Source organism: Miscanthus floridulus, chromosome 18 (assembly GCF_019320115.1).
Source record: "Miscanthus floridulus cultivar M001 chromosome 18, ASM1932011v1, whole genome shotgun sequence".
NCBI classification, from domain to species: domain Eukaryota; kingdom Viridiplantae; phylum Streptophyta; class Magnoliopsida; order Poales; family Poaceae; genus Miscanthus; species Miscanthus floridulus.
Genome location: NC_089597.1, coordinates 92,561,213 through 92,632,065, shown reverse-complemented (window position 1 = coordinate 92,632,065; position 70,853 = coordinate 92,561,213). Strand labels below are relative to the sequence as shown.

Genomic DNA, 70,853 nt, shown 5'->3' with positions numbered 1-70,853 from the left:
ATTGGCTCTGCCCTGTCGCATGGAGCTTGTACGGGATGGTAGTGTCACAGTACGGTGATGACGTCAATACTCCGCTCTTTGACGGTGTTACCAACACCACCGTGGCGAATTTTGTCAGGGACTACCTCGGCTTCGACCACAGCTTCCTCTGGGTGGTCGCCGCGGGGGTTGTGGCATTTGGGCTCCTCTTTGCGCTGTTGTTCGGCGTTGCAATAATGAAGCTGAATTTCCAAAGGAAATGATGAATGGTACATAGGTACCGATGATTTGAAATTTGATTGGATTGTTAGTAGATTCTGGTCTTCTTTTTTCAAATTACTTGGTCCCAGATACAAATGCTTCAATTTGAACGCTAGAACTTTTTTATGTTAGAAGACATTGGTTTTACATGAACATATATCTTGCATTGGTTCCAGGGAAATAATATAAGATTTGAGTTGTACCAGTTGGTTGTTCAACCTGGTTTTATTTTCTCGATCTGGTTGTTTCCCACCCTTTTCGAATATTCAGAGGGGTTACTGGAATCGATAGACAACAGGTTGTGGCAGCCATACTGCGAAACCAGTACTGTAAAAGACTCCAGTTCTCCACCTCTCCAAAAACATTGCTAACTGTAACGGCAGCTTTGATACTCGATTTACACTTGCACATGACTACATCAGTAACAAGGGCACAAGGCCCTTATTCAACAGACTGGTGGTGAAAGGAAAATGGAACAGCGACGTAATGCTGCCCAGTTATTATGAACCATCAGTACAGCTCTAATTGTAACACCCCAAATGTTAAATTCGCCGCACAGCAGCAGCACGAATCATGACCTGGCTGCACGATGTGAAGGTTAAGATTTGCAATATCAGCATCAAAACTGTGGATCTATTTATTATTAGTAACAAAGCCTATAAATATTTGATCAAAAGAGTAACAACAAAATGTTACAAGCCTAGGCTTCATTATTTCGTTACAAATGCCTTATGCTATTCGCAGCCCAGTAATTTATCTGTGATTCTACTGTCATCCTATCTTCAATGCCCTCAACGACCTAGTTACAACAACTGTATGCAAGAATCACCTGCTTTACTGTACATGTGAAGCTACATGACCTCAAATAATAAATCCTTAACGCTTCTCTGGAAAAAAAATGCAATAACCAAGCTTTTGGTTGTGGCTCATAGGAAATAATAGTCTCCCTGATCCAGATCCAATGCTTCAATGATCTTTAAACAGTTTTGCTGGGAAACGGCAGTCAACATGCCGTCCCCTAGGGCCATGTGACTACTGTCTTCAGGAGCAAGGTTAATCACCACATCCATTTCCGAGTAGAAGGTTTCAGCACATCTTTTCCATGGTGCAGTAACACAGAAGCATTTAATGTCTCACCTTGGAAGGCTTGTCCATCCCAATGCTGATCATGTGGTTGGTCTGGTCATTGTTGAAACCCCCCGGCCTCCCATGGGAGCCATGCCATGAAGATCCATATCAGGCTCCTCATCTGCAGTTCCAACAAAAAGTGGATAAAATTAACTTCGATAAAAGTAATAACATAATACCGACTAAAAAACAAGCATAAAAAACCCCACTCCAGGTTGGTCCTCAATTGGTAGGCCTACATGCTTCTACAATTTGATGGGAAAAGGTCCTACCCCTCATGTTAGCAACTAATGATATAAAATTGCATGCATAGAATGGAGTGCTGTACTGGTTTTGCTCAAGTGATACACACATGGGACATGAATCCTTACAACACACACCCACAAATAACACCGTTCTCATGTGATAAATATATATAGTTTGATATGTAACAGTAGCCATTTATTTGAAGTTTAATCCCAGTCCAGGAAACAATATTTAAAGATTAACTTAGCATGAGTAGCTTATTACCATTTGTATCTTCACCGGATTCAGCGCCAGCAATCCCAATGCATGCAAACAAAGAAGAATCGTCAACTTTCAGATGCTCATATGCAAGATACAGATCCTCAATCGTGGCACTTTCATATAACGTCGTCAATTCCTTGATGCATGATACATCCTGCATTTGATTGGAGCGCAGGAATGATAAGAAAAATTGAGGTATTAAAGTTAATAAGGATTAATATGCAGAAGATCTCCATCCACTATAATATAAAGTTTCTTTAAACAATCTGAATGGGAAGCTGACAGGTGCCTAAAATTCCAACAGAAAAGGTTACCAACTACCTAACATCATCCACATGATAGGCTTGCAACTGCGCCAGGTCAGTTGGCCTACAATATTGTTTCTGTTTTCCTTCTGCTAGTTGCAGGGAAAACATTAGCATGAATCTAAATATATGCAGTCCAAGGGGATCCCAAACAGGCCCTAGTATTTTTATTCACATGCATCCAAATTAAGCAGTCTGTAATTTTGTTTTTGGGCCAGTAGATTGCTTTAGATTCATTTTCTTTCTCAGTAAGAGTTGTTATTACTTTCCCAGTTTAAAAAAACTTCTATTTGTGTATTACCTGTGGCTGTAAACTCCATTATATCTCAAACATGAACTCTCCTGCACATTCTTGATAAATAATTTTGCGATTTCTTTTATAGAGAGATTATATTTTGTCATAGCATGCCCCAGAGATGGTATCAGGTCCGCAGGATTCCAAAGTTACATGAAGATTGAAGAAACTATTCAAAATTACCAGCATTTTAGCAAGATTAGCTAGAACATGAGTTCACAGATCACAAAACTTTCTTTCTATCATGAGTTCATCACATGGTTAAAAAAAATGCCAGCACAAGAAAAGTTTGGTCCTTAGTTCTTGAGAATATGAGATGATAAACAATAAATGAATTTCACCTTTCTTGGTACAGACGAAGACTGTAGATGGGCTAGCAAACCAAGCCAGTAGGCATTTGTCTTCGTCTCAGCCTCATGTTTCATCAACAGCGTCCTCTTTGCCTGAAAATTATGAGTTTCAGATGGTAGATGCATTCTAAGTTCAATACACAGCTAAAATGTTGTATCTTAATCTATGAGATGCATGACTTAATTTTAAGATGTGTATTCAAATTTCAACCAAAAAGGCATTAAAGCACTTACACAAAAAATGAATGTGCCCAAATGTAATATTATTATACTGACAACATAGATCCATAAGCACACCAATCCTACATGTACTGGTTCTGTGATATGAATTACAGAATGAAAAGGACAAGCAAAGTTCAACTAACCCGGTCGAGCTCCCTTTCCACAATTCGGCTACTATGTAATCCTCTCAGAACACCTTTGCAAGCATCAACAGCTTTATGGACCTGGAAATAATGATGGTTAGATGTATTGCTCGAAAAAAAAAAAAAAAGTCAGATGTAGAAAGCACACTGAATACTTGAATTCAGTAGGACCAAAATACCTTGCTTGGAGTTGAAGTGACCGCGATCACATACCAACCAAGATCCAATTTGTCAAAAAGGTTTAATTCAAAAGAAACATCATATGTTAATCCCATTGAATCTCGTACTGTAGTAAATAACCTGGCAATAAAACAGTGCAGCACATTATGTTAGGCCTGCCAGTTAAATACCCAACAAAACTATCCATCACCGCGCACACTATCTATAATGTGATCTTCTAGTCAAGAATGGTGTGGCTGGCATATTAACTGGTATGTGCGCATTCAATTTATATGAGCAAATTCAGGTTTCGTAAGTACCAAACCACAGCTTGATATACTAATATGCTCATCTATCCAAGGTACATAGATGATACATAAATTATGGCCTTTGTCATGTTTGAAGAAGCTTTGTATTAATCTGCAGAAGAATCATATAGGAATGTTTTTACCTAGAATTGATAATTTCAGCAAGCAGACTCAAAGTGATGCCAAAGAAAAGAGGGTGGCTGCGAACATCGATGCGTCTCTTCCCTGTTAGATCCAAGTTTACTGGTTCGGATATTTCTGCTGCAATAGCACGAAAAATATCAACCAACATAGAAAGAAACATTTATGCAAGTCGCTAACATAAGTAGGAAGTTCCTCAAAGAGAAGCATAAACCAAGCCTAACTTGCAAGATATTTTGAATCAACTACGTGACAAATTACAAGCCTAGCACATATCAAATTGGATTAGAATTACCATCAGCATCAGATCTCTGAATAACATTAAATAGGTCATTTCCTTCAGTAGCGAATCCCCAACGGTTAGGAGCAGGGCCTGCAATATACGCACAGGCTCTCTCATCTGTGTCCTTTATGTATACCTGGTGAAGAAGCAGCACAATCAACAAAGATGTCTTCAAAGCACAAGCATCATAAATGGAAGACAGCAAAATGATTCAAGAGTTATGGTTCAAAGTTATAACTAGAAGAAATTCAAAATCCTTAAGCATGTATTTTTTTCCCCATGACTCATCAACGCTTCAATTAATGAGTACTGTAACGATGATTTAGTGACACATTAATGCCTCAACTAACATCAGTATTGTAATGACAATGTAATGATCTCTTATATTATTGTAGCAGTGGAACTAGAAATACTTATGCTGAATTGGAAAATTGATAATGGATGCCATAGGAGACTCCATACTTCCTGGAAATGAACATCTGATGGAAACGGTCGGAAGGAAATCTTTTCAATACGCTCCTCTGTGTTTGGAGAACTTGCAGCCCTCACAGTCCCAAGATAATCAAGAACACAAGATTCTACTTCTTCCTCAGTGAAATCACCAACAATGCTGACCTGAAAAAATGGATACAAAATCAAATAAATATGGGAAATTATTAAACATATGTTGGAGCAAGTAAAGGTGCAATGAGAACACTTGAAGAGAGAAGAGAAGAAATGCAAGAAGGAAAAAAACAATTCACAAACCTCCATGTTGCCACCCACAAACTGGTTCATGACAGCATCTTTAACTGACTGAAGAGTCAACTTCTGCAACGAATGTGGTGACGGCTCTACAAACCTTTCATCATGGTTTAGCATGGCTAACATAAGCTTATGAGCTGTAGAACGTTCCAAACTTTTGGGGATAGAGCGATAGTAAGACAGATATAACTGAGTTGCTCTATCGAATGCATCTTCTAGCCACACATTATGCTGTAATACAAAAGGAGAAATGTTGTAAATGTTAGACCTCCTTTATTTCGAGAAAACTAGTTCTCTACAATGTGGCAGGTGAGCATTACGTATAGTAAAATAAAAAGGCATACCTCAAGGACCATATGGAGGAGTTGGAAAGCAGCACGCATGCCATTGTCTCTTAAAGCAAATCTAAATTCCATAAATATGAATTCCTCGTTTGATTCCAGTGAGCAGTTGATAAGATTATTCACGCAGAAAAGTTCAACCTGAAATCAATATCCATGAACTTCTATGAAGTATGAAAACAGCCAACCAATAATAAGTACTATTGAACAAATATTAGCATTCAAATTCAGAAGATGAAAGGTAACCAAAACGTCTCTTTCTTTGTGTCTGGAGGGGGTTCTTGTGCTTGTATGGAGATATAATAGATGTAATGATGTACAGACTACTATCATGATAGAAGTTAGATCCCATATAAGTAGAATATACCTGTTCCCTAGAAAAGTTACCAACACAACCACCTTCACTCAGGGTACGAACACCAACAATGACAGATCCCTTTGATTCAGAATCTTCTGTTGCTCTCCCTCCACCTACTATGAGCCGCATGACACCAACCCTTGCTTCATTTTGTGTGATCTGTGATATCATAAACGAACTTTTTAGAAAGACTGTAACGGACATGATAAGTTGATAACAGGCTTAACTACATACAAATAGGAACATGAATGTGAAAAGGATTCTTCTATCCACTGAATAACAAGAGGCAAATGAGGAATTACCTTGTAGTTGACGGAAATTCCATTAGAAAGACGGCGTTGTGCTATACCAGTTTCACTGTCAAACACTTTCACCGCATTCTCCTCTTTGGTTAAAGGAACAAATGAAGGTTTGTGTTGCGATTTCAGTTCATCAAGCTCTAATTGGGTGATCAATTCCTTTGGCACCTCAAGCTGCAATAGGGATAAAAGTATTCGATCAGCAACCCCAGAAAACCTTATGTTGCTTGGAAGTATCCTGGTTTCAGTTCACAGAGGTTCCAAAAGAAACTCCAAACCAAGAGAAATGGAAACTAACCAACATACCTCAGGCTCTGGGTAAATAGGTTCCTCAAGACCTGCCTTGATGGCCTCTGTGATTTCTTCTGGATATATCTCAAATTCAGTTTCACCTACGCCATCAACATGCACCATTCTAGGGACACATGCCACAATAGCAGCAGGAAGGGGTGCATTGGGTTTTCCAAAATCCGAAATGAATTCCAGTACTTCCGCGCCAACAGTATTGACCTACATATGGTAAACACATATTACAGTATCATAAATAGTTCCTTTGCAGAGGTAATTGGAGTGACGCCATCATTCCTACAGTAGTTTGTACAGTACCTCTTCAAGGGTGACAGTTTCAGCAACTGCAAGCAAACTTTCATGTCCCTGCAATTGATCCATGACAGTGTGGCCAAGTGCATCACTCTCCATGATGAAGTCCAAGTTGTCGACTGAGGGAACACTGTCAATCATCATAGCCAACTGCTCACTATCTTTTATTAGCGCGTCCATGTAACGGGTCATTTCTCCCATTGTAACACCAAATTCTTTCAGTCTTCGCACCTGAAATAGCACAAAGAAATGTTGCTGAAAAGGACAAAACACTTATGAAGTTATCACTAGTGAAAATATAGATCAAGCCATTGTGCAGAATACATCTTATTCCTATTGCATATAAAACTGAATGCAAAACCAGTTCAACTATAGTGCCATAATGATAGAACTAGATGGTGGTCATTACCTAGCAAGTAATACCCATACATCAATTGAGGTCCCATGCATACGGAATATTACTTGAGGAAGGCAAATCATGGTTTAGGAGTGGATTTGACTGGTTCAAACATGGTTTAGCTGTTCTTGGGTCTAACTCAGGTTTGGCCTAGGTTCAGCACCAGTTGCTCGTGTGCCAAGATGTTCTTAAGGAAGATTTGGGACGGGTTGAGCCCCAGATTGGGATTGTATCATGCCGCAGTATTAGGCTAATTCACAATTGGGCTTGCATTATATCCAGCATTAAGCCAAAATAGTGAGCTTCAAGCTGGACATAGGTTCAAGGACTGGCTGGAGTTGGTTATGGCTCATACTGGCATAATCTTAAAAATCATCCATTTCATTCCTTGTTATCTGTTCGCCTTCAAAAGCCGAAGTTCATAAATCAATTTACTTGTGTGCAGAAAGAAGCAGGAACTATACATGCACTAACCAAACAAAATGGAAAAAGTTGTCAAGACTTTCATCATATGATCAGAATAAATAGGTTTATTCTAGTACCAAACTAGATCAAAGCTTATATCACTAAAGCATTTTTGCAATCAAAGATTATGTATATACATTTGAAGACCTAAAATACAATGAGCTATAACAAGATTTGGAAAACAAACCTCGTGAACAGCAACTTTGATTGCACTTTTCCAATTTTGGGGTTCAGCAGTTACTGTAAGAGTAGTGACCGTGCACCCTTCCCTTCCAGAGTCACTGTGGTCCAGCTCAACTGACGTAAAAGGAGGGTTTGAGCTCTGTATAGAGTCCAAACAGGAAACAATAATTCAGTTGTAACAAAAAAAAAACTCAGATGCAACTGGCAACAATCAAGATTTATGAATAATCACAAACCTTGTATCTTGTATTGATTCGAAAATGTAGGGCAGACAAAAATATCCTTTTCATAAGTACACTACGCAGGTCCTTGTAGGTCTGAACTTTGCTAACAGGTATCTGTCCAAATGAAAAACAACATTAGGAATATGCAATCATTGCATTCCTAAGAAGTATCCTATTCGAATGTTATAAACATGAATATTTTCAGCAAGCACCGTTGTTTACATGAAGGATGACACAGCTAATGAAGGTGCAAAAGAAATCAAAACTTGCAGGCATTAGTCCAAAGGCTGATCTGGTTTGTTAATCCCAAAAAAAACAAACAGGAACTACTAACAGAACATATGGTGTTACACTTTAACCACAAAAGCATCACTTGAGACTAGAAGAAATAAAATTTGAGCATACCTTGCAGAACATGTTGATAGAGAAACTCTGAATCAACTCGTGCTGAAAAATTGCTGGGGGTTTGGCATCCTGAGCAACACCAGGAAGGGACCACTTATGCTCTACAGGTGGTCTAACTGCTTGTCTTTCCCTTTTTACAGGCTTTATTTTATCTGTGGCAGGTGATTTTTCACCAGATAGGTTTGCAGCAAAGCCACCTGGGAGCTTTGGTGCAAAAAGGCTTGCCATAGCACCAAATGGACTAGAGCTCGGTAAAAGGTTTCCTTCATTTTCTGAATGAGTGTGTTCAAATACAGCCTGCATTGTAACAAGTCAAACCATCAACCTGCTATGTGATCCTAGAGGCTGCCAAAATTATCAAAATTCTTCAGTGTATTTTCTCATTACCCCTATTTCCCGCACAGCTCTAGGAATATCATCAATTTCCCCCACCAGATATAAAGTGGCATTAGCAGGATAGTACCGGCGCTCGTGAAATCTGCGGATCTTATCTGGGTCCCATTTATGTATTTGCTCTTCAAGTCCAATAGGAAATCTGTTGCTCAGTTTGTTTTCTGAGTGCAGATGTTGCAACAACTGCAGCAAACAAATTATAATTAGCATAACAATATGGCGCCCTCATACATAGATTTAGCATGAGTTTTCAGGAGCAATAAGGATATAGCCCTTCTAAAATGAAGTCCCATATGGGCAAAACAAAGGACACTAGGTCGGTGTGAACAGTTCACTTGCCTGGCAATCAACGCGATACTCTATTGTGTTCATCATCTGGAGCTCAGAAAGAATTGCTCTTCTCTCCTTCTCAACACGAGATGAAGAAAACTTTGGATGAAAAGCTATCTGGAAAAATAGAACAGCAGACTTGTCATATTCTGTGTTGCAATAGAAAGAATTTGTTATGAAGATTTCCAAACACCTCGGCAACATTGACCTAAAAATTCAGATATTCATTGGACATGCAGAATTTCAAATATTCATAAAACGACCAAAATTGACATTTCCAAGATGATCGCTCCAAAAAGGAATGCTATTTAGTAACACTTTACCTCATTCAATGCATCCAACACAGAAGGGAGTAAGTCTTCACCATATTCCTGAAAATAAAGGACAAACTAAGATGTAAACATTAAATACCACAAGGGAACACATCTAACTAGGATCATAAGTTCTAAAAATTATAACTTCACAGTCAACAAATACATTATTCAGTCCATTCACGCGTGATCTTTGTCCAAGGACAACTAACAAGAAAACAAAATTGGACTCCAACAAATACAAATTATCATAAGTTTATTTCCAATTTCAAAATGGACAGTAATAAGTTCCACAAAGAACTGAATAAAAGATAGAAAAGTAAAGACCTTTGTTTTAGTTGGAGAGTGGATATGAAACACCGTATGGTGGAAGTCTGTATATGCATTAGACCTCGCACCGGTCCCCAAAAGCTTTTCACGTTTTTTACTGCCAAGAAACGCAACATGTTCAATCATATGTGCAATTCCCTGCTCGTCCTCCTCCTCATCAATTGATCCAACGTGAACTTCCATGTGAGCCTCAAACCTGCAAAATAGCTAGTTGAAACCATAATACACATGTTCTCCACATATCATGGCAATGTTTGGTTGCTTCACAGTTAGCATAAAATTTAGCATGAAATGGGCATCAGGATAATATTTGTTGCTTGATTTATTTACTATTACACAGTTCTGATGTTCAGATGTTCAAGACTCCACCCATAGTTGTCAACTTTCAAGTATCTCCAAGATTCAAATTAAAAATTACAGAAAACCATCAAAGTTCCAACCATTATATGGAAATTATTAAGGGTGGAATTGTACAAAGTAAGTCCTTTGTCATAAAAATTAATAGATACGAGAAAGAAAAAAGTTTCCTAACCTGTTTGCTGGAACTTTATTTGGCAAAATAAGATACCGAAGGCCATTCTTCAATTGGCCACGAATTAGTTTTGGATGCTCAGGAAGCGGAGTGTTGAGAACATCTTCAAGCTCCTCCTTACTAATAGCATGATCCATGTCAGATGTATCAAGGGAAGTGTCAGACCATGTTGGACTTGCAACATGTGGTTCATCAGGTCCAGCGGCGCGCAATATATGGCTAGGCCTGACCTGAAAATTATCAAGGAAATGATTCAGCAAAAGGCTGCCCACATCCTATGGGACCTTTAAGAGGACAAAAAGATGACATGGACAAGAGATCAGATTATACTCTGCAACGCAATGTAAACTTGCTGTTTCCTTCTTTTTTACAAAAAGACTCATCTTTCTAATAAAATGATAGGAGTAAGTGCATCAGAACAAACATATGACAGCCCCAGAAACAAAATAACACTACCAATACAACAAACATGATTGAGCTGCACCATCAAGATAGATGAGATATGGAGAACTATCCTGGCAAAATGGTGCTTGTTACACTGATACTCAGTACTACTGCACAGGACCTCTCACTAGGTTTAAATTTTGAAGTTAATTCAACAGTTAGTCTAGCAGATATTCAAAAACAACTGTGATTGCTCCTTTGATAAAATCCAGAATGTGGGACCTTAATTTTTTTAAGACAAGAAAAAGCACGGTGGTACTACTTAATGTAGTACTGACGAGGACAGATAAAAAAAAGGGTTGAATTTCCAATCCGTGCATTTATTGTTCTGAACTGATGATACGCCCGTTGCATCCCTCACACACAGTTAGGAAACCCGTTGTATCCCTCGCACACATTTAGCAAGCAAGAGAAGAAAAGCTAGCCATGGAAGTAAGGTACTAAGCACTTTCTTATGGCACTCAATCCATCCTGATTCCAAATCTGGTAATTCACTCGAGCCGTCGATCCTCCACAGCAATAGATGAGAACGAACCTTGGACCCGCTCAACCGGCTGCGAAACGATAGTCCCGAGGCGTGCGGGAGCGCGCACGGCGCGAACCTCGCGAGCCCCGACCTGCCCCGCCTGCTCTTGGGGAAGCACGAGAGACAAGCGCCCTTCCCCTCGCCGACGCCCCAGACCGACTCAGCCAACGCGGACGCCGCGCCGAGCCCCTGTGCGCGTCTCCTCGACCTGCGAGGCACGCAATACGGCGACGAGAAGTCAGCGGTGTGGCGACGCGAGCCCGCCGACAGGACGGATACAAACTGGAGCCGGCACGTTCGGAAGCAGTCACCCACCTGGGCGAGACGGCGCGGCGGTGCGTGCAGCGGAGGGTGTTAGCCGCGACGACGGCGGAGGAGCGGAGCGGGAGAACGGGCCGGCGCGCGGCGGCGGCGGCGGCGAAGGGGTGGCGCGGGGCCAGGCGCGGCGGCACGGAGGCCGCCGACGCCGCGACGGGCGGGAAGGGGGCCGATGCCATTGCGGGTGGGATGGCCGCTGGGGAGGGGAGGATAGGGGGACGTCTCCTCTTTGTTTTTTTTTATATAAATAAGCTTATATATAATTTCCTCTACTTTTCTTGATGGTTTTGTGGGCAAGGCGAGGCACGCGGCCGCGTTGCTTCGCGGAGACGAGGCGCAGCGCAAATATCGTGGCTGCCGTGCTGGACTGTTGTTGTGGGCTGGGTTTGGCACTTTGGCTTGCGGTTTTGTGCGCGCTTGGATTTGAGTTTGAGGATTGGGTCAGCCTGACCACCGAGATATTTGAGACTTGTCATGTGTGTCCCTGTGTTCGGGCTGCGAAGAAAAGCCGCTGCTGTTAGGAGTGGCAAAAAAAAAAAAATCACCAAAACCATTTAACCGAACTGATTTATACAAAAAAAAAGGCAGTGAACCAAAATATTTGTGATCTCTTCAGTTAAGACTTTTGTGATGTATTAGTTTTTTTACAACAAATTCAGTTAACACTCTCTAAAAACGAAATTCTTGATAACCGATTTAACCAAAGCAATTTCACCAAATTAACCGTATGCGCAAGCCTAGTTAGAACAGTGTTTTTCTCTCACAACATTTTAGTATAAACATCAGCATAAGCGAACATGGTGCACAGGACTACCGGTCTACTCGAAGGTGCCGTTTGACAACTCTTCTTAGAGCATTTTTTTTCTTGTGAATGTCTCCCGAGCAATTTTTTTTCTTGTGAAATGTCTCTCATCAGCCAAAAAGTAAGATGGATTACTGGATTAGCGAATGTATAACCCAATTCGGAGGCATATTTTGGGCCCGACAACACCTCGAAGAACACTGGGCTCACTATCGCGCCCACACAAGCAGACCTTGCTGTGCCCGGCCGGCCGGCGTCGTCCTCACGCCGCCATCACATTCGTTCCACGCACCACCCAAACCCACCGACCTGAGCCTTATAAACCATACATTTTTTACCGACGAATAGTATTTTTTTCTCATAACAAATCAATCGATTATATTTTCAGTAATTTTTTAATTAATAAATAATATTTTTTACTTACACCAAATCAGCTAACACTATTTTCCTCGTCGCGACTCAAACAAAGCCAAAACGGATAGGGCTCTGTCAGCCTCCCCGCACATCGGCCAAGCCCCGCCGCCCGCAGCCAATCGCACCCCCAACAACCAGCCCAAATCCCCCACATCCTAGGGCTCACGCCCCCCAAAGTCAAAACAGAAACCTCCAGCTGCAGGCAGTTTCCTCGACCGCATCGCCGCCCGCTCGCTCCGCCTCCATGGCAACCTCCGCCCTCGCCGCTCTGTCCGCCGCCGCCGGGAAGCGCATCCTCCTCTCGCGCCCCGCCTCCTCCTCCCCCTCGCTCTCCTTCGCCTCCCGCCGCCTGGCCGCCGCCGCGGGCCCCCTCCGGGGATTCCTTGGCGCGCCAATCCGGGCCGTGGCGTCGTCGGCCTCGGCGCCCCCCAAGACCATCGTGGTCGGGGACCGGCTCCCTGACGCGACGCTCTCCTACTTCGACACCCCCGACGGCGAGCTGAAGACGGTGACGGTCCGCGACCTCACCGCGGGGAAGAAGGTGGTGCTCTTCGCGGTGCCCGGCGCGTTCACGCCCACCTGCACCCAGAAGCACCTCCCGGGGTTCGTGGCCAAGGCCGGGGAGCTCCGCGCCAAGGGCGTCGACACCGTGGCCTGCGTCTCCGTCAACGACGCCTTCGTGATGCGCGCGTGGAAGGAGAGCCTCGGGGTCGGCGACGAGGTGCTGCTGCTCTCGGACGGCAACGGGGAGCTGGCGCGCGCCATGGGCGTCGAGCTCGACCTCTCCGACAAGCCCGTCGGGCTCGGCGTCCGGTCCCGGCGCTACGCGCTGCTCGCGGAGGATGGGGTGGTCAAGGTGCTCAACCTCGAGGAGGGCGGCGCGTTCACCAACAGCAGCGCCGAGGACATGCTCAACGCGCTCTGAATTTGCCACGCCATGGTTGTTGGGTTCGTCTCTCTTCCGGCAAAAAGTTAGTGTTTTTGTTTCTGAATAATCGTGACGGCAACGGTGGCTTGTTCCTGCCGCCACTGTTGTGTTGTGATCGGCGCTGTTACTAGTGCACTGCAGAGATGCAAGTTTCTTGCGAATGTCAGTATACGTATAGTTTCCTACAATTGTGGACACCCTCTGTTTCACGACTTGCCATGGTATGCTACTCTTGTCTGAGAATTGCTCATTTGCATAGTACCACTACTATCACAGGCGTTCAGTGTGTTCAGTGTTCTTGTCAAAGAGAAGGGACCGCACAGCCGCAGTATAAACGGCTCCATTTTGATTTGAAGGTTCAGGCTGTGATGCTCACCATTCTTTACTCACCATGCCAAACAAATACTACGTTTTTTATATTTCTGCACTGTAGTTAGTTGCTATGGTTATCTATCTAGTTTAATTGGGGATTGGCAGTGTCCTTTAAAATTTCTTATGCCTGCAGTTGGTCTGGTATCACATAAGTTGCTTTCTTAATGAACGCTGAAGCTAGTTTAATTGGTGAAACGTTGTGGCCTTTGGGGATTCAGATTCACTCAGGTTTTGGCGAGCAAGGGGTCATATGCCTCTTGGGGACGAGCAAAGGCTCTTCTTTCGCTTGCCTTGCTAGCACCTCATTATGTCTTGCTGTTGGTCTATTATTATATCATCACTGGCAATCAACACTTTGTAAATAGAGTATCTTGGTATGGCCGTGTTAGAAAATTAGAGTTAGAGACGAGGACGACAGGGCTGAATAGCCCCATCAGAGAAATTTGTCGGAAGGGTCCTAGTTTTCTGGGGTGGAAAATTAAAAGTGTTAGGTTCTGAACCCAGAGCGATCATAAGCTTGATCCACACTCTGAAGTCTGAAGCTTGATCCCGAAACCTACTTCATGCTTGAAAAATCACCTTCAGTGCTTCGACTTAGCAGAAGCATGAGCACCTTGAACGTTGTGTGGCTTCTTTTTCTCTGAAGCCTACTTCATGATGAGAAGCTGAAGCTCCTCATCACTAGTGCCTTAAGTCTTCTTTTTGAGAAAATGCTGAACTCCCCTGAACAATTCACCAATCTGAGAAACCACATCCTCTTTTGGAGTGGCTACCTTTTCTTCAGATGCTAAGGTTTGGTTGGTCGAGAGCTGAAGAACGAAGCTGGAAGAAATCCCCTGCACGGCAGCTGCTGCTGCTAAAGTGCTAATTGCTGCTTCAGAGGAAGAGCAATCAAATTCCGATGTGTTACTGTTACCGGTTCCATCGCTAGGGTTCGGACCAAATATGAGTTGCAGCCATGGATACAGACTGTCGTGCAGTAGCATTGAACATGACCCTTACCGTCTGCAGTGAATAATTACACCTTTACGAAGCGAGATGCTGACTTTTACTAAGGATTTGCTTGAACAAAAATAGTGCTTTACTGCATCTCAAACAGCCGAAACAGGCTTCCCCCCCACCGCCATGTCGCCCGTTTTCGCTGGATGGAACGCAGTCGCGATCGCACGTGGTTGCGTGACGATCATGCCAGCGGCCTGCTTACCACGGCTTACAGTACAAATGTCCATCGCTGGCTCTTAACTCTGAAACCTTCTCAGACTTGCGGTTGCTTAGGCTCTGCTCGCTTGAACTTATCGGTCAGGATTAGCCTGTCAGAAAATAGTGTTTTTCTCTTAGTAAATCAGCCATACAAATCAGCCGGAGTTAAAATAAGTCCTGCCGAACAGGCCTTTAACCACCAGCGTTTCTGTTTTTTTCACCACGGGGGGAGTTTACAGTGAGGTGGAGGCACGGGGCATGGGACCGTTAGACTTTCTTCGAACATTGATCCAGTTCATCGATAACTTTACCTGCCTGTTTTTTTTTAACTACTGCAAGTACGGACCCGTTTGGCTTACCTTATATTCGGCTTCTTCGGCTTGTTTTTTCAACCGGAACCGTATTTTTCTTTCACAACAATTCAGTCGGAACAGTGTTTTTCAGCCAGTTTCAGTGAAGATTCAGACAATTTCGATGATGCAGAAGGTGAGAGAAAGAGACGGGTTGTTAGGGAAGCAAAGACAACCAAAATGTAGGGGATCTCGAAATTACGTATAATACATAGGAGTATATAGCAATGCACGCAACCCAAAATGTAGGGGATCTCGAAATTACGTATAATACATAGGAGTATATAGCAATGCACGGAAGATGATACCGATTTTTTTTTTTTTGCAACTAGGACGATACTGACTTTACTTTTTCAGAAATGCTATACAACACACGTGTTTTAGTGCAAAAAAAACACTGATTTTTTAGCAAAAAAAAAAACACACGGCGAGCGCATGCAGCAGCATAGCACCATCAGCTGTGCCTCGACTGCCTCCTTCGCGCATGGAGAATCGCGCGTGGCCAGGGGCTCCACGACGCGGCGACCCATGATGAATGGGCAGGCAATGGAACCAACCGCTCTGTAATTTGTCCTTTTATAGAAAAAATTTGTTTTCTATCATATGTGATCTGTAAATCTGTGATCTTGTGATTGTCTGAAGGGAAAAGAAGGCTAGAGATAGAAGAATGATAGAGGCTGTTGAATTTTAATTTTATGGTGCAAAAAAAATCATATATTGAAATTACATAAAATATATGGTTGTGCAGTAGACAGACAGTACTTTTTACCCTAAAAAAAGTCGTCACAACTTTGAAAGACAGAGAAATACGGAATTCTGAACCGGAATTCAGGACAGTCGGAGGATACACCAGAGCGACAATGCTTGGATGGGCTTTGGTCCAGCGAATCGTTTTTCGGTTGGGCTTTCGTCCTCTTGAATCACAGGGTATGTTTGGTTCGGAAAAAGTACATTTTATATCATGGACAATTGCAGTAGTATGATTTTTCTAAAATTCAAAATTTTACCCATGAAACTCTCAAAACCGTTCAAATTACCACCCAGCATGGTTTGGAGAGGTTTCGAAGGTGGTTTTGTCTTCTTTTTTTGGTAGTTAAAATTATTGGTAAATACTTGACACGGTTTTAAAATCATAGATAATGTCTTTAATCTTTTAAAACATCTGACAAAAGGTTATTGGTAAGAGTTTTGACGATTGTTTAGTCAAGCAAACACAGACACATTCCTTCCGAGGGCTGTGCAGACTGCAGAGCCTGAGCCTGCATTGCAATTTGCAACGCAGTGCACGGGGATCATGCTGCTCGTGCTCTGCCGACGGGGCCGCCGCACTGACGGGGAACGAAGGCCGCGACACCACAGCCCCGCGGAACCGAGCAGGCAGGCCCCAAGTGGCAGTGGCAGACAGCGGTGCTTCTTCCCGCCTGCCGTTCCGCTGTGCCGGGCGGGCCGTCCGTCGGCGCGACCGCGCGACATTCCCGGCGGCGCGCGCCGCCCTGTGCTCCTCCCGTTATTTATCATCTGCCCGGCAGTCGCCGCGCGCTGCCGAAAATTAAGCACCGTTCAGGGCGGGCCCGCGCTCCGCCCCCTCCCCTCAGCCTGCGCCCTGCTGTACAAGGCGAATCAAAACCTGCAGGCCCGTCGGCAGCGGCGCCGCGGAAGCGCTGCTCCTCGTCCGGTTAGGCGATGGAGAGTGAGAAAAGGAGATGGAAAGCCGACCGACGCGTCTGCCTCGCGCGAGGACGGACAAGGGGCCCGCGCGCGGCGCGCCACATGGGCCGGCCGCCCCTGGTTAACCGCAACAACCTCGCGCGCGGCCCGACCGGCCTCGCGACGTCGCCATCGTCTGATCCAGCCACCCTGCACGCACTGCTGCACCGTGTGCCCGTCTGCAGGCCGCAATACGCAGGTTCGCCATTTCCTCCTTTGAGCATGTTTATTACGCGGGTGAATCATCAATCATGTGTGCTGACCATCGTGCTAACAAGAGTACTGAGTACAAACAAAGTTTTTTTTAGAAATTATACAGTACAACAAAGACGCCAGCAATACGTATGCACACTTATCACTATGAACATACATAAGCAAACCGTATCCCTACGAGCACCTTCAAATGATTGAGCTGGCAGATCACGAGATTCACGAAGTCACCATAGACGTCTCGCTGTCGACAGGGACCTCGCCTGCCACTGAAAGCATAGCACCGTTAAATTCTAGAATAAATTTAGAAAAAATACGAACACTCCTACCAAGTTTCGTCGTCTGCTGGTTAGCTAGCACAGTGGCGGCACGGGCTGCACGCTGCCGCGCGCCAGTGATCGATCTTTTTTCTGGTTGGTAGAGACGGTGTAGTTCAACATTCTTTACCTTATTTCTCTTTTTGCGAATCAGTTGGCAGTCCCAACATTTATGTCGGATCTTTAAGCTCTATACGAACGTTCTAACTGAGTGCTAGCTCTCGTGATTTTTTTAATAATCATTAATAGTGTAAAAAACAAGAGACCAGCGTCAATTCAAAAGATAGTCTCGCAAATTTTAAGATGCATTTCTCTCTCACAGCACGTTAGCTAAACAAGAGACCAGCGTCAATTCAAAAGATAGTCTCGCAAATTTTAAGATGCATTTCTCTCTCACAGCACGTTAGCTTAGAGGTAGTGCTTTGGAGACGTCCTTGTAGACACATTTAAAAGATAGTCTCGCAAATTTTACGATGCATTCCTCTCTCACAGCACGTTAGCTTAGAGATAGTGCTAGGTCGTACTGTTGGAGACGTCCTTGTAGACACATCTGAAGGCTAGTCTTCAAGTTGACAAAGTTATGACGCGTGTCCTTCTATGAATAGACACATGGTCCATAATTTAAAGGACAATAACTAGATAAAACACAAACGCATGTAAACTTAGGTTGAACATTTTTCATCATCATCATCATCATATATATATATATATATATATATATATATATATATATATATATATATATATATATATATATATATATATATATATATATAAAAGAAACCTAACCAATTTCTATGGGGACCTCTCCTACGCTCAAGTTGTTGAAGGGAGGACCGGCATATTCTAAGAATTATCGAGATCCTCTTCAGATTCATGGCAATATACGTCCATGAGAGATTGATAGCTTAGGCGGATCATTATTAGCCTGTTCGGCTGGGTTTATACGACCGTATAGGATCGTGGATTATAAGCTGGAACAGTAATTTTCTCTTACACCATACCAGCCAAACCAGTCAGCAGTAAATAATTCACGATAATTTATGACGAAACGAACACGCTGTATATTGCGAGGACACCGACAGGGCTAGCTACAGCGACATAAAAGATGCACTCGAGTTGTGCCTCCGAGAAGGGCTGAGGCTAGCCACCAGAGGCCCTTGTGGGGCCAGGAACGAGTAATAAGTTCATGAGTTGGCACAAATGAACCGTGCATGTCGAATTGGTGAGCACGTGCATGACCTGTTCGATCAGTTTATGAAGCCGCTAGCTGCTGGAGCCTGTTGCTCTCCTAGCTAGTGATGATTGTGCATTCAGTGACCTCTGAAGAAGCTGCACTGTACCGAGTCTGATTCAATAGTAGTGGTGTGACTATCAAATCCTTTATGGCCCTTGCTTAGAGGAGTTTATAGGCACTGCTTTATGTAGGAATTCGTCGATGGACACGATTCGGTCTCTTCGTCTAGCGAGAAGGAACCTTGGGACACAGTCACCATTTACAGAGTTTTCCTCAGTTTAAATTGATACGAAATGGGGAGTCGATCGGCAACCAGGCAACCACCTACCGCTACCGTGTTTTCCATCCAGGCGATGCTGACAGCGCAAGTGATGGGGGCCCTCCTGCCAGTGATGAAGTGATTGTAGTATTACCAAGACAAGGATGGCTCTCCGGCGGGGCCGGGGGTGAACCAGAAAGGTCACGAGCGAGTGGATGCATGACAGGCGCGCTGAAGCCGACGAGCGACGCGTGACGCGTGATGTTCCGGTTACCAGCCACCAGGGGCGGAGCTCAGTAGAGGCGAAACGGGGCTCCGGCCCCTGCTTGCCTGCAGCAAAATCATGAAAGCGAAGAAGCCGACAGGTAGTCAGCCAGTGGCCCGTCAGTATGTTGCGTGCTTCACAGATTCTGTGATCCTTCCTCCTCCGCAGCCAAAACAGTGCCGGCAGCTTGTTTCGCAGGAACCACTGCAAGTCTGCAGGAGGAGTAACTGTTTGGAAATGGCAGTGAAGTAAACAATGCGGTCTCATCGTCTCACTGAGATCCATCAAGGTGCAGCATTATGGCTGAGCTGCCCGGGCCCCTGTCGTGTCCCGCCGTGGCGCCGTTTCAACCGCCGGGCCGGGGTTTTTTTTTCACCCCTTCGCTGGCCCAAGGTCTCCGATGGCCGATGCGAAAATGCATCCGAGACCGAGGAACACATCCGCGTGCCTTTCGGGCAAGGAGGCGCCCCACGGTCCATTTGGCACCACAAGACGACGCGAGGAGACACGCATGCTGTTCGATCCGTCCTAGTAAGCGACCCCATGCACGGCGGGGTCTTCTGGTGGATGCGAGCAGCCGGAACGGGCGAAAGGCCCGAGCTACCAACAAAGGCGTTTCAGGCGGCCGGCAAAGTACAGCCGCACATTCCATCGGATGGCTTGTTTGCTTGCTACACAGGACAGGAGGGTTACAGAGTGGTTTTTGACGACGCAAGGAAATACATTAGCACAAGGATTTCGCGGTTGATTTGACTGCGACATCACCGTCTAGGTGTTCAAACAGTGCTTTTTCACCCGTGTATGTTTGTCTGTAGATGAGTACATCAAGACCCAGGTTTGCCAATGCTTAAGCTACATGGACATCGATCACACAGCAAATGCATAAACGAACATTTCAGCGGTGCAGAGGCAGCCCAGTTCAGAGGACCAGAGCAAACCATACTGGGCTTGTTTGGTTGGAGGCATGGATAACTTGAATGGCAAAGAGTATAGACCAGGCGTTGTGTGGAAATTAGTTGATGATATTTGTCTGGCCAGGCAAGTGTAAAGAAGATGTGTTTCAAAGCAGCAATTTAATGTCTTATTATCGGATAGGAAATCTTTTTAGCAGTAACACGGTAACCCTTTTAGTAGTAGCGGTAACAGTTTCCAAGCAACACTAAAAAAAATGGTATAGTACATTGATAGATAATTCTTCAACTAATCAATAGTAGAATACTAGAACAGCACTTGATTGCACGCCAGGCAAACCAGGTTACTGCTAAAAAAAATTTCCTCTTGTTGGAATATGTACAAATTTGGAATAATTAAAATAACGTTTCCTATAGAAGCACTAAGAAGCTGAAAAAAATACAACTGTCCCTGATGAATAGAAATGGCCACATGTGCATCGAAAACTTGATTAGCTTTTTTTTCTAAGTACATGAAAACTACTCTAGGCATGTTCATAACTAATATAAATCAACTATAGTAATATTTTCAAATTATAGATATTATGTATGGTGTAGCTCTATAAAATTAAACCATATACAATAGAAAACCGTCTGGAGAAATATAAATAAGACATCCTAATTGAGGTATGGATGCGCTAATTCGCCGAGAACATAGAAGTTTCAGACAACACAACTTTAACCACAAAGCACATCCCAAAGGCAACGGCGTGGCATAACAAAACCCCAAAAATCTTTTCATGGTACATCTAGTACTTCCTGGGATCATAAATTTTGTTTTGCCTTTGACTATGAATTCACTAAATTATATACAGAGTGATAACACAAGACTTGTATTATTCGATTTGTTAGAAAAAAATACTTTTTATAATTTTAAAAAGTTTCCATTTAAAAATTATATATTTATGGTCATTGTTACTCAAAGTATGACCTATGTTTTCAATCCGAGAAACCAGCTGGTACGAAGATAATAGAATGGCCCGGTGAAAACACAAACCAGGTGGATGGATTCGCATGTGCTGTGTGAAAACAGGTCGATGGAGTATTTGTAAATCCAAAATGTATCAGCAACCTGTATCTACCGCAGACACAGCCAAGCAAATCACCTACGGAAACAACCTGCCAGCGGCCACCGACACCCGGCGGCGCGTCCGTCCCCGCTCCCCGGCAATAACGGGGTCACCCCTGCCCCGCCGTTAAATAATCTGCCCTCGCTGCTTCGCCGTCTGGTGCACCCTGCGGGAGGAGCCGACAAAGCCCACCACCCTCCCGTTTCCTCACCCTTTTATTCTCCCTGCACGAGCAGTCGAGCAGGCAGTCAGGCACCGGCACCACCCCCGGCGGCGCTGCGTTCCCGCCGCCCGGCCACCCCCGCATTGCGAGGTGCCGTGCACGCCTGCTGCCAGCTCTGTTACCTCGGAGCGGAGGAGATCGAGGAGACATAAATAATACTTACTACAATGGCCGGTGTGGCGGTGCCGGAGTGGCCGGGGACGACGGTGCCTGCGGGCTACTCCGGCAGCGACGTCGTCGCGGCGCTGTGGCAGCAGGTCAAGTCCCCGGTGGTGGTGCCGCTGCTGCGGCTGTCGGTGGCGCTGTGCCTGGCCATGTCCGTGATGCTGTTCGCGGAGAAGGTTTACATGGCCGTGGTGGTCCTGGCGTCGCGCCTGCTCGGGCGGCGGCCCGAGCGGCGGTACCGATGGGAGCCCATCGTCCGCGACGGCGGCGACCTCGAGGCCGGCAGCGACGCGGCCGCCTACCCCATGGTGCTCGTCCAGATCCCCATGTACAACGAGCGCGAGGTGAGTGAACGCCGCCTCCGTGCCATGGGCCGGCCTCCGTAGTAGCTGCACCTGCATGCCGGACGCCGCGCCGCCGGCGTTGGCTCTGGTCTTGCGAAGCGTTTAAGCTAGGGAGGAGTACATGTACAAACTAACTGTTCGTGTGTGATGGTTGCATGGTGGTGCGTGGACGTGCAGGTGTACCAGGTGTCGATCGGGGCGGCGTGCGGGCTGTCGTGGCCGTCGGACCGGATCATCGTGCAGGTGCTGGACGACTCCACCGACCCCGTCATCAAGGTACGTGATCGAACCAGCCGATCGATCGAGGCGTGGAACGCAACACCGGTGGTTCATGCATGTTTATATTAGTAAATGATTAAATGCTCCAGCATGTACTTGCCATACGTGTTCCTATTCCTGACGATCCTGATCGTCGTAGTACTTGGCACCTACCCACTTCTACCTTTCCACCAGTGCAATTGTGACGGTGGCAGTGTCGCACTGCCAGCAGGAATCAACTGCGCGATCGAGCCGCTCTGTCAGTACGTGACAGTTGCAACTGCGTGCAGCACCTGCCATCACGCGCATGCATGTTAGCAGAATGCATGCTTATATTAGTAAAGATTGTACTACATGCATGCATGCATATCGATGATGGACCATGCACAGGAGCTGGTTCGGGCGGAGTGCGCGCGGTGGGCGAGCAAGGGCGTGAACGTCAAGTACGAGGTCCGGGACAGCCGGCGCGGGTACAAGGCCGGCGCGCTCCGGGAGGGCATGAAGCGCGACTACGTCCGCGGCTGCGACGTGGTGGCCATCTTCGACGCCGACTTCCAGCCGGAGCCGGACTTCCTGTGCCGCACCGTGCCCTTCCTCCTCCACAACCCCGACCTCGCGCTCGTCCAGGCGCGCTGGAACTTCGGTACGTACTACTGCTCCTAACGTCGTCGTTATGACTGCACGTCTGCCCGCCCTCTGCTTCTTCTCCAGCAACTGCCCAGTCCATGCCTCCATGGACATGAAGAAGGCAACGCAAATCGGCAAATGCAAACACTCAAAGTGTCGGTGCTGGGCTCAGGCCTCAGGGTCAAAAGTATCCCTGTCACTCACAGTCACAGGCCCACCACCGGGTCCTCCACATAAACTGCATACATGCAGCCATGATGCATCTCCCGGTCCCTCTCTAGCACGTACACGGCGTACAGCCAGCAGTGCCCGTGTTATTATTGGCTACTGCTGCAGCCTCGAGTTGGCTAGCTAGCTTAATCCAGTGCTTTCAACCCTGTGGTGTGGTGTCTTCTTACGCCGTTGCCACGCGGTCGGTCTCCATCAGCCACCCATGTGCCTTGTACAGCACATATGTGGTTTGCGACGCCATTGATCCTGTAGTCCATAGAGACATACTCCATGGGTGGCAGCAGCAGCGCGACGTGAGCAGCCTGCACAGAGTGAGCGTCAGCTAGACACGCAGCACCAGCTACCACACCACAGGTCACGGTCTCGGTCTCAGTTCCATGTTCGGTTGGCTGGTTCGTATCGTTGCTGGTTCGTGAAGAAGTACTGCTAGCTGTGTGAGAGAAAAATACTGTTTCGGCTGAAAATTTACGATCGTTTACGACAAGCCACAGCCAAACGAACAGGCCGTCTGCAACTTCCAACGAAACCTACACCTACCTGCTTTGCCATCATAAACGCACGCGGACGCGGTCCAGCACTCCAGCCGACCGTACACGAGGCCACAATGAGTCCGTTCTATTGCTCGTATACGGTATACGATCGTTGTTTATAAACTGGAATAATATTTTTCTCTCACATTAAACCAGCCAACAGTAAATAATCCACGATCGTTTATAGCCTGCCGAACGGGCTGCGGTATCTAAAAGCCCCAGTCTTTCGGGATCTCAGCAACAAATACGCTGTCACATGTCATGTTGGTGTGGTGATAATATTAGCCTGAACAATGAACATCTCCATCTCTGGAGCTATGTGCATAGGCACATATCAGTCAAGGCTGTCTGGACTGATGGGTATATTGGCGAAAACATGTGCGTATCAGTAAAGTCTGTGTGGACTGTCAACTGCGTAAATTCGCCCCGTTTGTTTGGGTTTGTTTGGCTTATAAGCCATGGCTGAAAGTACTGTTGGCTGGTTTGGTGTGAGAGAAAAATATTGTTCGTTGACTGATAAGTCATTGCTTATAAGGCAAATACGACCAAGCGAACAGGCTGATTATCCTTATCTCCCATTGATGGAAGGATGTTTTGGGCTGGCAGTACTCCAACTTGCTTTAATTTGCTAGAGATTCTTGTGCATGTTTACATAACATGTCTGCTGCTGCTGTTGCTGGGTCTTTCGTGAGCAGTGAACGCAGATGAATGCCTGATGACGAGGATGCAGGAGATGTCCCTGGATTACCACTTCACAGTGGAGCAGGAGGCCGGCTCCTCCACCTACGCCTTCTTCGGCTTCAACGGTAAGCTCCGTCCGTCTCTTTCAACCTCACTCTCACGCTCTTCATATGGCGGATTCTCTCGTGGGGCGGCGCGTTAACTCTTCTGTTGTCCTGCTTTCTCGTTTCCATGATTCTGCCCCTCAGCCTTTTCCTTTTTCTACCACGTGTTTCAGTTCATAATAATGAGACACTCTGTTTCATAGTCTTTTTATAAAGTAAAACAAAGGGGCCATGTATGTACCACATCTCAAAGTCATATGAAATTGCAGCCATCCTATACTACCCATGGGCAAAATAATAGCATAACACACAGTGACCCTGAATTACGAGTGACAGTGATGACAGCTCAGCTGAATGACCAACTCCCCCTTCTCAAGGTTACTGAATAGATACTAGTACAAACACAAGAGAGGAACTGGTTTTAAGCATCGTTGTTCTTACCATTCAAAATATATTCTCGACAGGAACTGCTGGTGTATGGCGCATATCCGCTTTGAACGAGGCAGGAGGATGGAAGGACAGGACCACGGTGGAGGACATGGATCTGGCAGTCCGAGCTAGCCTCAAAGGATGGAATTTTGTATTCCTTGGTGGTCTCATGGTAAAATGCATCAGTATTCATGTCACATAAACTGCATTCGTTTTCACTGCTCTTGGTGTTACAATCCTTCTAAACATGCAATTAACCCAGAAGAAATGTATGTTCAGGTGAAAAATGAGCTCCCAAGTACACTCAAAGCGTACCGATATCAGCAGCACAGATGGTCATGTGGACCAGCAAACTTGTTTAGGAAAATGTTGATGGAGATCGTCAGAAACAAGGTGCCTTGCACCAAGCCTTTTTCAAAATAATATACTTTTTTTTTAAATACAGCCAGGACTTGTTTCTAACAAGTTATCGATTTTCCTTGGTGCAGAAAGTGACACTTTGGAAGAAAATCCATGTCATCTACAACTTCTTCCTTGTGCGCAAGATCATAGCACACATTGTGACGTTTGTGTTTTACTGCATTGTTATCCCCACGACGGTCTTGGTTCCTGAGGTTGAAATACCAAAGTGGGGTTCTGTCTATATCCCAACCATAATAACCCTTCTCAATGCTGTTGGCACTCCAAGGTACCAAATATTTTCTAACTTTGTGTTCTAATCATCTAATTGAAGTAATAAGAATCAACAATGCCTTATCCTCCACTCTGAAGGTCCCGGTTTTAAGCATCATCATTTTTGCATTTCAAATCTGATATATATACCTAAAGATTAACATCAAAACCATTGGATGGGGCAGGTCAGTTCACTTAATTGTCTTCTGGATCCTCTTTGAGAACGTGATGTCATTGCATAGAACAAAGGCCACTTTCATCGGCCTATTGGAGGCAGGCAGGGTGAACGAATGGGTGGTGACAGAAAAACTTGGTGATGCCCTGAGGATGAAAATGCCAGGCAAGGCAAGCAAGAAGCCCCGCATAAGGATAGGAGATAGGTACATAACGAAGAATTGTATTTTCTGATTCTTTTCTATTTTTTTGGGCAAATGATTCATCTATTTATACTCACGGCTAAACTTTAATGTGGAATCAGGTTGCATATTCTGGAGCTTGGTATTGCAGCTTACCTCTTGTTTTGTGGATGCTATGACATTGCATTTGGGAACAACCACTACTACATATTCCTATTCCTCCAATCCATCGCTTTCTTCATTGTTGGCATAGGCTATGTTGGAACATTCGTCACCCACTCATAGCAGAATCATTCTGAGGCTACCCATCTTGATTCATGATTGTCTTCAACTCCTTCCAGTTTCATGGTACATAAGCAGTTGATAGATAAGATCAAGCAAACCTTCTCTTGTATGTAATGTTGTCAGAAAAAAAAATACAGTGTAAAGGCACTGCCAGACAAGCCATAGATATAAATAGGTATGTGTTTGTGGAAGGAATGTGCTGTGCCCATGAGATTGGTGATGACAAGGAGACCATTTTGAGTCTCCGCGGCACCGATGCAGAATCAGCAGTAGAAAAGGTAGCAAATTGTGAAAGTTTCATCATTTAATTTGCAAACAGAAAAAAAAAGAACCGTCTGTTCATTCATTGTTGGCAAGTTTGTTGTGAGAACATGATAAAGTTGTACATGTTCTGTTGTCTCCTTTTACCCTTCTTTTTTCCCATGTTTATATCAACTGTAATAAACAAGTTGTATTTTAAAAGGTTTCATTTCAGATCACTATGGTACAATAAAGAATAGATGTATCAGGGGAACTGACCTCTTTTGGTTTTCTTTCTGAGATCAACTGTTCTACATCTTAATGTCCAACTCCCAGGAGCTCAACAGATGAATCACTTGAGTTTTTCTTATTCACTCCGGATTTGGTCTGATCGTACTTCTTGTCAGTCAAGTCATGGACAGTTTGTCGGATTTGACTGAATCAATGATAAAAGGAGATAAGAGTACTGAAGAAAACATATCAGTAGTCGACCTCCAAACCCTGACATTATCACAGCTCTGCAAGGATCATCCAATTCACAGCTCGATGTGACATTCGAAGCCTCCATGATTGGGAGTCCTGAACAGTTGATGCGATCTTGTGGTAGATGCTGCTGCTTCTGAAATCTGAAAGCAAGGTAAAGATTCCTACTGAGTAGTGACTGATAGGCACAGCGCAAATGGCCAAAGAAAGATGGACCTGTACCTCGTAACACTGTCCTTTGCTCTGCTAACGTATTCCCCAGGTTATCTTTGTGGGCTTCGTCTGCTCTTTCAGTCTCCATTGGACTCTGGTACAGTGTAGCAAACCTGAAGGTCTTTGTCACTTGTAATTGTAAACTTCCTTATATCTCGTACTTTTATATGGGAAACAAGAATGAGCCGTGGAAACTTTTGGACCAAAACTGCTCAGACGAGAATGAGGCATTCAGATCATACTAGATGACATTTCTGTGCAGGATGTTTTTGCCAGAGAAGCGAGGCAATTCCATTCTGAATTGCAGCAGTCACCACGAGACCATTGCATAGCGATCAACAATAACTGACACCATCCATTGGTCGCACGGATTGCTCGGCAACGGCGGAGGCCAGTGCATTGCAGACCTCATATATTGCCGAGTATTCGTCATGGTACGTGTCCCCGACGAGGAAGATGTGCTTCTTGCCCTGCACTTCAACGGAGCTCCAGGCACGATCCTTCTTTAAGCCGAGCACCCTCATGGCCCCGTGCGCGCCGGCCACGCTATCCCACATCTCGCGGGCAGCGTACGTGTTGGCCAGGACCAGGTACTTCCCGGCGTTTCCAGGCTGCAGCCGGAAGAACCGCCGCGCCGCGAGCTCGACAAGCTCCACGTCTCCACCGTGCTTTCTGCAGGCGCCCAGAATGGCTCCCCAGACCACGGAGTGCTCCTGGCAGTCCGGCAGGTTCTTGACGAGCTCGTAGGCGTCGTGTAGTCTGCCGACCCTGGCGAGCATGTCGACCACCGCCGCATAGTGCGGGCCCCTTGGCGTGAGGCCGTAGTCCGACGACATGGAGGAGAAGCGTCTCAATCCCTCGTCCACGAGCCCGCCGTGCGCGCACGCCGAGAGCACGGCGAGGAACGTCACGTCGTTGGGCCGGAGCCCATCCGCCGCCATCCGGTCGAAGAGCGCCAGCGCCTCGGCGACGCGCCCCTGCTGCCCGTGCCCGGAGATGACCGCGGTCCACATAGTGACGTTCCGCTCCGGCGCGGCCGCGAACACGCGGTGCGCGTCCTCGGGGCAGCTGCACTTGAGGTACATGTCAACGAGCGCGCTGTTGGCGAAGACGTTGCCGCCCACGTCGGACTTGACCGCGACGCCGTGCACGCGGCGGCCGTGGCCCAGCGCGGCCAGCCTCGCGCACGCGCACAGCACCGACGCGAACGTGAACTGGTCCGGCGCCAGCCCTTCCGCCCGCATCGCGCCGAACAGCTCCACCGCCCTCTCCTGTGCCTCCGCGCTGCCGCGCGCGCACCCGGAGATCATGGCGTTCCACGCGACGACGCTCCGCTGCGGCATTCCGTCGAACAGTTTCTGCGCGCAGCCGAGGTCCCCCATCTTGGCGTAGAAGATGAGCAGCTTGGTGGTGATGTACGCGCTGCAGCGGAACCCGGTGGCGACCATCCGCGTGTGGATCCTCTTGCCGAGCCTCGCGTCCCTCCGGTTCACGCATTCTTGCAGCAGAAGCGCGTAGGTTCCAGCGCCGGGGCACACGGGACTCTGGCACAGCAGGCTCACGGCCTTGGACAGGTGCCCGGTGATGCACAGGGACTTCAACATTCGTGCCAGGGCAGCAGAGCCCATGGTGTGACAGAATTGGAAATGGCACTCTTCTGATTCTTGGCTGATCTTATAATATTGAGAACTTGAGATTCATTTAATGTTTTGGCGATGGCAGATCTCATAAGAAGTTTTCTCCACCGAAAAAAGAAGAAATTTGGTAGTCCTATTTACGACAGAAGCTGAAGGCCTAATAAGGAAATCAAGCTGCATTTACAACGGAACTCACCAGCAGTTACTTACAATCTAGCATATACAGCTGAAAACTTTTTTTTTGTTTCATTTCCTCTTATCTTTTCCTGTTCCTATATTTCTCCCTCTCATCAGAGTTTCAGGGGTTCAGTCAGATCAGATATAGTACATCATGCCCACCTCCAGCGTGGAGGCGTGCGGGATGGAGACGGCGTAGTTGGGTCCCCGGCTGTTCCTCCGCAGGAAGTCGTAGCAGAAGTTGATCACGAACCGCCGGAGGAAGCTGGACCCGCTCTTGGCCTTCACGTGCGAGTGGCCCAGGATGAACGCCATGCCAGCCTCCCGAGCGTCGGACAGCTCCTGCAGCTCCTCCTGCACGCCGGCGTTCGGCTTCAGGCTCGCTGCCGGCAGCACGAACCGCACCCGCTTCTTTGGGACAACCACCGGGGCCGGCGCCGGCGACGGGGACGGGGACGGGGACTGTATCTCCCGGCTGGCCTGCGACGGGCTGACGGTCTTCTCCACTGTGGTGGCCTCTTCCTCGAGCATGCGGATGCTGTTGGAGCGGACGACCGCCATGTGCTGCTCCTCGTCGTCGAACTCCACGGGCATGCCGTTCAACTTGGACGACCCTGACCGGATGAACTCCGCGACGCTGCACACTAGCTCCTTCTCGAACTCAATGTCGTCCTTGTGGAAGTCGTGGTAACCGTACCTGACGATGCACCGGTAGATTCTGTACTGCTTCGGGCCGATCCTTCCAACGAGGAACCGCTCTTCAGGCCGGACATGTGGTATTGGCACGTTCTTGATGCACATAAATATGAGTACCTGGTCATGACCAACAATGGTCAATACTCAATAGCAGGGTAAACGTACTTCTGAATCCATGTCTGAAGTTTGGACATGGAATTATCGATTGGATAAGAAGAATTGAGGCTACCTGGTGAAAGGCAGGTAAGTTGGTGACAAAATGCGAGAAGATTGCTGGGATGCCGGTTTCGAGCTCGGTGTGGATGAGGCCAATGCCACGGACACGAACGATACCGAGGTGAGGGCTGAGACCAAGGAGCCAGTTGATGGAGACCTTGCTCTGAACGTCAAACTCATACTTCTTAATGGTGCCATAGTGCCAGATGCACATTATCAAAATGAAGATGAGAGCAAGGACTATTGGGACCCAGGCTCCCTCCCTGAACTTGATGAGTGCAGCTGAGAAGTACAGTGCCTCAATGGTTCCAAAGAACACAATGAAGGCAATTGCAAGAAATATGCTCTTATGCCAGCACAAGACTATCACCAGGGACATCAGGCACGTTGTGACCAGCATGACGGTTATAACAGCCAATCCTATATAAAATAACAAGTAGATGTGTGATGGACAGCCATTACTACTCACTTTTAGTATGATGACAGTTCTCACCCGAGGAAATTCGGTAGTTTGAAGTCTATAATAAAAAGATATTAACATTGGCATACCTGATGCATTCCCCAAGTGCTTTGTGTTCCTGAAACCAATGGTTACAGCTAAACACAGTATCATCAGAATCCAATTGATCTCAGGGATGTATATTTGCCCGTGTACTTTAGCAGATGTATGAATTATCTTCACCCGAGGAAAGCAGCCCAGAGAAGTGCACTGCTTGATCATTGAGAATGTACCAGTGATGACAGCTTGGCTTCCCACAACTGCTGCAAGAATAGCAATTGCCATAATTGGCCACCTAATTCTCTCTGAAATGGTAAATTGTAAACATTAACAATCAGCACTGCGTCTGATATCATGCTATGGTTCGCATCTCTGATGATAAGAACTGATGAGAATAACTTGCCTGGCACAGACACATAGAATCCAATCCTGTAGTCAGTTTCCATGTTATGATGCTTACACAGATAAGCAGCTTGTCCCATGTAAGCAAGGATCAATGCTGGATACACCATGCATGTAAAAGCAATCTGCCCAAGAAATTTTTATCAGAGAATAATTCTCCATATACTGATTCAAGGATGGAATGCAGAAAAAGTTAGTTTGCAGCAGACATTTCTTCACCTGTACTGACAACTGGTTGAAATGCCCCAGATCAGCAAACATTGCTTCAGAACCTGAAAGAGCAAAAGGGTCACCTTGTAGTAAGAGACACTCCAAAGATCAAGGCAAAAGGTTCAGAAATGGTTTGCTGAGCACAGTACCAGTTACGCATAACAGTATTCCTCCCAGGGACATCCAACCTCCTCTCTGTGTCTTCCTCAAGAACTTGTACATGTAATACGGAGATAATGCTCGATATACAGTGGGTTCCCAGTGAATAATATTGTAAACACCGATCACGCTTATACATAAGAGCCATGTGATCACAACTGGAGCGAAAATGAAGCCAACCCGGTGTGTACCATAGTGTTGCAGTGCAAACAGGCAAACGAGTATGATACAGGCAATAGGAAGTTCCACATCTGCAGATTCACAATAGCAGAACTTCATACAGTTAGAAGGGACTTGGAACAAAACAGCACCTTATCGACACAAAAAGGAATCAGAATAAAGTAAAGTCATAATTAACTTGACAAAGGGAACATTATTAATTCAAAAGTCAAGAATAGGGTCCTTTGCCTCACAATTTAGACCTTGACAAATGTGAACTTCTTTCAGCACAGGTGGTCCTTTTTTTCCCAGGTTCCTGAATCTTACTACGTGGTACCATCTTTCTCCCATCCCACTTTCATATACTAACATAATAACATCAATTTGGGTATCATGTCTTACTTGAGAACCATTATCCTTCCTCTTTGACGAGTAGTTCAGTTTAAGACCTCTACCAACTATACCTTGAAACAAGGTGAGTAGTTCGAGTTCCATGTATTGTAGCAAGAATGTTGAGCAACAGTTAGATTTTGCTACACATGGAAACTGTCAGTGCACATCACTACTAAGAGATCCATCTTCTTTGATGATCTGTTCCTGGTCCTGGTCCCAGTCAAAGAATGAAAGACCTTCCAGGATGAACTGTATACTCCACCACATCTTCTGATTAAACAGAGAGACAACTCGAGGTGATTGTGTTCGACAGTTCACACCCTGGCATTACAACTTCCGCCAACCAAATTCTTCAGTTACATGGCATCAGATTTGACCACCTTTTCCTATGAGAAACTCCAAATACCACAAATCCACTCTTGTTCCACATCTCACAGGTAAGAAGCAGTCGCTGAAACAAGACCGGGAGGTAACACTAGGGAAATTGCATGATTGCATCAGGAAACTTTGAGGTGGACCCTGATTCATTTAACTAACAACTTGAATCGACGAACAGTACCTATAAAGCTAGAAAGACAAATCTAGACTCAACAGATACAAAATCAACAGAAGGGCGATGATTGGATCCTTACATTTATGATGTTCCTTCTCCATGGACAGCTCCAGCCCGGAGACCGCAGAGAACACTGCAACAACAGAGCAGCATGTCAGAATCAGAACTACACGGCACACCAACACAGCCCAAACAAGTCAAGAACAGCCCATCAGGCAAGGCGACCGCGGACTCACCGGAGATGGCCGGCGTGAGCACGCCGTCGCCGATCACCATGCAGGTGCCCACCAGCGCCAGCACGAGCAGCACCCGCTGCAGGACCTTGTGCCGCTGCAGCAGCCTCCTGACGCTGGCGGCGGCGCCCCCGCCCAGCGTCACAGCATTGCCGTTAGCCTTCTTGGTGCCACCGCCGGCTCCGTCCAAGAACTGGTCCTCGTCCCCGGCGGCGGTTCGTCCCGGCGGGAGCAGCGCGGCGCGCGCGTGGCGGCAGAGGAGGGAGTAGAGCGCGAAGGTGCCACCCTCGCCGTGGTCGTCGGCGCGGAGGACGACGCAGACGTACTTGAGGAGCGGGACAAGCGTGAGCGTCCAGAAGACGAAGGAGAGCACGCCGAGGATCTCGTCGTTGCTCTCCGAGTGCTGGATGTCCTCCGCGAACGCCGCCTTGTACACGTACAGCGGCGACGTGCTGAGGTCGCCGTACACCACGCCGAGGCTCTGGTACGCCAGGCTCAGCGTCATCCGCCACGGCACCCCCTTCCGTCCTCCCCGCTTCTCCTCCTCCTCCTGCGGACGAGACGACACAGCGCAGCCACACAAACAAAAAGAAATCAGCACATTTCAGGACCAAGATCGCAAGAAAACCGACGGACATGGGCATTCCGAGATTCAGGAGCCACGGCGACGGCGAGAACAAGAGCCGCACGACAAGATTGGACCTTTGAAACACCAGACAACTCCGGCCACCAGCCCACCATACCTCGTCGTCATAGGGAGGAGTGCCCGGCGGCGGCGGCGCCTCGGGATCCATGACAGGGGGGCTCTTCATCGCTGCCTCCACTGCCCGGTAACTCCGGTCTGCTCTAGTAACCGAAGGGAAGAAGAGAAGAAGAGACACTTTGAGGACTAGTGGGGGCAGTTGGGATTAGGTGAAGATGACGGCGTCGCGCAGCGGGCTCACCCGGGTTCTTGGTTTCTCGGGCGTTAGGAATTCGAGCAGGAGGCGTAAAGGGGATGTGATTCGGTGGGACAATTTGGAGGCCCTGAGGTTTTTAAGGTGGTCAAAGCAACAAAACAGGGGGAAGCTACATTGGCGTGAGGGGCAACCAGGAGCCGCAGGGGGGCTAGGGTGACGGGGAAGCCGAAGGAAGGAACGAGAAGAATGCAGAGCAGAGGGAGAATATTAGAGAAAAATTCTAAATTTGCCGTCATGGTAGGTGGGCTTCGCCCAATTGCCAACTTCATTGAAATGCCCTTATAAAACGAGTAAACACGTTATAATACCATTTTGAGATTTAAGACAACTTTTAATATTTTCACCCAAAATTTTAGCCTGAACTGACCATTTTACCTCTGAGCTCATTGACCCCTGCCCTCTCATCTCTCCCCCTCTCGTTCTCTCGCTCGCGGGAAAGGCAGAGCGCCGCCGCCCTAGGCCGCCCCCACCCCCGCGCCGCGCCCTCGGGCCGAGCCTCGCCACCGCCATCTGCTCCCAAGACGGCTCCCTGCCCCCCGCGAAGGCGGCCCCAGCCAAGCCGTCACCGCCCTGACGTGTCTACGCTAGCCCGCCGGCGCCGCCACGAGCAGGTCCCCGCTCTCCCCGTCATTGGATCTGCGGCCGCTGGTCCTGCCCGTCCGGGTGCTCTTCCCCAGGTCACCGCCGCACACGCCAGGCTATGGGTGAGGGTTCGTCTAGTTCATCGTTCATCCCAACAGCTGCCGTTTCTCTGTATCCACTTGGCCTTAGTGGGATCTCTTGATTCCATGCCCAGAATATGGTGATAAAGTAGTGGAATGCAAATCTTGGAAGAACAACGTCAGAATTTTCTTCAAATGCGTAAACTACAATGAATTTGTGAGTATATATTGCTCTGTTGTTTATTGTCATATACAACTGAATGAACTAGGTACTGTGTCAAGGTTTGGATAAATAAACTGTGTTATGTATTGTCATTTCCACAGGCAGAGAAGAAGGTCCATTCTTTAGGTGGTTGGAAGAGTACAAGAAAGTAGTCGCAAAGAAGCTTAAAGAAGATTTGCTAGCTGCAGTGCCATTAGAAGGTCATGGTGAAACTAAATGTCAAGAAGAAATAAAGCTTAAAAGCAGGATTTTTGATGAAGATAGGATCTATCTCAAGATGGAGAAGCTTATCGATCTGGTCCAGCTGTTGGTGGTGCTCTGTTTAGTCATGACTGTCATAGTTCTTTTTAGGTGTGGTAGTGCTTATTAGCAAGTGAAGCAAGATTGTGTTCTAGAACTGTGTTGTATCGGTACTGGTGGTGGTCTGTTTAGTAACTGAAATGTAGAAAAGTCATGGAATGAAGATGTTTTCATAGTGATCCATAAACATTTAAAGTTTCAACAATTAATCATGGGTATACACCTGACAGAAGTAAATAATCCAACCAGAAGATGCATAACACTGGCCTAAAAAATAGAATAATTCAACAATATTGCTGGGGCCACCTTCGCCTAGGGCAGGGAGCCATCTTGGGGGCGGATGGCGGCGGCGAGGCTTGGCCCGGAGGTGCGGCGCGGGGGTGGGGGTGGCCTGGGGCGGCGACGCTCTGCCTTTCCCACGAGCGCGAGAATGAGAGGGGAGAGATGAGAGGGCAGGGGTCAATGAGCTCAGGGGCAAAATGGTCAGTTCAGGATAAAATTTTGGGTGAAAAATATTAAAAGTAGACTTAAATCTCAAAATGACATTATAACGTGTTGGACTCATTTCATAATGGCATTTCAGCGAAACCCACAAACTTGATGGCATTTGGGCGAAACCCACCTGCCATGAGGGCAAATTTCTAATTTTCTCGGGTGGGGTGGCGAGTGAGTGAGTGGGACATGAAGAGAAGAGACGAGGGGGCATAAAAGCAGGGGAGAAAGCGGCGGTTTTCCCTTTTGTCAAAGGCCGTCGCACTATAGATGGCAATGGGACCCGATCCGATTCCCCGCGGGGAATTTTGTAACAGCCTCGGTGTTACGCCATAAACCAACAACTAAATCATGTCATGAGCATCGTGTTTATGTAATAATGCATGCGATAGAAAATGTTGATAAATTTCTTGTAGCCTAAAATAATCAATAAAAATATTAAATCAATGTTGATGCAATAGCTCATGTATATCAAGTAGGGTTTAAAACTAATTTTTATTAAACAAAAATACTATAAAACATGTGTGTGATACTTAAATAAAATTAGAAGTGCAAACTTTGTAGATGACAATGAAATGCTTGCTGTTGAAAAATAATATTGCTTATGTAAGGAAAATGGACCCTTGACCCATTTACTTTGGATTTTGGTGTTTGTTGACCAACACAACCAAATTGGACTAATGAATTTGCAAGTGTTAGTTTTATAGTTCAATAGGGTGCAAGACGTGACTTGGACGAAGGCAACGTGATGATCCAATGATCAACACCTCAAGCAAGACCTTAGGAGCACAAGAGAAGACCCAAGAGATCAAGCAAAGTCCAAGCATGAAGATTGGAACCAAGCCGTACGCAAGATCGCGAAGAAATGAGCTCACTGTGGTGACCGGACGCTGGACAAGCGATCGGACGCTGCGACCGGACGCTGGGCAAGTGGCTCGGCAGACAGGCGACCGGACGCTGGCGGGAACCGACCGGACGCAGGGAAGCAGCGTCCGATCGATTACAGTAAGGTTCCGGAGCGGCATATCTATGATTGGACGCGTCCGGTGGCAGGCGACCAGATGCTGGCCAGCGTCCGATCAGTATATTGCCGGCTCAACGGTCGGGACGACCGGACGCGTCCGGTCAGGACGATTTAGCGTCCGGTCAGTAGCAGTTTCGTGGGAATTCGACCCCAACGGCTACTTTCTCAGTGGGGCTTATAAATACAACCCCCAACCGGCCATTTTAGGGGTGTGGAGCTGAGGAAACATACCAAGGGTGTTGATACACCATTTTAGTGATCTCCACATGCATAGTGTTTAGTGTTTTATTAGGTGCTTAGCATAAGTGCTTTGCGAAGTGCTTAGGTTGATTAGACCACTGCTTATGCGCTTGCTCTAGGTGTTTGCCTAGTGTTTAGTGAGGTTTGCATACCTCTTGCCACCCCGTGCTTGCGAGCACAAGTGTTGTACATTGGAGGGGCTTGAAGTCTTGCGAGATCACACCAACCGCATTTGTGGTGTGGCCGCCACCGTGTACCGGAGGGAACAAGGCCCGTGGCGTTTCGGCCGGAAGCTTGATAGTGAAGACGGCGGGGAGCATCTGGGAGAGGCTTGCCGAAAGGCATATCGGAGACCCACTTGCGCGTGGGGAAGGCCCGAGGCTATCGACGGAGTTACCTGATCGGGAGCTTGGCCCTTGCGAGGGATTCCTTGCGAGGGGCTCCAACGAGGACTAGGGGGAAGCTTGCGTGCTTCTCGATACCTCGGTAAAAATACCGGAGTCGTCGACGGAAGTTTGCATATCTCTACCTTGCTCTTTAGCTTCCGCATTTACATTGATTACTTTACTACGTTTGCGGTATAGATAGAAACACACTAGCAAAACCATAGTTGCACATCTAGATAGTTTATCTATTGCATATGTTTTGCTAGGGTTAGAAAAAGAGGCCATAGTTTTAGAAGTTAGAATTTTAAGTTGCCTAATTCACCCCCCCTCTTAGGCGTCACGGTCCCTTCAATTGGTATCAGAGCCGGTTGGCTCATATTTGGACCCTTGGCTTAACCGCCGTTGAGCCGACGCGATTGTAGAGTGGTTGGGATGGATACTGCTAGGCCTCCACAATTTGATGGCACTAACTTCCCATACTATAAAGCTAGAATGGCTTGCCACCTTGAGGCGGTTGATTTGGGTGTATGGAGAGTCACTCGTGACGGGATGAAACCCATCAAGAATCCTAAAAAACCCACAAAGAGTGATGAAAAAGAAATGCACTTCAATGCTAGAGCTAAAAATTGCTTGTTTGAATCACTTAGTATGGATGTTTTTAACCAAGTATTCACTTTAAATACGGCACATGAAATTTGGTTAAAACTCCAAGAGCTCCATGACGGCACAAGCAATGTCCGTGAGCAAAAACATTGTCTAGCAAAGCAAAACTATGATTCCTTTACTATGAATGATGATGTGCTTGTTCGTGATATGTATTCTTGTTTGAATCTAATTATCAATGAGCTCCATTCTATCGGATTATTAAAGCTAGATGATGTGGACATCGTGAGGAAGATCATCTCCGTGCTACCACAAAAGAAATATGCAAGCATTATCACCATCCTTCACAACATGGAGGACTTGAGCAATATGACCCCGGGCATAGCCATTAGCAAGTTAGTGGCATTTGAAATGTCACGTAAGATGGGGCAAGAAGAAGCTTCTTCATCAAGCAAAGGCAAAGCTCTCGCTTGTAGCGAGAAGAAAAAGATGAAGGGCAAGAAAGTTGAGTCAAGCTCAAGCTCAAGCTCCTCAAGTGAAGAAGAAGAAGATGAGGATGATGACGATGATGAACAAGAATCAAGTGATGATGATCAATCTTCCTCCTCCACCTCTGACCTTGATGAAGAATCAATCAAACTTATCAAAAAGGTGGAGAAGATGATCGTAAGGCTAAATGTCAAGGGTGTGCCCATCCAAATTCAAGACCTCGTTTTCACTAATCAAAGAGACGAGCAAAGAAAGAAAGGATGCTATGGATGCGGTGAGTTGGGGCACTTTGTGGAAGTTTGTCCAAACAAGCCCACACCCAAGGCAAAGAAGAAGGCGTGCAAGAACAAAGCCCTCACATCAATTAGGTCATGGGATGATTCCTCAAGTGAAGAAGATCATCACAAGAGGCGAGGGCGCAAGCACTCATCATCAAGCTCTTCTCGTGTGTGCCTTATGGCACGAGGTAATGAAAGCTCATCCTCTAGTGAGAGCGATAGTGATGATGATTTGCCTTCTTATAATACAATTGTGCAACAAAATCTTAAATATACTAAAGTTTGCACTAGTCAACAAAAGAAGCTCAAAAATTTAAAAGAAGAGCTAGGTAGTTCACAAAAAGCATACAAAAATTTGCTTGAACAATATGAAAACTTTACAAATCTCAATGTTGAACTATCTACTAAAATTGAGCAACTTGAGGCTAGTGCAACAACAAATGCATGCACAATCAATGTTGAACAACTTTTAAAGAAAAAATGAAAAATTAAAAGAAAAGTTAGCTAGCTCACAAGAAGCATATAATAGTTTGCTTGCTAAAATGGAAACCATGTGCAAACATTGTGATGAGCTAACTAATAAAGTTGCTAATCTTGAAGCCATTAGCACAAACCCCACCAAGGCATCTAAAAAGAAAAGTTCTATCTTTAACATGTCTAAAAGGGATGCCTCTACTTCTTGTAATGATTTATGTTTAGACTCACCTTTGTGCAACCAAGTTTGTGTTGAGAAAGTTATTGTAGACACATGCACACAAGAGGTTGCAAAGGAGAATGAGCAACTCAAGCAAGAAGTAGCTCGCCTCACCAAGGACTTGACTCAAGTGAAAGGCAAGGTGAAGCAAACCCAACTTCATCAAGATAACACCGTCAAGGGAGTGAAGAAGCTTGATGAAGGACAAACCGTGGTTTGTTACGTGTGCCACAAGGAAGGTCACAAGTCCTATGAGTGCAAGGTGAAGAATGGGGGAGGAGCAAAGAAGAAGGAGAAAAAGCAAACAAGCAATCTCTCCAACACCTACACCAACAAGGTGGACAAGAAGGCCTCCACACCTTATCTCTTGAAGAAGAAGAAAAATGACAAGGTGGTGGCCATCAAGGTGAACAAGCAAGCCAACAATGGGGTCAAATGCTTTTGGGTGCCAAAGGAAATCATTTCAAACATGAAGAGCACCAAGAAGGTTTGGATCCCGAAAGGGAAGTGAGAAGTCCGTCGGACGCCGGGAAATTTGGAGACTTGGCAAAGTTTGGGTGCATTTCATGGGGTGCATCATGATGGACAAAGCCATTGCCAAGTAGGTTAGTGAATACTATGGACCCAAATTCCCCTTCCCATGTTAGGTAACTAGATGTCATTACTTTCAATTAGTATTCATTTCAATTGGTTTCGTTTTTCAATTGATATACTCTTAAAGCATCTAGTTATCTTTCATGCCTAATGTTTGCATTTACATGCTTACATATTTTGTCATGCATTCAATAGGTATATCATATGGTAGGCTTGCTCGGTTTCATTATCAACCCTTGGAGCAAACCTACATGGTAAAAAATCTTAGGAGCACGGCACATAGCTTGTTTTACAATTAATTATCTAATATGTGCCAAAGTCCAAATTGTAGATAATCTCTCCCAAATATCATCTTTCGAGTGGTATTTTGATACTTAAATCAATGTGCACAAATTTTACAAGTATTCAACACTTGTGTGTACAAATTTAGGGGGAGCTTAATCTATAACTTGGATGCTTTGAGACTAACACTTGTTTAAATGGTATCAATTTTTCCAAACCTATCACATGTGTAGTAGTCTCATTGTAAGGAAATTGGAGTCCCCGGAGTTAAGCATCATTCTTCAATTGGCATCATCATGTTGTTTTCCTTTCATATTTATATGCTTTCTCCATGCATTATATAGATTAAACTCTCTTGTAAAATAAATTGCTAATTATGCATATGTTTTGCTTTCTACCATATGTATGCATATATTTAGGGAGAGCTTAGTCTATATAATGTGAGAGTCAAATTTTATGATCCATTTCACTCTCTACACAAAGGATCACGAAATTTGACCCTCCCTTGTGCTACTAATGTCTTCCTTTTCGGTGTTTAATGCCAAAGGGGGAGAATTTGAAGGACCAAAGACAAGCATTTAGCTACAAGTAGTAATGGTCCGAGAAAGGGAGGGAAGTAAATTATGGGTTAGTATAAGTAATGGGAGATTTTTTTTAGAAAGCTAGGCTTTAATCCATAATATCACATGGGGACATTTGCAAGGGTAAGACAAGCTTTTAAGTAAAATTTCAATTAGTATCTATCAATTAGTAACATATAACCTTGCCCTTTGCATTGCATCCTAGCAAGTAGGTAGTTTTTTAACTTCCGAATTCTTTTTATTTGCTTGCTTTGGTCGTGTTGGCATCAATCACCAAAAAGGGGGAGATTGTAAGGAAAATGGACCCTTGGCCCATTTACTTTGGATTTTGGTGTTTGATGACCAACACAACCAAATTGGACTAATGAATTTGCAAGTGTTAGTTTTGTAGTTCAATAGGGTGCAAGACGTGACTTGGACGAAGGTGACGTGATGATCCAATGATTAACACCTCAAGCAAGACCTTAGGAGCACAAGAGAAGACCCAAGAGATCAAGCAAAGTCCAAGCATGAAGATTGGAACCAAGCCGTACGCAAGATCGCGAAGAAATGAGCTCACTGTGGTGACTGGACGCTGGATAAGCGACCGGACGCTACGACCGAACGCTGGGCAAGTGGCTCGGTAGACAGGCGACCGGACGCTGGCGGGAACTAACCGGACGCAGGGAAGCAGCGTCCGATCGATTACAGTAAGGTTCCAGAGCGGCATATCTGTGACCGGACACGTTCGGTGGCAGGCAACCGGACGCTGGCTAGCGTCCAATCAGTATATTGCCGGCTCAACGGTCGGGATGACCAGACGCGTCCGGTCAGGACGATTTAGCGTCCGGTCAGTAGCAGTTTCGCGGGAATTCGACCCCAACGGCTACTTTCTCAGTAGGGCTTATAAATACAACCCCAACCGGCCATTTGAGGGGTGTGGAGCTGAGGAAACATACCAAGGGTGTTGATACACCATTTTAGTGATCTCCACATGCATAGTGCTTAGTGTTTTATTAGGTGATTAGCATAAGTGCTTTGCGAAGTGCTTAGGTTGATTAGACCACCGCTTATGCGCTTGCTCTAGGTGTTTGCCTAGTGTTTAGTGAGGTTTGCATACCTCTTGCCACCCCGTGCTTGCGAGCTAGTGTTGTACATCGGAGGGGCTTGAAGTCTTGCGAGATCACACCAACCACGTTTGTGGTGTGGCCGCCACCGTGTACCAGAGGGAACAAGGCCCGCGGCGTTTCGGCCGGAAGCTTGATAGTGAAGACGACGGGGAGCATCCGGGAGAGGCTTGCCAAAAGGCACATCAGAGACCCACTTGCACGTGGGGAAGGCCCGAGGCTATCCACGGAGTTACCCGACCGGGAGCTTGGCCCTTGCGAGGGATTCCTTGCGAGGGGCTCTAACGAGGACTAGGGGGAAGCTTGCGCGCTTCTCGATACCTCGGTAAAAATACCGGAGTCGTCGACGGAAGTTTGCATATCTCTACCTTGCTCTTTAGCTTCCGCATTTACATTGATTACTTTACTACGTTTACGGTAGAGATAGCAACACACTAGCAAAATCATAGTTGCACATCTGGATAGTTTATCTATTGTATAGGTTTTGCTAGGGTTAGAAAAAGAGGCCATAGTTTCAGAAGTTAGAATTTTAAGTTGCCTAATTCATCCCCCCTCTTAGGCGTCACGGTCCCTTCAGCTTAGTAATATTTTCAATAGCATAGAAAAGCAATTTGAAATAGAGTTCAATTAAAAAAACTTAGAAAATTTCAAGCTTGTGTACAACTGGGTATTGCTAAGTTTAGCAATTTATTTAGAGAAATTGGGTTAGAGGGTGATGCGGTGTTTTTGCTCGGCTAAGCAGCCTCATGTATCAATTTGATCATGGTGAAGTCAGTTTCGGTTTAGAGGCAATGGTTTAGTGGTAGTCGCTGCTTTAAAATCCATGCACAACATGTTCTCGGGCTAGCCCTCTGGGCTAGGCGCGGTCACCAGGCCACGGGGGCGTGTGTTCGGGGTACCCAGCTGGGATACATTAGTTCGCGAATCGCCATGTGATACGATAATGACTTGGCTGTGATCTAGCATCGTAGTAAGAACTGGAGTAAGAAAGATGATAAAATGGTTCTGATTGCTTACCACCTGCTTGGAAGTAGCATATGCGCTTACATAGAATGGTTAGTTAATGAACTAATGATGACTGCTAATGAGATTGAATATAAGGACGTACGTTTAGTAATGCTTCCGCAGATGCAATAACCCACAAGCCAGTTAGCCTTGCATATCCTTGGAATCTTTTCTTTTCCTCCTGCTGGGTAAGTCTTGCTGAGTATAATCGAGTACTCAGGGTTTTATTCCCCCTGTTGTAGATGATCGGAGGATACTTAGAGCTGACTCTTGTGTGGGGAGACCTCCTGGTGGGCTCAGCGAGGATTCCTTTTGCGCTACGACCGTAGTGTTTACTTATAACCCTCACGAAAGGCTTTATAAGAAAAGATGTAAAATCTATTATCATCTCTTGTATATATAAATGTCCGCTATGTTAATACTCCACCATGCCATTAAATTAATCCTACTTCCTCTGTAACTCTGATAACATTGTTATGTTCTGCTGTTATAATAAATTGATGTAATATTCTGGTACTGTAAATAAGTGACGTAAGAAATGACTTAAGAATGTTGTAGGCTTTATTCTCTCATATATGATACTGATGGAAAAATATGGATTTTTGAGTTTTCCCTTGGGTGTGCTCGATGGAACTGCGTAGTTTAGTGTCCTCTCTTGAGTACTTAGTGTCTAATGGAAGACAAGTACTTCTGGGAGGCATTGGATTAGATGGTTCTGCCACAGATTTCTCCTATTATGGGACAGGGATGGAGTCAATTTATTCCCCACGGGGATGTAATCGGTAGCAAAACAATCCCCATCGGGGCTGGCGGGGATGGGGATGGGAACCCATCCCCCAACCCCGACCCCCGTAAACCCGCCCTGAATATCACAGGTTCAGGTGCAACTCAAATCGGCCCACGAAGGCCTAGCACCGGCTTGGCTATATATGCAAAATCTAACCCTAATCCCTCAGCCCTTCTCAGTCCCCCAGCCCCTAGCCCTGCACTCGGCTACTCCCACAGCTGCTAGAGCACCAAGCACGGACTCCGCCAGCGGTTTAGACGTGATTCACGCCATCGCGCAAGCGCTAGCGTGCGTCTACGCCACCACGCCGGCCACGCTCAGCTAGTGAGCTTGAGTCGTCTGCCCTCAGCGTGCAGGATGCCCTATGCTTATAGCGACGACGTAGGAGATTAGCTGCCGCACTGTTGCTCGTACTTTGGTCTGCATGGAAGATGAATCTTGCGTCTCCACTCCAGTTTCTCATCCTGGTTGGGGACAGCAGAAGGCAGAAGGTGGTTCTTGCCTGACACAAGCACAGATCCGCATCCACGCAAGCACTAGTGTACTTGTTAGATTTTTTAGTTTATTTGCAATTTTGGTAATCAAGGGAGCTCTGATTTATTTGCAATTTGGGTAAGCAAGGGAGCTGTGATTTGTAAACTAGGCAATCTTATTTCATGTTGTTGCAAGATGCGCTTTGTACTTGACATTTGTTCTTCTGGATTGTTGATTCGAGCACTTGTTTTTGCGGGGACGGGGACGGGGACCCCATCGGGGATGCTTTCCCCGCTCGGGTTCGGGGATGGGGAGAGAACATGCCCCGTGAGCTTTGACGGGGACGGGGACGGGGAAAAGTTTCCCCCGCGGGAACGGGGATGGGAGAGCTATACCCGACGGAGAATTCCCGGTTGCCATCTTTACCGTCACTGGTTGTTTTTGGTGTGCCCCCCCCCCCCTCACGTCCTCAGCATTGCAAATGCTGGCTATTCATTAGAGGATATCCCTTCCTATATGCTAGTATAGATAATATATATCATCTAAAACAAATAATGTCTCTTTCGGAGAAACTCCAAGAGACTCTCTAATTCTTTCTAATGGTTAGGAATAGATATTTTACTTAAAAATACCATTCAACAGCATACTCTATTTCGGATTTCTCGCTAGCCAAAAATAGATAGCGAAAATGACTCTCTAGAGTGTATACAAGATATTGAAAAGCAGTTGGAGAGTGGAAATATATAGAAAGCTGCAAATAGCTCTCCAAATGATAATTTAGAAAGCGAGATTTAGAGAAACTCTTGGAGACGCTCTTAGATATAATATAAAAATAATAAAAAAGGAAAAGATACATAGTTGACAAAAGCGTTTTTTCTTGCAAATAAACCTGTATCCCAGATAGTAGTACTAGTGTATTGGGCGTGACAAATTCTGCTAGTTATAAGATCTATTAGATACATTTTTTCTATTGATAAGGTCCTAATTACGAACTACATCATAAATGATGATCTATTAGATTTTTTTTTCTGTTGATAAGGTCCTAATTACGAACTACATCATAAATGATGCATGGTACATGAATTGTTTCAGATGGTTTGTTTCCATTTCTGATATACATAAATGCCAAAGCTATGGAAGGTGGTTTACTCCTTTTGAATTTGATATGGATCTACTATATATTTGGATGGTGTTAAATGGTAGTGGTAGCTCTTCACCTGACATGCATCGTTAAATGCATGGATGGAGATTTAGGCTGTTTTGTTTATTGCTGGGAGCTTGAACTCCTCATGTGGGGCAGCCTTTTCCATGGTAGATTATATATATATATATATATATATATATATATATATATATATATATATATATATATATATATAACTACTACCCTGTAGCTGACTATAAAATAACTTATTTTGTAGCCACTTTGAGTTATGATAATTACTATGTTAATTTACGAGATTATAGTAACTCCTTACTAAGTGATTTACTATAACGTTATGGTAAATATCCTCATATGTTATAGTAACCCAACTATCATAAATATGTATTGACATTATCATAAATTAGTATATAAAATTATCGTAAATGGAGAATAACTTATTTTGTAGCTGGCTACTGAATATACTCTCCCTATATATATATATATATATATATATATATATATATATATATATATACACACCCTGTAGCTGACTACAAAATAACTTATTTTGTAGCCACTTTGAGTTGCGATAATTACTATGTTAATTTATGAAATTATAGTAACTGCTTACTAAGTGGTTTACTATAACGTTATGGTTAATATCCCCATGTGTTATAATAACCCAACTATCGTAAATATGTATTGACATTATCGTAAATTAGTATATAAAATTATCGTAAATGGAGGTGGCTACAGAATAATATATATATATATATATATATATATATATATATATATATATATATATATATATATATATATATATATATAGGGAGAGTATATTCAGTAGCTAGCTACAAAATAAGTTTTCATTTACGATAATTTTATATACTAATTTACGATAATGTCAATACATATTTATGATAGTTGGGTTACTATAACACACGGAGATATTTACCATAACGTTATAGTAAACCACTTAGTAAGGAGTTACTATAATCTCGTAAATTAACATAGTAATTATCGCTACTCAAAGTAACTACAGAATAAGTTATTTTATAGCCAGCTACAGAACGGTATATATATATATATATATGACAACCCTATTTGGTACCCGAGTACTAAATAGTTATTCGGTATATATATATATATATGACAACCCTATTTGGTACCCGAGTACTAAATAGTTATTCGGTACCAGTCCCACCAACGCCCCGCTCACAGACACCGACCGTAGGCGTAGTTTTTTTTCCTCCGTATGGGTGTTTGCCGTGTCGGGGTTTTTTTTTTTTTTTTCCGTTGACTGAATTTCTGTTTTTTCGTTGGCTGAGTTCCTTTTTTCCTTTTTTTTTTGCGTTGATTGAGTTTCTGTTTCTTTCTTTTGCGTGGATAGAGTAGAGAAGCAACGTTTTTTCCCTTTCTTTTGCATGGACAGTAGAGAAGCGAACTTTTTTTTTCATGTGCATTGCGTCAGTTAGCAGGGCTCGCGGCCATACTATCTATTCAATTTGTGCTATGTTTTAAATTATTAATCCCCGTATCCCAACAAAAACAGTGACTTTTATAGTTAACTATAAAATTGTTATAAGTATGTTTGTATCAAGAACAATAAAATTGGCAAATGAAAGAATGTGCAGCATTTTTTTATTCTTGTCTAGGATGCATAAAAGTAATTTCGTAAAACATTATCTGTTACCAAAGTAACATGGAAATTTGTAAATTTAATACAATTCTACTGACTACTTGACTGATCGTTGTATGTTGTATCATGCGGTCATGCCCATGTACAAGGAATATACAGCTGCAAGCGCCATTATCGGTTATGCTGCAGTGGTAGCATTGCATAGGGAGCAGAAGCAGAAGCAAAGCATGAACCACCCTTTTGAAAGCTGGTTAGACAACCCTGAATGCATCCTGCATGATCAAAATCATCACAAGTAATAATACAATTGGTTCGGTACAACAATCTCCCCCTAATATATTTTTGCTTAAGATTGTTTAGCTAGCTGAAAATTACAAATACTTATAATAATTGTTCTTTCAGATGAATATGGTAAAAATGCATATCATCCATGGAGTGTCTCATCTTTTCATAGAGAAAAATATTATATGCAAAACGTCTCTTTCAGTTGAGTATATCTTAAATGCTTGTCACACATGCTATCTCGAATAATCTTCGCATATCTGCAACTGCAACATGTCCCAGTAATTTCAGCATGCTTGTTTTTACAGGTGACACATATCAATCAACAAAAGATGGTAAATAACTAAATATCAGAAGTGTATATGAGAAGCAGTAACATATTTTTATGAGCAAACGAAGTATGGTGATAGCATAACTTCATGTGCAGTAAATATGTAATATCAACAAGTGCATACATAGATCTAGATAAATCATAAAATCAATGCCACATTTATGACTGGAGACAGTGATCAGTCCAAACAAGTGTCTCCAGCATACCTATTTCGTGCTAGCAGCATGCCACTATTGCTGGAGTGCAGAAGAAGCCGACGTCTCCTACCGGTGGAAGGCTAACTAAAATGATAAAAAACAGCCATAACTAGTGTTAATGGTTTGGAAGCTACAACAGCCTTAAATTAAATGTGTAAAATTGGAAAATTAGCAAGGCTGAAAAAATAAGCCAATTTCCAATGGAAACAAATGCAAAATTTATACTCTTGTAAATCTTCAAGCATAATTAGCCACACAAACAAATCAGTAATAGTAGAAGAAACTACCTATGTGAGTAATCATGGGAGTAGATGGAGGTTGCTTTGATGGCGAGCGCCCGGGATCTGCACAAAAAAACAAAGAGAGAGAGAAAAGAGGATAAATAACGCTGATAAAACTATTAGCTCTAGTACATGATGTACACCTCTATTTTATTCTAATCTCAAAAGAATTTTCACAATTCAAGATCTAATCAGGAATCATGTTTGATTACTGATTAGATTCACAAATAGATGAATGATTGCATGAAAATAATGAAGAGACATATATGTTAACTATACACTGAGATGCCATGTAAAACAGGGGAAGAATATTTAAAAAGAACTACTAGTATTAAACCACACTAGTTGGCAATACCTTGATTTTTCTACATGCATGTATGTACACACCTTAGGTCAATATATTAATGGATCCATACCAGATGCAAGCATATGCAATTAAGGATGCAATCTAAGCTATGTTTGCAATCTCATTAATTTACTCTGTTTTATATCTTACAAGTCTAGCTTTTTTTTAAGTTGCCTGATTAATCATCCTACAATACGACCATCGCAATATCACTTCAAAACCCCCGAATTACTAATACTGCTAGTCGCCTACGTAGTTCTACTAGCAGAAAAATAATCTAGGCAAGCATTGTATGTATCACTTCAAAAGCCACCAATTCTGAACTGTTGGACCAAATATGATTGAAAGCATGCACCTGTGACTTGTCTATATAAAGGTGCTGATCAAAATGGCCTTCTAGGGAGCTTGTATTTCTCTCTTATGGATTACAGTTTCTACTATTTGAAGACTTATGCAGCGAGGCCAAAACAAGTAATACTATTCCTAGTATTACTAATTTACTATTAGTTCCAGCTTCTTATCGTTCAGCCATTGTTTGCAAAAAAATGAAATAATGTTAGTCTGATTTCTCACATAAAACCTCATTAATTGTAATTGCAAGATATCTACTTCTAGATGTAATGCAAGTATAGAAGACGTCACTGTAAGATATCTATTGAAGTACTTCTCCCTGATATGGCTAGCCTCAGAATGCCTCTTCTCCATAACGCAAGGCCTAACAAGTTAAGAGTTCAGTTATGTACTCTGAATAAAAATCTAAATTTTGTGAAAATATAGAACAAGCGTGTAGCTGAGTGAGAGCATGTTGGAAATCAGAGCTGGAATTACCAGTCTATCAAATACAATTTGAAAGGACAATTGCACAAATAGTAAGACAGAGTTGTTATGCCATGGTTGCTACTTGGTAAAATTACCATTTTCACCCCATCCATTAGTTTTCCGAAAATATAGATTAATGTTAAAATTGATGTAGCACATCAAAAGCTTTGAGTGATATAATTTTAGTTTATTCAGACAACCCTTAACTCGACAGGATGCATATTACCAAAAGAAAAGTAGTATGTCAACTAACTAAAACTCTTGCGAAAAAAACTAACTAAAACATTGTGCCTCAATATTCTCCAAGTCTCCTAGTAACAATCAAATGGCACCTGAAATTCAACAATTCCCTCCATGAGGGGCATAAAGTTACACTAGATTTATTCAAAATTGCACCTAATATATGGAGCAGCAGTAAATGTCGCACACGTCTTCCATGTAAATCGAGAAGTATGCATTCTGCAAGCACAGAATCATTTTCAGTTGTAAAACACCCACAAGAATATTGTAGTTCTTATTAATGAATCATACGGCCAAGTTTTGTGCTCATATAAATGTCCCAGCAACATAATAGTAATTAAATAAGTGAATAACTCAAACAAATTGTATGGCCAATCAGAAAAGCACAATACGTGAGACATTACATAATTCAAAAGCTCATAATACCAAGTCTTGATAAAAAACACAGCCAAAAGCAGGCTAGCAGGTCACACCTCACAATCACACTTGAGACTTTAATAATTTCCTAATTTTCTACTAAAAACTAAAATACTAATGCACAAATTCAGTAGAATCTGCGAAACAATTAGCTAGCTTATTGAATAATCATAAATCTGGTAAGATAATGGTGAACTGCATGCACTGCACAAAAGTTAGAATCAGACATTTATGAGCCAACTAAACAAATTCAGAATGGCAAAATAACCTCCACTAAAAACTTTACTATATGCAAGTTATCCTGATAACAAATAATTAAATATATGTTGATGGGATGACCTACATACCTTCCAAAAAAAGCACGTGGACCATAAAAAAATTGGTTATTTGCACCAGAACACATGTGTGACTAGGAAAACATCAATTATTATATGCAAATCTAGCAAATTAAAGTAAGTTTTCTCGTCACAGACTCACAGATAATATGTAGATGCAAAAACCTCTTATCCTCCAACATGACATGAGCAAACAATAAATAATTAAATTATTTGCACACTACCCTAATTGAAATCTTGTCATGTGTGAACCGGAAAATTAGGGAACCATGCATAGAAACCTAATGTGTGCCTAGAAAAAGCACTATATGCAATCTCAATTTTGAGTTCTGTTGTTTAGGAGCATAATCCATGTGAAGAGCACCAGCCAAGCTGTGCATGTGGGGAGAAGTAGCAGAAGGCAGGAGTCACAAAGAGTCGATGCTGGAAGTCAGCAGCCGACGATATGTGATGTGCGGTTGTAAATAATAGTAATTTATATAGACCAAATTTGTCTGTGATTTATGCATAAACTGAGTTGTAGGAGCACTTCATGTAGTAAATATCTAGCACATAATCGATATTTCCACAATATTCGTCTGTATACATTGATCTGCACATCGCCTGCTGCTCGATGGAGAAGGGACGACGGTGGGGAGGTGGAGGAGAGTGAGCCTCGCCCGCCAGGAGGTGGCAGGGATCACACTCCAGTGGGGTTAGGGTGGCGGCGACGGGGCTGGGGTGAGGTGCGGCGGCGGCGGGGCTGGGAGTGTGGACGGGCGGTGCCGGCGGAGGGAAGGAAGGAGGAGACCGAGCGGAGGGGGCGGACTGGAGGCAGGGCGTGGCGATGAGGGCGGTGGTGAGGCGCGGCGCCGACGGGTGCGGGGTGGAGCCGACAGTAGTGCCGGTGCGGGCGGACGGGGTATGGAAATTGGAACCGCAAAAAATCGTGTGGGTGGGGGAGCTGAGCTGCTGCGCTCGACCTTGTTGGTGGGCTGGGCCTGTGAGCCTCCGGCCCGAATGGCGGGTTAGGCCTGTTTGACTGTCGCCGAGTACTGAATAGCTATTCGGTACCCGAGTACCATATAATAATACTATATATATATATATATATATATACACACACACACGGTAAGGCTATTCTGCAGCTGGCCACAGAATAACTTATTCTATAGCCACCTTGTTTTACGATAATATTTGTACCAATTTACGATAATGACGATACACATTTACGATACATGGGTTACTATAATTCAAGATGATACTTATCATAATGTTATAGTAAATCACTTATGAGAGAGTTACCATAATCTCGTAAATTAGTAGAGTAATTATTGTAACTCAAAGTGGCCATAGAATAACTTGGCCACAGAATAACTTATTCTGCGGCCAGTTACAGAACAATGCGTCTATATATATATATATACACACACTATACTATACCTTAAAAGTACATCGGCATGCAATCATTTTGCTATTAGTGGATCAAAGTACGACTCAAATGTATTATTTTATCATCAAAAGTGATGTTGCTCCGAGACACAAAGAACATCCTATTGTTTGTTAAATAAAAAATACTACTGATGTAGCCAAATATTTGGATAGAAGAAATTTCTGAAAAGACGTGTAGTATCAAAAGGGTTCGATGTAAAAGGGGTAATAACAAATACATTAATGCCATAAAATCAAACTCTGATCAATAGTTCAACCGAACAAGCATGTGTGAAATTTCCGTAGCATTTCATTTGTTTTCTTGATTTAACATGTTATTATCTTATTAGGAAAATTTGTCTTGGATATCTTTTTGTTACTTCTAGTTACTGTATTATTATTACTAGTACCATATTCAGAAATTTAGGGCATGTTTGGATTCCCTCCCTCTAAACTTTAGAGCTCTTAAACATTTAGGCCTTGTTTGGATGCGCATGTATTTATCTCAATCCACATGTATTGAAGTGGATTGGAGTAGAATTGAACTAAATTACATTCCATTCCACTCAATGCGGATTGAGGTGGATACACATGTATCCAAACAATGCCTTAGTGCATTTGAGCTCGGTTTTGAGATCCAAAGCTTTAATGCGTGGTCGTCTAAAGTTTAGAACTGACGTTAGATCAGTTGTTTAGTATTTTAATTCTAAAGTATAAAGTCTAAAGTTTATATGAGCGGATCCAAACATGTCCTCATTGAAGTTGAGTTTTGCCGTTGGTTGAACTTATGTACTTACTGATTTTTTAGTCACTTTGGTCCCTGAATAATCCGTTGAACTGATCTGATTATACCTGTTCGCTTGAACTACTTATCAGTGTTTTTCTCTCAGAATAAAATAGCATCAGCTGGCTTATCTACAGCAGAAATCATCAGCCGATCAGGAAACTAGGATTTACCGGTACTTGTCATTTTTTCATATGAAATTTCTCAAAGGCAAATGTTGCAGGAATGGTATTACTGTCCAAATTAGTTGTTTGCTCCAAAATTGGATTCTATTCTACTCCTACTCCTACTGCTGAGGCACATGTGTCGCTCTCGGCATAGAGAATCCAACATCAACGTAGCGGTGGACCTCACACACGTTTTCCCCACCTTCGGACATCCTAGCCGCTGCAAAACAACGCAGCAACTGCACCCTGGCCCCACGGAAACCGCGATGTGGACCCGACTCTTCAGGAAGCGTCGAACTGAAGGCTAGGAACCCTGACCGCTGTATTTTTTTAGCAAACGAATAGTATTTTTTCGTAAATAAATCAGCCAACAATATTTTCAGTTATGGCTTATCACGCAAGCGAACAGGACGATGGTGATCCACAGCCTGCATGCAAAGCGCGGGCCCCAAGGGTGATCTGCGCGTGCGCATCTCGCCTGCTAGTGTTAGGACTCGGAGTAGTACACCGCCCGCAGTCGCCTCGTGTGGCGCCAGCGTCGCGCTCGCCGCCGCGAACCCGACCCAGGTGTCCCCACCACCTTGAGGGCTCACTTGGCCGGTGACGCAAACAGTAACAAGAGGCGGCCGTGCGCCATGACGTGGGTCCACGTGGACGCCGCCCCGGGTGGCGCCGGCCTCGCTGCCCGTCCCTGTCGTGCTCTAGCTAGCCTCTTGGTGGTCTGTGACGGGCACACAACGGATTGACCACGTTGAACCCGGGCTCTCGCCTTGCGTGTTTCTTTTTGGTTTTTATATAAAACTAGGTAGGGTGCCCATACATTGCTATGGGATAACTAACAATTTATACTAAAAACACATGGATCATACGATAAGATAATAATACCGTTAAATTAAATACCAACGTTAAAGTAACATTTAATCGTATCGACACAGAATTTCATCCCATGCTGAGGACACACGCAGCAAGCCGGAAGGGTCCGCTTGATGGAGCAGATCCGCCTAGCTTCAGCGCAGGAGTGGTCGATCCTGCGCAATCCTCCCGAGGCGTGCCAGTCAATTTGACCCTGCAATTGACAAGGAGAGAAAGTTCATCATTAATTAAGGGCGGAACTTGTCGGTATTGCCAGACAGTTCTGAATATACGGCTGTGAGAGCCGATATGAAAGGAAATCGGCTAAATAGCCGATTCCAATATATTCATGAGAATAAGTCAGTTAGAGCTCATGGGGTCGTGTGAAGAGAATCGGTTATCATTCAGGATAAACATCATTTAAACGAATATTAATCAATGACAATGAGATATCAATGATGATCGGTCCATACTGAGCCAATGATTACGAGTAACCAAACTCCTTATATAAAGAAACAATTCAACATCACTTAATCGTTTAATAAAGATAAATCTAATGAACATGTTAGATCTCATCTATTACCATGACCAGTGGGGCATGAGGCAGAATCATGCAGGCCGTAGAAACAACAATAGACTCGACGACCCTAACTCATTACTAATATCAGTGGGGCATGAGGCAGAATCATGCAGGCCGTAATACAATAACAAGATCATGGGGCTAACATATCTTTCAACTTATCCCTACTTCAACGATCTCGTGATGTGAACTGTTCGTGAAAGCATTCGATATCGGCTAAATAGCCGATTCAGGCATAGTGCATAGTTAAGGTCGTGTCTTCTCAGGAACGGGTCTATCAACCAACGATCCCCACTCCACGGTGCCAACAGTGGGGTGAGAGGCAGAATCCCACAGGCCGTGATGATGGGCCATGAAACGGTTCTCGCTAACCGATAGATCTACTCAAGATCGAACATGCCTTAACCACACGCTAAGCACGATTAAGATTGATGCAAAACAGCCGATAAAAACATAACTCATCGCTTAAGAAGCAGATTAGATGAGTTCTAGATTAGCAAACGATGAGTTAAACAAGATATAAAGCCGATCCAGATCAATCTCAATCGGGCAGAGTGATATTGCTGTAATTAGATAAACAATGAAAGCAATAAGCAATATCGGTAACTTAATGAATCTACCAAAGACTGCCATACTAAGGTAGAGCCGATAACTTGACCTTAATCTAATTCAAGCAGTGGGGTGTGAGGCAGAATCACACAGGCCATACTTGAATTAGGCAAGAGTCAATAACTAGCTTATACTAGAGCCATAGTGGGGGTCGACCGGATCGATGCAGCCATACGAACAGAGGTATAAACCATGACGGTACTTACAACAAGCAGTGGAGGTCGACCAGATCGATGTAGCCGTACTTGCTGAAGAACTCGCCGAGATCTACTCTACTCCTACTCCTAAGGGGTGGCCAGAGCTGAAAAAAGTAATTGACTTGTATTTGATTGATTGGTTGTCCCTTACAATAGCCGGGGTTTGGTATTTATACCCGGAGCCTAAATATGAATCCTATTCGAGCACAATTTGTTACAAACTTTGGCATAAAATGAAAACATTCATAATTTAAGATAACTTGGACTCTAATCTTTCCCTTTTTGTAGAGTCCAACACGTTTTCTTTCTAGCGTCGAGCGTAGCCTCTGTCGTTATCTGCTGGCGCTGTCCGAAGAAAGGCGATTCCTAGATTTTGCATCTGAATCAGCTGTTTCTGATCCGCCCGCAACTGATCCCTTGATGATACGATCCTGGGAGCTTTTGGGTCCATGTGACTCTCCTTCCAAATTTTGGTGTAAACAAATCCAAAAAGCAAAGTTTATGAATTTAACACAGTCACAGAGTGCGCGGCGTCATAGGCTCACAAACTCTAGAGCTTCCAGAGATTGGGTCGAATCCAACCTAGAGCCTTGGAACCCTACATCTTTTCCTGGATGGGCTTCACTTCAGATGCGCCGGTAGCAATATGAACGATCTCCAGTCGATGGACCAAGTCATATGGATCCCCATACAATGGCTCAGACATGTAGATTTTGTTCTCCTTGTACTTAGATACACTTGTTCCACTGAAGCTTTCATTGAAATGTTTAGACACGGACAATGTCTGATCACTGATGTCCCTCACCCTGGACCACTCCAGCGTACGGTCATGGAGGTTGCACTTGTTGATCACGCTACTATAGTTGAAGCTCTGTGTCTCATGGAACATGCTCACCATGGCACCCACAATGTGCAGCTCACCGTTTGATTCCAGGTAGCTGCGGTGGCAGAGCCCCGCAGGTGACGACAGCAATGGCAGTAGCGTCGTAGTTGGAGTAGCGCCGGCGGCGTTGCTGCTACAGATGGAGATTTCTCTAGTGTAGTCGATCGCCAAGAACTTATCTTGGTAGTAGACGATGGACCCCACGGAGAACTCGAGTTCGATGTCGAGCAGCGTCCATGCGCTGTCGACTCCAACCCTGCAGAACGCGACCTCCGTGGAGCACCCAAGCATGGCCATGGCCACGCACTCGTGGCCGGCGGTGTCAGGTGGCTCTAAGAGCACGATCTCACAGAAGAACACGTCCCTCATGTCTTCTAGATTGATGGATCTGCCTGCGGCATCCACGTCCCCGTAGCCATTGGTGGGATAGAGGACCCACCGGCCATGGACCCTAGACACGTGTTCCGATGAGGACGCCGCCGCGACGTGTTCGCCTACTGGAGGGAGCTCAACACGAGGGGCACGGGCATCGGCGAATGGATTCAGCAGCGTCACTGACGCCGCCTTGTCCATGAGCGCCAGCCATCCACACGAGGAGCCGCACGCCACCTTGCCGAGCACGTCGGGCAGCGTCTTGGATAAGACCTTCTTCTCTAGGATGCAGTAGAAGCCGACGTGGTCCGAGTCAGGGTCGAACAGGAGCAGTAGGAGCGGCCCGAAGGTCGCGAATGGGACGATGACGCGCCATGGGGAGCAAGCGGATCGGAAGGACGCCGCGTCGTGGCCTGATGCAAGACGCTACTCGATGGACTTGAGGAGATCCTCTAGCAGGCCGGATCTCTAGTCAGGAAGAGGTAGGGACCTTCTCTTGGGATTAGGAGGCTGAGCCATGGAAGACAGATGATATCAACTTTGGTTCACGCAAGAAACAACAAGCGAGGGCGATGGAACATGTGAGCGTGAAACCAAATGAAAGGAGGGAAAAGCTGTCCCTTTTGCAAATGCAAAGAGGAGAAGTAATTAAATATAGGCAGATTTGGCAAGGTTCTCAGAAATGCAAGATGTTCCTTTTATCTTAATTCTCTTTCCTTTTGCTCGTTGCCATGTATACTGGTGCATGCAAACATGCAATATGTATATGGATAGCACAATAATTTTCTACTTCCTATTTTGCCGTGATTCCTCTATCACATGACAGGCAATATTCAATCAAGGAGAATGGCACGATCAATCATTAATTAAGATTAACCTGTAATCAATGTGCAATCGGTTTCATGGCAAAGGAATAACAATTTTGAAGAAGAAATTTAAATATCATTTGACATATTTAGTTGGACATATATAGCTGTGGGGAGAACCCTTGAAACTAAGCATCTGAGTTTCCGGTTTGTCGTGGCCATGGAAATGAGTATAAATGGTATAGATTAATATGCATAGGGCCCCAAAGAGAAATGTATAGCAGAAAAGCTAGAAAATTTGCATCAAGAACATGTAGGTAGAGAAAATGGCAAACTAAGTAAATCATAAAGAGGTGACAATGTCTGAGCTGCAGTGAGTTATGGAGCAAACATTGTGTAAAACAGCGTATCTAGTTTTGTTCAAAGGAAGCAGTGAGATGAAGCCTGTCATCACACTGAAGCCTGAATATGAACTGGAGGTAGCATTGAGGAATTTAACACATTGTTAAAATTGAAGGTTGGGCACATAGAAATACAACTGTCAAATATTTAGGCTGTGCAGAGTAAGCAAACGTAATTTTTATTTGAGGTCAGGTTAACATTTAGTATCGTGTAATTGCAAAGTTAAAAGTAACTTTTAATACATGGTGTGCATTATGTACATAAATTTTTATGCGACAAAAGGATGGGGGTATGAACATTATGTATCATAACCGTGATTAGTAAATGAAAAAACACAAGACGGAAGGACGCACAATATTATATTCTTAATTAAAACATCAGGAATCCTTACCATCCCAAAATGCCTTATTAGACCTCTCAATGGATCCATGCAGTGGAGCATACTGCCATATATATTATCGAATAGACAAGCAATAGGATTTCCCAAATTAATTTGGTAACCTGGAAAATAAAAGATGTGGCACAGGGAGGTGATCTTGCGGTGACCTTGCAGCGATCAATGATGTAGCCACAGGTGCATCCACTGGTAGGCAGACGGTGGATAATCCATTGCTGTTGCTTCTCCACTACATGATGAGGAAGAAGTAGGGGCAGCTCGATCGTGCAGGGGCTTGAGGAATGCGGCGCGCGACGATCGTCTCCGTGTAGCGATGAGTGACGCGCTTGAGTCCTACCAAGAAGACACGTTCGATCGTGCAGCGACGAGCGATGATGGTCTTTTGTGTTTGTAGCGCATGCAAATCAGGGTCAAGAATTTTATATTTGTGGCACGAGGGCGGTATGATCGAGCGTGAGACGTGGGTGAACGCTTTCCTTGTTTGAGGCAATTATGGTCAAGACTTTCTGTGTTTGTAGCGCATGCAAATCAGGGTCAAGACTTTCTGTATTTGTAGTGCATACAAATCAGGGTCGAGACTTTCCATATTTTCTTCGTACTAAAGGACGCAGCATGCGGGAGATGTCATGGGATCGCAGGCGTGGGCAGACGGACGAACCAAAACAAATGACATACCAAAAAATGTCCACACTTTGTTCTTTTTAGTTGTAGGAGACTCTCTTCCCGTTTTTTCACGTCGAGGCTCGAGCAGTCGCGCTCGCTCGAGACCTAGCCGCAATGAGTTGCTGGTGGCATTTTCTCTCTTGTCGGCGCAGGCTCAGGTCAGGTGCCATGCATGGCAGATTCTCTCGGCCTCAGCCACCTCCGGCGGACGATGGCGACGGTGGCGCGGTGTGCCGACAGAGCCAGTTCTCGGTGGTATCGTCGTCATGGAGCTGTGGGTCCTTAATTAGAATAAATAGCTGAGGTGTTTCGATCAACGTGGGCATTGCTAGCGGGCTGACATGTGGAATCAAGTGATAGCAAGACATCACTAGCGAAGCCAGCAAGATATATTGTTGATATAAGATGATCTCTAAAAGTCTTTCTAAAATCTACTACTCCTGTCTACTGAGTCTCGTTTAGAGAGTCATTAAGTAAAAACCATTTTCTATATTTTTTTATCCTATTAGAGTTTTTCTATATCTTATACGTACTCTAGAGAGCCGTTCCCGTTCGCCATCTTTGACTAGTTCAAAAATCAGAATATAATAAAAGTCTATATTTGGATATCTAATTAAATGGTTGTTGGATAGTTTTTTCTTCACCAAAATCTCTGCTCCTATAAATTGGAAAGGATTTATAGGTCTATTTAGTTGATCTAAAAGAAACAACAAGATATATTCATTTTGCAAGGAATATATATTCTACCTGCACACAAGTGTCTGACATGTAATTACCGGTTACTTACGGACCAATTCTTCAAGCAAAGCAACTGGTTTATTTGCCAATTGACGATAGGGAGCATTTCTTCAAGGCTAATCAATGGCGTTGACCTAGCGATAAAAGTTTTCCTCTCCATGGCCAGTGCTGTAAAACTGGTCTACTACTAGTATGTTTCTTCCGTGGACCATGGATATTTAAAAACAAGAGAACAGCAGGAGCCGGCGTGGCCTCACGATGGCCACGTCGATGAATCGAACGAGGGCCGTTGGATTTGGAGATCAATGGTCCTGTTGTTTCCTTCCATGTCGTATATATACAGGCTTCCACTCTAGCTTCCCATCCGCATCTGCACCCGCCTCTCCTCCCTTTCCCTCCTCACTCAGCGGCGGCGGCTAGGGCGGGCACCGGCGAGGGAGGCCCGAGCCTAGGCAAGGGCGGCCAGGTGCGGCAGCGCAAGGCCCCCCTACCCCCGGCGCAAGCGGCGACGCGAGGGGCCCAAGCACGGCCGCCCCGGCGCGAGCAGCGTCGCGAGGGGCTCAGCACGAGCCGCCGCGCCGAGGGCATCCTGCGCGGCGTCCTCGGTGAGGGTGCCCTCCGGTAGGGCGGCCCCCGGCGCGGCAGCCCGCCGCGGGCGGGTTCCAGCATGGTGGCCCAACCATGGCCCCGGCTGCTTCTCGTGCTGCGTCTGCTCCGACGGATACTTGGCCGGATCCATGGGCTGCGTGGTCGGATCCGTCGTCAGGGTGTGGTTTTTCAACTGCAGCCGACTCCTGTCAAGTGCTCATCTTGCTCTTCATCCTATTTGCCCTGTACTGATGTTATGGCTGGATGGATGTCCAACAGGTTTACCTGTGGGCTGTGCAGACAGTGCTGCAGAAGCTAGAAAAATTGTGCTGCAGAAGCCAAATTCAAGATGTGCAATTTCATGTTTGTTGTTTGCTCACAACTGCATAAACCTTTTTTTAGGGGTGGCTCCAGGTGATTTGTAGGGGTGGTTTGGCCAGCCGCCCCTACCAAAGCGTGGCTACAAATCATGCATTTGTAGGGGCGGTTCCCAGACCGCCTCTACAAATAGATTTGTAAGGGCGGCTGGTGTCACTAGCCGCCCCTACAACTGTATTTGTAGGGGCGGTTGGTAACATCAGCCGCATCTACAAAAATAACTTGTAGGGGCGGTTGTAACACCAGCCGCCCCTATAAATTCTATTTATAGGGGCGGTTCACTCTATAACCGTTCCTACAATATATTTTCACACCAAAAAATTGAAATTTAAAAATTTAAATATGACCAGAACATATATACATATATATATAATATAATTCACAAGGACATTATATCAACAACTAATTGACAAGAAGATATATGCATTACAAACCTATAATAATTTAAATTACTTTATAACAAACCCATTCATTACAAACACATAATAATTTAAATTTGTTCATTACAAACCATAATAATTTAGATTAGTTTATTATTACCACTAATAGTAATTTAACTTCCTAGAATTTTCTAACGTTGTAGCACGTACTCGGAGAAGTGCTGATCATTCATTTCATATGCCAAAATGTCACTAATGTAGCGCAATATATTTATTAGTGCACTCTCCCTTGCTTCGTAAGATCGTTCACAAGGTCTATTGACGACGATCAGCATTGGTTGAGAACCTTCACTCCTAGTCACAAGAATTTTTACCTAGATTTCCTCTGAAGTGAGAACAGGGCCACCATATTCCCATTTATAACGGCCCAAGTGATACATGGCCTAATTTAAAATGGCTTCAAAGCTACAACTTGCGTATGTTACGTTGTTCTCCTGAATCTGTAAGTGTTGGGAAAAATGTGGTTATCAGAACCATGCATATATATAGACATAACAATTAATCTGGATATAAGTTATGAGACTGACCACATCATTCATGTTGTCCTCAGCAAGCTTTGCACAAAACAGCCCAATATCGTGGTGGAGGCCCACATTCAAAGCAGCAATCCTCATGGAGGAGTATGTAGGAATATTATATCCAATATTTTGAAGCGCCCTTAAACATGCTTACACAACATATTTTTGCGCAGTAATGTCATGAGGTTAACCGCTGCTCGTCCTATCGATGTATAAAACCATACCTTGTTGGTTACCCGCCGTAGCGAGAATAGAAAAGCTAATTCGACATTGCTTGATTCGACCATCTATAGGGAATGTATCAATATTGAGGAATTCAACCCCGAAATTTGAGTGTCTCTCTGAATCATGGTATAGGATGAATTGTCTACATTTAAGAATTATATATATCAGAACAAAATATCTATAGATGTGTCTTTAAACATGTTACTTACTATGCTTGGATATGGGTGGTTTTCCCTCCCCAATGCTGGTTGGAAGCCCAAATCATACACATAATTATTTGGCAGATCCGGCGAAGGGAGTTCGGTCATATCTTCTCCTACATTTATTTTAAAGAAAACAATTATAGTAGAGGAACAGGAGAGGATAGGAGTAGAAGAAGTAGAAGCAGAGGATAGGAGAGGAGAAGAGTAGAAGTAGTAGGACTAGGAGAGGAGGGTCTACAAAGCAGCATCAACATGCCAGCTCATGGAGAAGAGTAGAAGTAGATGCAATAAAGTGTGCTTTAGGTACGCTAGAAGGTATAAGAAATCAAAAAGGTCTATAAACCAAAGTAGTCCTATAAAACAATAATATATAAAAAATGAGTAGTAGCAGTAGCAGAGGCCTCAGAAATATGTCAATCATCATTTGATCATAAACTTGGAGCATCAAGGCATTATAACAGAGAAGATAGGAGAAGGTAATATAGGGGCGGCTGGTAATGATGCCAAGTTTCTCACAAGTTCTTGATCATCAGCTCATATTCCATATAATGTATGGACTTGGACAATTTCATCATCGACAAAACAAAGGAGAGGAGAGGAGAGGGGAGATTTGGCAAAAAAAAGCAACAGCTGCTTAGCAAACATAGAGCATCAGCTGATGACAAAAATAGCCAAAGAACAGCAATGGCCCACTGGTCCTATGCCCCCAAGCTGCACGTTGGACAGATGAAAATCTAAACCATATAAAAATATATACTTAGTTTAGGACAGCAACAAGCCAACAACCATAGAATGTAGCCAGGAATAGCAAACTACATGCATCTGTTGGTGAAGAACAAAGCAAACTATATAAACTGTTGACTGAAATGAGCAGTTCACTGAAAATGGGTTTAATCTGAATTTTTAGAAGCAATATAGCAGTGAAGTAACAAAACAATAATAACTATTAAATCAATCAAGTAGCATGGACTGATCAGGTACTGCAAGTAGTTACATAACATTTCTGACGAAAAAATGGCTAGCCTATAAGAGATCTACCTAGCAATTTCAAATGCAGCAAATACCTAAGAAAAAACAGTTTCCTACCACTTAGCTACTCCATCCTACAAAGTATAAAACATACACAACAATCATATCCTACTGATCAAACCACAGATTAGAAATCGTTAGGGAGTGGACAATGGACATACATCAAATGTAGCTTGTATATCCAGTTGATCAAGCCACAAATTTCAGGCAGCGCGTATCATTGTGTATGACTTGGCAGCGGCAAGAACAAAACCTTGTTCCACACCTCACACATGAGAAAGGCACAGGCACCACAATGCACATGGCACATAATAGGCAGTGCAAACCCAGGATGGAAATATTTTCCTAGAATATTTTCTAGAGCATATAGTTAGTATTACCAAAACTACTTGTCAATGAGCCCAATCCTTCTTCTAGAAAAAAATAATAAGGCCAATACTTGAAATGGTATATGTATATTAAACAATCATTATTGATTCTATATATCCAACAAAAAAATAATATGGGTAACTGAAGATAAGCTACAACCTCTTTTTATGAGAACAGTTGACTAGAGCTATCAGGCAAAACTAAATAAAATGAATTCTCAAATGTTACAAAAAACAAGTTAGCTATTAGGCAAACTGAAATTACCAAGAGCATGGCAGATTGAAATAAAGATCATACTCGACTGATTGAAATTACCAAGAGCTATATATGAGTGAATAGCTAGAACAATGAAAAACGACAAACCAATTCTAATTCTATGTTGTTGTTGTACAAAAACTGGTGTATATTTTCTTAAGAAAAATCAAAATTGTTTTATATTGAATGGAGCATAAGTATTTGAGATTTGTCAAACAAACCAAATTATAGCAAGACCAGTTTTCAAGTGACAGAACAGTCTCGCTTGTGCATAAATCTCAATGTCATTCCTGAATCAAAACGTTTCAAAAAGAGGCAAAAAAATCTCAGTGCCATTCCTGAATAAGTATCCTGAGCTGCATGCCTACCCATCTGTTTCCAGCACATGTGAATTTTAGAATTTGGCACATAAAACACCCACTAAGACTTGCCTAAGGTAAGTATTTTGGAATGGAGAGAGCACATCAGTTACAGATCATTGACAATTTACATTCGACTGCTATGATCGACATTCAAGTATTCTATTTCTGTAACACCATTGCAAGATCAGGACACTATCATCAAGTACTCCCAAGCCCCAACATCAAACAAAATGAGGTTTGCAAGAGTCAGTAATTGTGACAGTGATCCAATAGTAGAGAAATTTGGACCCGACAAAACTTGCTATTTTCCATCACTGTCACATTTTGACAAAGTGAGGTTTGCTACAAGTTTGAATAGATGTAGATTGCACACTGGCATAACTGCTAGCAGCTGGGCACACTGTCAGACAAAACAATAGTAGTAGCACTACAATTCATTCCTAGCAAGATGTATACAACAGCTATAAATGACTTATAAAGTGGAGCACATGATTTGTTTGGACTGTAACTTGCCATAACTACTTAAAAAGGCATGTCCAGTAAAAATAACAATAGTAGTAGCACTGGCATAACTAATTAAAGTAATAAGCTATCTTAATATCTGTAGCATGTTCCTCACAGTTCAAGTCATAACTCAGCAGGGTTTAAAAAATAACATGCACATTCTCCTAACTTATTAGTTTAACGCAAGCAGTCTCACCTAAGAAATAACATATACACAAAATGATGAATTTAAAGCAAGCAGCAGAAAAGATTACTTGATAGATCTATAATGTGTCACTCTGAATCAAGTATGTGATAAGCAAGAAAACTATTTTTAAACAACAGTTGCCAGTAACAATTAACAAGTAACATGTTTCCCCAAAATGGCAGCAATAGGGCGTAACTATTTTACCAAGTACTTTAATTCCACAAGGCACTGCCATTTACACAAGGAAAAGATTTAGACAAGAGTTAGTTAATGGGTGTGTTTGTTCGGAAGCTTCCCAGGCAACCAGCTGCCCAGGCCAACCAATCAGCCCCTAAAGACCCATTTAACAATAGACATCATCTGATAGACCTATACAAGCACAATGTGGCAGCAAATTGCCAGTCACCGCAATTCATATACCATCACAGGACAAAATATAATGTAAACCATGCAAGCAACCAATTAAAATATACTAATTCACAACATACAGACATCGTCCAATAGACCTATACAAGCACAATGTTGCAGCAAGTTGCCCATGTCACCTCAATTCATATATCATCGCAGGACAAAATATAATGTAAACCATACAAGCAACCAGTTAAAATCTACTAATTCACACCAATTACTTCAATATAGATAGCACAAACATAGCTACCAATTCAATAAGAGCTAGCCATCCCAGATCCATTGATTAGAGCGTAAGCAGGCCAACCATATAGGCGAACCAACCAAACAACCGAGATAGCAACCAAAGAGAGACCGGAACCCACCTATGTGCCCTGGGCGAGGGTCTTGAGGCGGGCCGAGAAGGTTCCAGCTAGGATGAAGCCCTTGCCGCCACCAAGGTCGTGCTCGAGCGTGAACTGCACCGCGTTGGACACGCCTGCCTCGGGCAACGGCGCGTCCGTGGATCTGCAGCGGGAGGAGGAGACCACCGGGGCCGCCGGCGGGGAGGATGCGGAGGGGCAGTGAGGCACAACGAGACGACGAGAGCGGTGATGGCGGAGACGTCGTCCCGGTGTGTGCAACGACGAGGGTGACGTTGAGGGTGAACACTGGAGCGCACGGCGGCGAAAACCCTAGCCGCCGAGGGGAACGGCATCGCCCACAGCTAGTGTTCCACAACGGGTCCCAGCAGCAAATGGAGCCAAGGAAGATGGAGACAAGGAAGCTCGAGGGAGGACTACCAGAGCGCACAGTGGTGGGCACGGTGAGAGGAAGCGCGCACGGTGGCAGGCGGCGACGGGTTTGGCAGCTTGACGGCGTCTAAAAGGAACAATCGCGCCCTAACTTAGAATATTTTTGGGGCTCTGGCTTATATACTGGACGGCATTTGTAGGGGCGACTCTTGAGTTAGCCGTCCCTACAAATATTTTTCAATTTATTTTAATTACTAAGTCTGTAATTCATTCATATATAAAGAATAATGTAAATTTATATATTAGTTTGTTTATTATTCTACATATATAAATATATGTATATATAAACAATTTTTTTTTATATATATAGATATAATTTTATATTTTCTTCTTTACAAAAATAATATTTTAAAATTTTAAAATTTGAATTTCAAATCAACTACTAGAATTTTAGGACACTAAATGACCTCAAATGAAAATTTTGTAAACAACAAAGTTGTAGAACTCATCAAGATGTACAACTTATATTTTAGTCATCTTTTTATTTGAACAAATTTGAAGAGTTCAAAATTTGAATTTCAATAAATATCAACTTCAAATAAGATTTTGAAACCTTAAATGGTTTCAAATAAGAAAGTCATGAACATAAAAATTGTTGAACACATCACTATCTACAACTTTTATTTTGTTCATCTTTTTATTTGACCAAATTTGAATAGTTAAAATTTTGAATTTCAATAAATGACAACTTTAAACAAGATTTTGAAACCTTAAATGATTTCAACTATAAAAGTCGTGAACATAAAAGTTGTTGAACTCATCACTATCTACAACTTTTATTTTGGTCACTTATTCATGGGATAGTATTAGTAAACATTATTCACAAATTTACATATGACTCATAGTTTCATGAACTATACAAGAGACATGTTGATTTGTGAATAATGTTTACTATCACTTTGTCAGATGAATAAATGACCAAAATAAAAGTTTTAGATCTTGATGAGTTATACAACTTTGGTATTCATCACTTTTTCAGTTGAAATCATTTAATGGTTGAAAATCTTGTTAGAACTTGTCATTTTTTAAAATTTGTAAATTTGAATTGCTCAAACTTTGTCAAATGAAAAGAATGACCAAATCAATACAGTAACTTGATAGGACATGATTTTTGAAAATTTTAGAAAAAAATCGTCACATTTGGAGTTAGTATGAGGGAGAAAAACTAATTACAAATTTTATCCAGAGATTAAAAAGAAAAATCATAACTGTTCATGATGATCAATGATGAAAAAGTGTGATTTCTCTTTTTAATCTGTGACTGAAGCTTGTAACTAGTTTTTCTCCCTCATACTAACTCTAAATGTGATGGGTTTTTTCCTAAAATTTTCTAAAATTATGCTCTATCATTTTAGTCTTGTCATCTATCTTTGTCACTAATTTTGGACAATTCAAATTTTGAATTTCAGAAAATGACAACTTCAAGCCTGAGTATCAACCATTAAATGATTTCAGTTGTAAAGGTGATGAATACCAAAGTTGTATAACTCGTCAAGATCTCCAACTTATATTTTGGTCATCTTTTCATTTGACCAAATTTGAACAGTTCAAATTTTAAATTTCAATAAATGTCAACTTCAAATAAGATTTTGAAACCTTAAATCGTTTCAAATAAGAAAGTCATGAACATAGAAGTTGTTGAACACATCACTATCTACAACTTTTATTTTGGTCATCTTTTCATTTGACCAAATTTGAACATTTGAAAATTTGAATTTCAATAAATGACAACTTCAAACAAGATTTTGAAACCTTAAATGATTTCAACTATAAAACTCGTGAACATAAAAGTTGGTGAACTCATCACTATCTACAACTTTTATTTTGGTCACTTCTTCATGTGATAAAGTATTAGTAAACATTGTTCACAAATTCATATATGACTCATAGTTTCATGAACTATACGAGAGACATGTTGATTTGTAAACAATGTTTACTATCACTTTGTCAGATGGAGAAATGACCAAAATAAAAGTTGTAGATCTTGATGAGTTATACAACTTTGGTATTCATCACTTTTTCAGATGAAATAATTTAATGGTTGAAAATCAGGTTTGAAGTTGTCATTTTTTAAAATTTGAAAATTTGAATTGCTCAAACTTTGCTTTGGTTCACATATTTACTATCCTTTGCGTGGGTATAGTACATATACCCATTCATATCATAAGCTTTCCAAGATGTCACTTGTCTCGATGGCCCCTCCACCAATCTACTGATGGTAGTAGAGTCTATGGTTTCTCCAGGAGGTATGTTTTGGTCCTTCAACCATGTAGTTAGTCGTTGCTTATGCTGTTTCATGACCCAATCATCTGAACGACTATTTCTCTCTGCCATAATAATAGCCAAGTGTTCATCAATGTACGGTTGCATTAGTTGTGTACTCTGCAAGACACTATAATGCGCCTGACTCACCTCTTTGTAATCATGGCCGATGAACACTTTTCTACCACTGGTGCCCTTCCCAGCCAGCCTACCCTTGCGACGAGAATCGGGTTTACCAATCCCTTTCTGTACTTTTAGGTACTCTTAACAGCACTCGATGACTTCTTCAGTACAGTAACCCTCTATCATGGAGCCCTCTGGGTATGCTCGATTATGCACGTATCGACTTAGAACCGATATGAACCGCTTGTAGGACCACATTTCATGCAAGTAGCAAGGGCCCAACGCCTGTATTTGATGAACCATGTGAATCATGAGATGTGGCATTGTATCAAAAAAACTAGAGGTAAACACATCTCTAGTTGGTTTTGTGTCTCCACCACAAATTTATGTAAGTCACTCAGCTCTTGCTTGCCAATCGTCTTCTGTGAGATCTTCGAAAAGAAGTAGCACATGCGGGTGATGGCCATTTTCAAGAACTCTAGCTCTATAGCCCTGATTGCAATAGGTAGAAACACTGTCAGCATCACATGACAAACGTGAGCCTTGCAGTGTGTTATTGATAAGTCCTTCATCGACACTAGCTTCTTCACATTCGCTAAAAACCCAGTCGGGACTTTGACCCCCTCAGGAAAGCGCATATAGCTCTCTTCTCTTCTGGTGTTAGGTTGAAGCATGCCACAGATAGAGTGTATTTTCTATTAGCCATTGGTACCGGGTGAAGCTGTGGCATCACGTTTAGCTGCACCATGTCTTTCTGTGATTTTAGACCATCCTTTGACTTGCCTGTGTCCATCAAGATAGCAATGAGACTCTCAAAAGTATTCTTCTGCATGTGCATAGCATCAATGGCATGGGGGACCTCCAAGTCTAGCCAATAAGGCAGATACTGAAAGAAGATCAATTGTTTCTTAAAAGGTACGCCTTCGATAGGAGGTGTGCTTCTATCTCTGTTCGTCCCATCCAGATTCTTCTTTCCATAGATGATGCTTATGTTTTTCACCATTCTGTACATGTGTTCTCCATTATGACATCTCTCCAGAGGGTGTTCAATCTCCAGGGTGTTGTCATAAAATCTAAAGAACAATTTGCTACGGTACTTGTGACTTGTCTTTAAGAAGCGTCGATTCCTTAGGTAAACTATCTTCTTGGATGCATCCAGGAACACCCATGTAGTACCATCCAAGCAAACCAAGCATCCCATCTTCCCTTTGATCTGTCCTGACAAAGCAAACAGCGTGAGTAATCATTGGTTGTAACAAATATTATTGCTCTACATATGAAGTCCTCATTTCGGAATGCATCGTACATTGGCTCCCCATGCCTCCATAGCCTCTCCATTTCTTGCATCAAAGGCTCGAGGAACACGTCTATATCATTGCCTAGTTGTTTAGGGCTAGAAATAAGAATAGTGAGGAGAAGGTACTTTCTCTTCTGACACAACCACATTGGGATGTTGTACATGGTCAAGATCACTGGCCAAGTGTTATGGTCGCTCATCCTCTCATTGAAGGGATTCATTCCATCGGTGCTCAAGCCAAACCGTACATTCCTTGGGTCATCGCTGAATTCTTTATGCTTCTCATCGATCCTTAGCCACTGACTACAATCAGCCGGGTGTGCAATCTTATCATAATCCACCTTGTGCTCATCATCCCACCATGTCATGAGTGCGGCTTCTTTAGGGTTTAGGAAGATATGTCTCAAGCGGTCGATCACTAGCAGGTACCATATTACCAAGGCAGGAATTCTTCTTTGCTTTGCATCGTTGCATAATGGAGTGTCCTCTAGGGGCTGAGATTCTTGTACCACCTTTTTTGTACCCTTTTTATTCCTCTTTTTCCCCGTGGAGGCTTTGTCCCCACCGTAAAGGTCATTGTTTTTGTACCGGCTAGCCCCACATCGGGGACATTTATCTAGTGACTTGAACGTTTTGCCATGAAAAAGGATACAGTGGTTGGGGCATGGATGGATTTTTTCAAGCCCCATTGTCAATGGACTACCTTCTTCATTTGGTATGTGTTGGCGGGAACTGAGTTTGGTTATAGCAGTACCCATGACAAGAGACACAATAGATCATTGAAACTATAGTCTGACCAGCCGTACTTAGCCTTCAGGATGAGTAGCTCAAGCACAAAACATAGCAATGTCCAATGTGTCGGACAACCCTTTTCAACACCATACACAGTCTCCTTCGATGCTTTTGTCACCTTTTCCAAATTTTCTAGACCTTTCGGGCTCTTTAGTAAAATCTCTGGTCCAAGGGCTTGAATCATGTCCTCCAAATCATCTTCATCCCCAACACGTGCTCCACCATCATTATTGGCACCACCTTCATCGTTACCATCCCAACCACCAGCATCAACACCATGTTCATTGCCAAACTCAGGATCCATTCGTGCATCAAAAACTATGCTGAATATTGGGACAAGGATTCTAGGGTTTTGTCGTCGTATTCCTCCCCATCCTCGTCGTTAACAATAACTATTTCACCATGATGAATCCACACTATGTAGTCCTCAACAAATCCTCGCATAATCAAATGTGATCTGATGATAGTCATATCTGTCCATGCCATACGGTTCTTACAATCTTTACAGGGACAAATAATTGTATCCTTATTCTCTGTCAATGTCGTTGTATGCTTCTTTGCAGCTTCAATAAATTTATCCACCTCTTCACGAAAACCTACCTTGAACCTTAACGAACCATACATCCAAGAGTTCCTGTACTCCATCTTTTACAACAACAACAAAACAAACATTAAAGGACTACTTATTCAGATATATATAAAAATGAATCAAATTAATAATTACTTGAGAATAATTGTATATACTTCAGATATATATGAATATAAATCAAATATAATTACATGAAGCATACAAATACACCATGGTAGAGGAAAATTAATTAATGGCCCATTTATCCATAAATAATTAAAATACATATTTGTTGATTACAATAAACAATTTCAAAGACAACAATTAGCAACAATCATATTTTACCCAATATCTTTCATGCAAATCCTAGTCCAATTTCGTCAAACATAAATTTACAAAAACAAAATTAATAAAAAAACCAAACCCTAGATCTAGATCTACATGCACATGAAACATCCATAAAACTAACTAATTGTTCAATAAAATTAAGAAACATGGACCAAATATGGGTATGATCTTGTTCCCCTACCTAATTTACCCTAGTACATTCAAAACTTGGGTCTAATTTGCTTCATAAGTAGCTCATGCACCATAGAAGGGAGAGAAAACCAAAACTCTAATTACTCACTAACCAACCATTAAAACTTCAAAAAAGTGTGGAATAACATTTTCTTACCTTCTACAACCTCTCCACCAAAGGATTTGAGATCAAAACCTTCCCCCCTTAATAGAGCAATTTTTGGGAGGTGCCCAAGACCTTCCTACCTTTTTTTCACTAGTTGGAGTGAGTGACCCGAGGAGGAAGAAGGGGGTTACAACCATTTATACAGCAGACATTTATAGGGGTGGCTTGTGAGTGAGCCGCCCCTACATGAGCCGCCCCTACAAATCTACCCATTTGTAGGGGCGGCTCGTATCACCAGCCGCAACTACTGTTAGAT

General features: G+C 43.7%; 6 protein-coding genes and 1 pseudogene across 14 annotated transcripts; 3 read left to right on the top strand and 4 right to left on the bottom strand.

Annotated features, from left to right (window-relative positions):
• The window catches only part of LOC136524190 (ABC transporter G family member 36-like), a 9,402-nt pseudogene extending 8,971 nt beyond the window's left edge, over window positions 1-431 (top strand).
• Window positions 432-851: 420 nt separating this feature from the next.
• On the bottom strand, window positions 852-11,528 carry LOC136519864 (stromal processing peptidase, chloroplastic-like). Of its 9 annotated transcripts, none has more exons than XR_010775062.1 (24): window positions 11,279-11,528; window positions 10,973-11,171; window positions 9,994-10,223; window positions 9,459-9,657; window positions 9,144-9,209; window positions 8,830-8,937; window positions 8,485-8,673; window positions 8,098-8,394; window positions 7,705-7,806; window positions 7,473-7,607; window positions 6,430-6,678; window positions 6,130-6,333; window positions 5,827-5,997; window positions 5,534-5,683; window positions 5,170-5,307; window positions 4,829-5,056; window positions 4,544-4,696; window positions 4,094-4,217; window positions 3,801-3,918; window positions 3,370-3,490; window positions 3,191-3,271; window positions 2,833-2,918; window positions 1,879-2,029; window positions 852-1,489 (listed from the first exon to the last, which is right to left on the bottom strand). XR_010775062.1 is itself a non-coding variant. In XM_066513251.1 (24 exons), exons 1-24 carry the CDS (start codon window positions 11,458-11,460, stop codon window positions 1,407-1,409), a joined length of 3,777 nt encoding a protein of 1,258 aa, XP_066369348.1. In that variant the 5' UTR covers window positions 11,461-11,526; the 3' UTR covers window positions 852-1,406. The 9 variants fall into 9 exon arrangements, 8 of the variants coding, with proteins under 8 accessions (XP_066369348.1, XP_066369347.1, XP_066369350.1 ...); XM_066513251.1 differs by having other exon boundaries at window positions 2,817-2,918; window positions 3,801-3,915; window positions 11,279-11,526; XM_066513250.1 differs by having other exon boundaries at window positions 2,817-2,918; window positions 11,279-11,525.
• Window positions 11,529-12,608: 1,080 nt separating this feature from the next.
• On the top strand, window positions 12,609-13,639 carry LOC136521397 (peroxiredoxin-2E-1, chloroplastic-like). Its single transcript, XM_066515130.1, has one exon. It carries the CDS (start codon window positions 12,742-12,744, stop codon window positions 13,420-13,422), a length of 681 nt encoding a protein of 226 aa, XP_066371227.1. The 5' UTR covers window positions 12,609-12,741; the 3' UTR covers window positions 13,423-13,639.
• Window positions 13,640-21,512: 7,873 nt separating this feature from the next.
• LOC136521607 (probable glucomannan 4-beta-mannosyltransferase 9) lies at window positions 21,513-26,458 on the top strand. Its single transcript, XM_066515355.1, has 9 exons — window positions 21,513-22,094; window positions 22,272-22,370; window positions 22,743-22,995; window positions 24,436-24,546; window positions 24,990-25,126; window positions 25,234-25,347; window positions 25,443-25,642; window positions 25,812-26,006; window positions 26,105-26,458. Exons 1-9 carry the CDS (start codon window positions 21,753-21,755, stop codon window positions 26,265-26,267), a joined length of 1,614 nt encoding a protein of 537 aa, XP_066371452.1. The 5' UTR covers window positions 21,513-21,752; the 3' UTR covers window positions 26,268-26,458.
• Window positions 26,459-26,601: 143 nt separating this feature from the next.
• On the bottom strand, window positions 26,602-28,857 carry LOC136521608 (pentatricopeptide repeat-containing protein At4g16470-like). The gene is made up of 2 exons (XM_066515357.1): window positions 27,213-28,857; window positions 26,602-27,133 (listed from the first exon to the last, which is right to left on the bottom strand). Exon 1 carries the CDS (start codon window positions 28,829-28,831, stop codon window positions 27,539-27,541), a length of 1,293 nt encoding a protein of 430 aa, XP_066371454.1. The 5' UTR covers window positions 28,832-28,857; the 3' UTR covers window positions 26,602-27,133; window positions 27,213-27,538.
• A 144-nt stretch (window positions 28,858-29,001) lies between these two features.
• Window positions 29,002-33,577, bottom strand: LOC136521606 (potassium transporter 10-like). Its single transcript, XM_066515354.1, has 9 exons — window positions 33,281-33,577; window positions 32,541-33,087; window positions 32,384-32,437; window positions 31,190-31,450; window positions 31,050-31,102; window positions 30,832-30,955; window positions 30,479-30,688; window positions 29,943-30,349; window positions 29,002-29,830 (listed from the first exon to the last, which is right to left on the bottom strand). The coding sequence occupies exons 1-9, from the start codon at window positions 33,347-33,349 to the stop codon at window positions 29,156-29,158; spliced, it is 2,400 nt and encodes a 799-aa protein (XP_066371451.1). The 5' UTR covers window positions 33,350-33,577; the 3' UTR covers window positions 29,002-29,155.
• Window positions 33,578-54,947: 21,370 nt separating this feature from the next.
• Window positions 54,948-59,349, bottom strand: LOC136524189 (uncharacterized). Its single transcript, XM_066517644.1, has 2 exons — window positions 59,178-59,349; window positions 54,948-56,017 (listed from the first exon to the last, which is right to left on the bottom strand). Exons 1-2 carry the CDS (start codon window positions 59,347-59,349, stop codon window positions 54,948-54,950), a joined length of 1,242 nt encoding a protein of 413 aa, XP_066373741.1.
• Window positions 59,350-70,853: the final 11,504 nt, after the last annotated feature.

Coding starts and splice junctions, on each gene's coding strand:
- LOC136519864 (XM_066513250.1), bottom strand. CDS start 11,460: ATGGCATCGGCCCCCTTCCCGCCCGTCGCGGCGTCGGCGGCCTCCGTG. Junction 3,272..3,369: donor TCACTTCAACTCCAAGCAAG/GTATTTTGGTCC, acceptor CATTATTTCCAG/GTCCATAAAGCTGTTGATGC. Junction 2,030..2,816: donor CTTCGTCTGTACCAAGAAAG/GTGAAATTCATT, acceptor AATCAAATGCAG/GATGTATCATGCATCAAGGA.
- LOC136521397 (XM_066515130.1), top strand. CDS start 12,742: ATGGCAACCTCCGCCCTCGCCGCTCTGTCCGCCGCCGCCGGGAAGCGC.
- LOC136521607 (XM_066515355.1), top strand. CDS start 21,753: ATGGCCGGTGTGGCGGTGCCGGAGTGGCCGGGGACGACGGTGCCTGCG. Junction 22,371..22,742: donor CCACCGACCCCGTCATCAAG/GTACGTGATCGA, acceptor GACCATGCACAG/GAGCTGGTTCGGGCGGAGTG. Junction 22,996..24,435: donor CCAGGCGCGCTGGAACTTCG/GTACGTACTACT, acceptor TTTCGTGAGCAG/TGAACGCAGATGAATGCCTG.
- LOC136521608 (XM_066515357.1), bottom strand. CDS start 28,831: ATGGGCTCTGCTGCCCTGGCACGAATGTTGAAGTCCCTGTGCATCACC.
- LOC136521606 (XM_066515354.1), bottom strand. CDS start 33,349: ATGAAGAGCCCCCCTGTCATGGATCCCGAGGCGCCGCCGCCGCCGGGC. Junction 33,088..33,280: donor CTCCTCCCTATGACGACGAG/GTATGGTGGGCT, acceptor TCTCGTCCGCAG/GAGGAGGAGGAGAAGCGGGG. Junction 30,956..31,049: donor TCAACCAGTTGTCAGTACAG/GTGAAGAAATGT, acceptor TTTCTTGGGCAG/ATTGCTTTTACATGCATGGT.
- LOC136524189 (XM_066517644.1), bottom strand. CDS start 59,349: ATGGATCCGGCCAAGTATCCGTCGGAGCAGACGCAGCACGAGAAGCAG. Junction 56,018..59,177: donor TGCCCTCGGCGCGGCGGCTC/GTGCTGAGCCCC, acceptor GTCTTGCATCAG/GCCACGACGCGGCGTCCTTC.